The 72,089-nt window shown below is 39.8% G+C and overlaps 1 protein-coding gene across 1 annotated transcript; it reads right to left on the bottom strand.

The window, feature by feature from the left end:
• Positions 1–2,484: 2,484 nt before the first annotated feature.
• LOC134530736 (pinin) lies at positions 2,485–43,207 on the bottom strand. The gene is made up of 10 exons (XM_063365857.1): positions 42,940–43,207; positions 36,412–36,555; positions 34,801–34,890; positions 31,591–31,660; positions 22,975–23,072; positions 16,315–16,390; positions 15,212–15,367; positions 12,538–12,676; positions 9,985–10,128; positions 2,485–4,019 (listed from the first exon to the last, which is right to left on the bottom strand). The coding sequence occupies exons 1-10, from the start codon at positions 43,068–43,070 to the stop codon at positions 3,649–3,651; spliced, it is 1,419 nt and encodes a 472-aa protein (XP_063221927.1). The 5' UTR covers positions 43,071–43,207; the 3' UTR covers positions 2,485–3,648.
• Between the last annotated feature and the right edge of the window lie 28,882 nt (positions 43,208–72,089).

Genomic DNA, 72,089 nt, shown 5'->3' on the forward strand with positions numbered 1-72,089 from the left:
CCTATTAAGAAAAAACCAGAAAAGTAAAACATGCATTTTTTAAAAGATCTCAATGAAAATAATTATCAATGTAAAAAAAAATTTCAGTAAACAAAATGCATAAAAGAACTAAATTCATACTGAATGAGCACTAAACCAAAGAAAACTATAGAGAAAATTTAGAACTGTAAAAAAAATACTACATATAAGAAAAGTACTAGAATGTAATTTAATTTTTAAAATATAAACAAACAAAACTTTACCTATGAGACATGCTTTTAAAGCACTACTATTTAGTTAAAGAATCAAAGAAATTTAATGCAAATTAAAATTGTCTTAGATGTGAATAGAAAAGTAATAGTATATTATCTAAAAGCTGCACACCACAAATTCTGTGATCCTGAGAACTATAAGAGAACACTGTCACCATTGTCATTGTTTCATGTTATTGTTTACATGGTATAGAATTACTTTATGAACTTTACTAAACCTTCTCTACACCCAACTCAGCAACGTGTAGTCCAGATATTGATAGTACGTCATTTTCTTGCAACAACCAGGCTCACAGACATCTGGCATGCAGTATCCATACCTAGTATAAAAATATTGCATACATTATTGTTTGAAAGCAGCTTTATTTTTTATTAAATTAGAGAATTATATTACCTGGCAGATGTTTTCATCTATTAGTTGGTAGATGGTTACAAAGAAAGGTTAAATCCCCGAATTTTCATTCTTGGCAGCTTTTTATCTTCTTTTCCCTTAGCCATGAGTTCATTTAATTTTCTATCTTCATTTACCTCACACAGTCCAATTTTAAATACTGTCTCACAAGGTCGAAATCACCATGATTTGCATAAGCTCCTTACCTACAGTCAACTACATATATATGGTTGCATTAGAGAGACAGTTAAGTGACACTTCTTTCTTCTACAAAGGATTCTCTCCTAACTACAAACTGTCTCCCCTTGTAGTATTAATGTACTCTGAGTATTAATCAATTTCTTATTTTACATGGTGTTCTTCACAATGTCCCCCCCTCCAGTAACTGCTAAGTTCTGATACTTAATATGAACTCATTTTTAAAACCCTATCCATTTCACACATCTTTTGTTTGCATATGCCTGCCTACATCTCTCATCTAGGTCACCACTTGCTATTATTTTAACTCCGCTGGCCATGTTCACAATTAAGGCCAGCATTATTTTCCATAACTGTAACTAAATAATGCAAGATCTATTTAAAAAAAAAAAAAAAAAAAAAAAAGTCTGGTATCCGTTAGGATTTACTGCATTATTCATTATTATGTAACACTTATTGTGTAAGACTTCATTAGAAACTTGACAAATGATAAAAAAAAAGTGCATGTAACTCAGTACACGTGATAGAGGTGAAACTTCTTTGGCAATTAAAATACCTCTCTTTACATCTCTTTGGCATCCAAATTGTTTCAAAACAAAGTTTCATGGATGAAAACATTAAATTTAAATTCGGCCTTGAAATTGTAATTAAAATTTTACATTGCGCCCAAGAAATTTGACTTCAAAAAATATTTAGTTACACAGCTAAAACAATATTCATATAACACTGTTTAACAATACTGATTTACACAAGTAATTAAAGTAACACATGCTTGAAAGAACACCATTTTCTTGTGAATATGGTCCCTGGTTAATCTAAAACCCCTCTGTGCTGCCCTCTGCTCAAAAACTCCATTACTAGACCGTTACAACAGCAAGTTGGGTGGCGTCAGGCGCAGACAGGTCCCTACCACCGTGACCCGCCTATCCCTGCAGCATGGCAGGGTTCAACCTGAGCCGCATGCTACCACGTGGAGCCCGCTCAACGCACTGGGGCCCGATAAGTTCTCTGCACCACCTGCCTATTCTTCGTCCTTTTCAGGCCAGAAACGTTTCACAACAATGTTTCAAAAATTTTATTCCCAGCGTGCCCAAAGACATTTCACTTCAAAAATTTTTATGTAATTTGTTTTATTCTAGTTTCTGGTCAACATAATAGCTCCAAAAACTTAATCTAGGTGATGTGATTTAATAAAACAGCATATAAATCAGCAAAGATTGCTGCTTCAATGAAAAAGATAACACCAGCCACATAAAAATTAAAATGTAACTAATTGATTGTTGAAACCAGGAAGAGTATCAGCATCACACCCAACCACCATCATGGATAGCTGAGCATGCCTTCTGAAGAACCAAACCACTTCTTGCTTCATTCTGCTCTTACATAAACTCTTCCAATATCACAAAGATGAATGATGGAAGTATGTGAGTGCAATGCAACTACCTACTGTTAAAAGGTCAATTTTTAATTGATGTGTCATGGCAAAAGGCCAATTATGATTTAATCTCTAGAACCCCTTCACATTAATTTGGAACACAAAATCAATACAATCAATATATATAATAATATATCAACTGCAATTTTAACAAAACAGCAAAACACACAATGTTACAACATAAGTACTTATCTTACAAATTGAGAATGACTTTACAGCAGTGTGAAAGTAAACTCAAGCAGGACATTGTAATCTGTGGATTAACTACCATACAAAAAAAGTCAGGCAGTTAGAAAAATCAGCAAAATTACATTTTATTTATTTCCAATAACAGAATTTGGTTGACAGAATGTATTGGCTACACATTTGGAATTTAAATTTACAGATGTACGCACAATACAAACACATAATTAAACGCAAATAGCCATGTTAAAAATATATACATAACTGCATTATATATTAACTTACATTAAAACCTTGATGACACTGCATTGTTGAATAATTAACGTAAATGAAAAAAAAAAATTGGAAATAAAATTCATATGAAGAATAAAAATACATAACATTTTATTACAATAAGTTTCTTAATGTGTAAACACTTAAAAGTTCAGGGAAAATGATAAGAGATAATTACAAATTGTGCAATGTTTACATACTTACCTCTCCAGTAATGCTGCTGTGACACTATAATTACCAGTAGCATCATCAATATTTGGATGTACTATGGATATACTGTACTTACCGTACGTATATCATAATTACTTTAAAGGAATTAACACCACTAAGACAGTAATTTATTTTATGTTCATTTTTCATTTAAACTACAACAAAACTGTGATTCCACTGCATCTGTGTTTCAGTACAGAACATATTTTTAAACATCAATGGACTATCATGAAGGTGAGCATCATCTTCTCTTATGAATCTGTAGGCATGATGTAGGCATGTTCATATTCTAATCATCCTTTTGAGAAATGGTGAAGATTCAATTTGCATAGATACAAGACAAAAAATTATTGGCAAAACATTTTAAAATCTATATATAAAATGATGAGAAACTATGAATAAAATTATCTAAAAATTTCAATTTTCTTGGTAAAGTGTAAAAAAAAAAAGTTTTAAAACTTAATAAAAATAAATACATATTGACCTTAATTCTGCAATCCAATAAGTTTGAAAATTTCATTTATTATTATTAATGTGAATATATACAGTGCTACTCATACAATCTGTACAAAAACTTAACTTAGCTATACCGTAATATTAATGTGTCATTTTGTTTGTAGTATTTGATTCAACTATTAGTATTAAACCTATGTAATCAATAATGCAAAATAATGTCTTTTGTATTTTATAATTCTAAATTTAAAGCACTATGTTTCCCCACTCGGTGTATCTACAGTCGTATCATTCCCTTCCACGGGATTACCGACGGCAACCTCTTCCGTAACAACCACCTCTGCCTCCGTGGGTATCTCTGCGCTAGTCTGCTCATTCGTCAACCTCTCCCCATCACCCTTCTCTGTCTTCATAACTATCACTCTTTCAACAAACACTTCCTCTTCATCACTTTCACTCTCACTAGCACTCTCACTTTCATTCTCATCCACATTATTCTCACCTTTGTCCCCCTCTACCTTCTCCTGCTTCACTGCCACCCTTACCTCACCCCTTTCCTTACCCCTTTCCTTACCTGCTCCCGCATCTGGAACCACTTCTGCTACTTTCACCATACTACCTACACCTGCGAACAAAACCACACCCCGCATGAACATTTGTTTTTCTGTGATTATAACTAACATTCAAATCAATATAGCTTTTTATTTAGAACATTTGTAAACATTGTAATCACCATAGGCTTAAATTACAGCTATGCATGAAAATTAAAAAAAAACTAAATTACCTACCTACATATAAGTCATTATTTACTTGATATAAACCTCCAAAAAAAATAAACAGTTAATTACCTATATATTTTCCAAAATGCTACTCTTTTTGCATTTCCATATTTTTAAATTTTCTGCACATATTAATTATCTACAAAAAAAATTTTTGACGAGTTTATTTTAGTATTTTATTTTCTCAATTTCAAATTATTTCGTTCAACATATTCAGAACAGCTAGGCAAAATTTAAAGAATAATATAATACACATTAAAATTCATGCCACACAGAAAACATTTCATTATAAATTAGATACAGTAGACTCCCGATTATCCGAGTGCAGATTATCTGGTTTGCGAGTTAACCATGCCATAGTTCACTTTCATAAACCATAAAAACAAAAATAACTTTTGACTTATTTCTGTGTGCACACAATGGCAATCGCACTTGTGCAGCATTAAATACAGTGCAACGAATTCATAATGCAACAAATTAATAATGTGACAAATCAACAAACAAATTTTTTTTCTTTCCTCAATAGCTATTTGCTTCCTTCATCGCATATTTATTTCCGAAGACAATGCCTTAGTGTTCAGCAAACTATACTCCGCCATCCAGCATGTCAACAGCAGCTTTGGAGAGAATCCAGAAGCTTTCAGGGCTAGTTTACCTTGCGCCACTAGGATGCACTTGAGGCAAATGCACTAGTTGCAAATTATGGCAGAAATGCATTTAGTAAACAACAGTGTCCGGAATTACCATAACAGGTTAAATAATCTTTCTAATAATATAAAACCTAAGTTTATGTTTTAAAAATTCTTATTAGAACTCAAACATATTTTCTATATCAATAATATTATTACTTTGAAACTCAGAAATGTTTGTAGTACCTACTTAGGAAAAAAAATTGTTATGAAAACAATGCCAGAAGTGAATTTTTAAATCTAATTTTAGATTGTTTATTCCTAAATGTTATTCAACATTTATTTTAATGTACTTCAAATGTACTTAGATAGATATAAGGACTGTAAATTAATTTAAACGGGGACAGTGTCTTGATTAAAAGCACACTTACCTGTATGGAAAACCAATTATTTTGATTAAAATACCTATTCTTATGGAAAAAAATTAGGGATGGGATTTTCGAATCTTGGATTCGTCGAATATACCGAATCCTATGGATTCGAGGATTCGTAGGATCCGAGGTGGGATTCGAGGTAGGATTCGAGGTGGGTTTTAAAGAGTTTTAGGTAGTAATTGAAAATTGTAGTGCTGGGCGGAGTTCGAAAATTTAGAACCGAACCGAACCCTTACTTTCAGTTCATCGAAACCTCATAAAATATATTAGAAAAACCGAACGTTCGTTTAAAAAAAAATTACGTTTTTATAATTTTCTAACCCCCATTTGAGACCATTCACAAAACAGCACAACAAAATTCCATTACTTGTAATATTCCGACTTTTATCGCATAACCGTCGCCTCAACAGTTTCAAGCACAGACAAAATAAAAATAAAATTATTAATCGTCGCATAACTCGCATAGCATTTTTTTCATATAGGCGCGCTTTGTTTTTTGTTTACTTTAGAGATTTTTGTATGCATTTCTCGTACTACGTAATATAAACTATCGTACAAATGCCAAAGGTATTGTATATTATACCTTTAACTATAGTGCGTGTACGAGAAGTGTTGTAAAATCACCAAACATTGCGTACCACATACGTTAAACTAAAGCGCATGTACGAGAACTCTCGTATTTCGGCAAAACTAACGTGATCAAGTTAACACAAGACAAATGCGGTAGGAAATGATTACGTAAATTACGTATTTTAAATTACTGGGATGTATTTATTTTCTTTGGCCTTTTTGGTTATAACAGTCAGGTACTGAAAATATTAATTTAATTTTGTGTATTAAAAATACTGGTCCAGTAAATTTTACAGTACGGTACTAAGTTGACTAGCATAGTCGCGGCAGCCATCATTATTTCTCGTGTTTTCTTTTTTCTGACGCAAATTTCTATAACCACACTTCTTACGTTACGTTTACAATATTATTGTTCTTGAGGTGATTTGCGATGAGCAGGCTTACGTCGTTGAAGTTTTCCAAATGGAGAAAAGATAATGACGACCCAGATGACCCAGAACCACCCAAAAAATGTCTAAAGTTTCTTCTGATGAGCAGCATTCTTCCAAGAAAACAGCAACTGCAGTCAGCGGGTTTTGTAATGTAGATAGGTAACTTAATTCACATTCGACTTTTTTTAATGTCCTATTAAAAAGTTTTACTTATTAAAAATGTTAGGTTATGTCTACCACAAAAATATGTTATGTGGCATTGTGCTGAATGTTGGTCATCTTTATAATATTATTATATTTTTTTTAATGAAGGTTAGTGTACACTGAAAAAGGAAGATACTCTTAATGAAATTTAGATGGAACTTCTTCATGAATTAAAAGTATGTATATATAAAGAAATTAAATGCAAAATTATTTTCTCTAAACTGCTTTATTTCCTTCATTATTTATTTATTGCATAAACTTTACTTATAACATGTTTTGCAATTTAATAAAGCTAAGCTATATAATGTTTTAATTTTACATATAGCTGGAGAACTTTTCTTTCTCACCATTCAGTTAAAGACCAAAATTCTGGTGGTCGGTTCATTTTAATTCAAAACATTTATGTATGAGGTTTGGTTCGGCTCGGTTCGAAACCAGAGAACTGAGGTTCGTCCAGCTCTAGAAAATTGTATACCTAAACTGTATTATAAAGGTAACGGAAAAAGCACAAACATAAGATAAACTACGCTGCATTTTGTCAATTAGCATAACTACTCGATCATTTCCAACCTTCAATAATATAACATTACAGAAAAAAACGTAAATTTTTTTAAATGGTGTCTGTTATACAAATGTATTTTATTGAAAACATAGGTAGGATTAATTTAACAGAGAATTAGACAGATGCAAACTTACGTGTGTGGTTTTTGAGGTTATTTGTCTCTATTTTATATCAGGTGTATACACTATGCACTTATTTTATAATTTTATAAATACACATGTGATTTTTTTTTAATACATAGGCCTATGTAATTTTTTAAAATAAATGTGTGATTTTTTTTAATAACATGTGAAGTTTAGTGTGGGACTGGGATTCGAGATTCGATGACAAACACTGAGGATTCGAACAAGGATTCGGATTCGACCAAAATGTGGATTCGTCCCATCCCTAAAAAAAATGTATTTGAATAGTGATGTTTTGATTAGAGCTGTGTTCAACTGGATAAATTAGGGCATTACTTTGAGGGGAGGGTGTTAAAGTGTTTGTCTAGATGGGATAAAAAAAATTTTAATTAGTTTTTTTTACATTGCTTTAACTTTGCTTCTCTCAGGGTGTCTACCAGATCTAGTAAATTAAATTCCCTGATTTTTCCAGGTTTTCCAGGTCTAAAACTTAATTTTTCCAGGTTTTCTTTAACCCAATTACGACATTCCACGAAACTGAAAAAACTGCATAACAATACATTGATGGGTTTCAAAGTATTTCAACTTACTTAAATTAGTAAAAATATTACCTTCTTCTAGACGTGGATAAAGTGACTCAATTGATGGCAAATAAAACATGCTGCTACAAAAACATCAGTAAAAGGAAGCTCCCGTCAATTTCGCAGTGACTCAACTTTTGCATCTATAGCACTTGCTTCAGAACAAGCCGAATCCAACACTCGAGCCTTCTTAAACTGCAATGCCTTGATCTCCTCTTCAACTCTTCTTTTTTCTGCCTTCTTCTTGTCTGTAGCTTCCTTTTCTTTTTGTTTTGTTTGCAGGGCTTCCTTACGCCTACGTACAACTAGCATTTCTTACATACAATAACATGAACTTGATGATATCAACATGCTCTACACCTCCAGAACGTTAAACAAAGTCATACACTTGTCTTTGTGCAATCAGTGTTTCTTCCTGCAAGTTTTCAGTCAGCAGATTAGAATTCACTGAAAATCCTCTTTCCAATGATGCATTTCCATCATCATCCTCACAAACTTTAGAAGGCCTGTTTTGGCAACTACTGTATGTGCCTTAAGAATGAGCATCCACAAGTGATCAAGGCGCCCATCTTCTCGAGAAAAAGACGAGAACAGTGCTTCAGAATCTTGCGAGGAACATACCAACTGATATGATCACTCAATGTTATCAGCTTCTTGTCCTGATAGCCACCTGTTTCGAAGACAACATTCTAAACTGTACTTCACACGCTGTTTCCTCACACCCGAATTTAAAGCCATAGACGGACATAAGCAGGAAATTCCTTTGGTAAGTTTGTACTTCAGGGGACTTTTGTCTTGAAGTTTTTTTACTATAACCTTTGGACAAGTCCTAACATCATTTTTCAGTAACAGGACAGACTTTTCTGGTACTTTTTCTTTTTTGATGGCATGGCGTACTGCATAACCCAACTTGATATTGTTAGCAGTAAATAGATTTTCCTGGTTATCTACATCCAATCGAGATACATTGTGTTTTTCCCTAAAGCTCTTCAGTACCTCTGGTTTCAAAAACTTTCCTGCCAAAGCTAATAAAATGTCTACCAGTAAATCATACAGAAAAGGTGCCATGGGTGCTTCACTTTGGAACATTGCAAGAAACAATTCCAGCTATGATGCCAAAGAGTGGAAGAATGTAAATTTTACTTCTAGAAGATTATCTTCAAGAGCACTTTTCACTACTTTGAAAGACAGATGAAATAGAAACTTCACTAACAAATTTCTTTGGAACATTGTAAGAAACAATTACAGCTCTGATGCCAAAGAGTGGAAAAATGTAAATTTTACTTCTAGAAAATTATCTTCAAGAGCACTTTCCACTACCTACATTGAGAAACTTCACTAACAAATATCTTTAGGTGGGGTAACGTTTTCATGGCACGCTCAGCAACTGCAGTATTTTCTAACCATCTGATTGCACAAAATTTCTTGGGAAAAAGCTCTGATATAGTTATTCTAATGTAGTCTGCCCTCCTTGCAAGAATATGCTTAAACAAAAAGTAACTAACAACATCCCATTGTGTAGCAGAAATTCCAGTTTTGAAAGCACCATGGACCGTATGAAGCCCACAGCTACCAATTTCTAGCAACTATGGCGAATCTTCACCAAAAGTGTCTGTGATATGTATTTTCAAAGCTAACAAAAATGCCCAGTTTATGTTGGAGGCATCCATAATTACTTAAAATGAAATGCACCTGTCGGTATAATCCGAGCGCGGGGAGCACATGTCACAGCACGTCACGTCAGCAGGATAACAGACCAGCTTGAACCAGTTTGTATAACGTGATTTAACGCCACTTCCGAATCCGATGGTAAATAAAAGAAAATGGACATGGGAACTGTTCATTATTTGCCATTCAAAAATAAAAATGGGAGGGGATACACTTGATGCTACGTCAATGCAAGCTGATCAATAAACAAAAAAGTATTGCCAACTACAACCTAATTCCCTGATTTTTGAAAAAATTCCCTGATTTTTCCAGGTTTTCCAGGTTTTCCAGGGTCAGTAGACACCCTGTTCTCTATTATCCGTGGACCCCTTGCTAGTCATTACTTGAATAATCACGAGTATACTGTAGATACATGGTAGTATAGGTAACTTAGGTTTATGATTATGAGGTTTAGATTAGTGTACACTCTGAAAATTAAAAAAAAAAAAAAAAAAAAACCTCTTATTAATGGACATTTAAAATTCAGATTAAATTATGCATGCGTTTCATATTTAATGTTCTCCTACAAACGAATAACAAGTAAACGCAGGAATATTCACAGTGCACTTACTTTGCAACCTATTCTCCTTGTTGACATTGCCTTCACGACCATCCCCCCTCCCCTCGGGCTCCCCCAAGCCCTGACGCCATCGCCCCTTTTTGTCTAGAGCATCAAGCTCTTCCTGCACGTTAGCTCTCTTCTTTTCCATCATCCCTAAAACAGACAGCAAAATTATTCACACAGAAAAAACAAAAATATTAACAGCACCATGAAAGCTCTCAAATCAGCTATGTCTAGCATTTAAGTGTCAACATCTGGCACGATTGAAACCACGGCCATGCCGGATTAGAGACTTTGCCGGATTAGAGACTTTGCTGGATTTTAAAATGACAATACAATATAGTTTTAATGGAAATACCAAAGAACAGCAATCATTATGGAAATGTAACTTGCTATAAAACAGGAAACATAGTACTGAAATGAAAACAGACAGCAGTGATAAAACTCTGAGCAAACTAAACACGCTGACAGTGACGTGACCTGGCAGTAAAGGTCAACAGCCGAAATCTGAAAGAAAATGGTTTGATTGGTGTCAGATTACAGAAGGTGTCAAACCATAGTATACCAGATTCAAGACCTTTCACTGTGGCTAAAAATCTACAAACAAGAACCTGAAAATTTTGGAATCTACCGTATTCACCTGAATATAATGCTATGATTTTAACCAATACTGTGAAAACTAAGAGTGGGGGGAGGGGGTCACATTATAATTACTAACTTGTATTTTACCATTGGGAACAGCTCAGTTTAAAAATTACACGGTCTGCCTCTTAAATGTGTAACTTATGCCACTTTAGACCTCTGATAATTACCACCACCTTAACCTCCACTTAGTTCAAAAACTACACGCTCTGCCTGTATATTGCATCATTTATGCCACTGTAGTCTGAGGCTTCCTGACCCTCTGCACAGGCATAACAGATGAGGGATGCAGGATGAAGGGGAGGGTGCTAGTGGAGTTGTCACTGGGTTCGTTCTGCTTCTCACTGTGGCCCTCCCGGACAACCACAGTACATCACCACATTCTTTGCTTTCTGAACAGCTGCCCTTTTGAACTACTATCATGAAACACCATTTTTTGTCTAACTGCGGCATGATGCTTCAAAAGAGACATGTAAATCACTCTCCTGATGAAAGTGGCACCAGAAAGGCTCAATATGGACTAAATTTCATAATTTAAATAATTTTAAAGTGATATGTTATTCAATTACGATTTCCATCTTTTTCATAAACTCACGATCAAAAAGTTTGGGGTCGCATTATATTCAGATTTGCATTATTTTCGGGTAAATACGTTACTTAAAATATTCTGTAATAATTCTTGCTCTTGTTCAAACTGACAGCATACAAGGAAAAGTAGTTTTGTATTTTAATTCCATTTTAGCAGAAAGAAAACACTTGGCAAGAAACGTATATAGTCAATTTGCAAATAACGCTTAACTGTAAAGTTACTGAAATGTTTGCTAAGCGATGATACACAAAAATACACATTTTGTTAAAAATTCCATTACTATAAAATCCATGAAAAAACTTTTCTTAAAGTATTTTGTAGGTACATGTTTTTCCAACACTACAACTTTCTTTCAATAAACTATGCCCTAAATTATCAAAACAAGCTAATTTTTGAGGTCTCTTACAAGTCTGCTACACAGACACAAATTTATGTTCACTTTGTATTTTACATGCCCTTGACGAGTAAGGAAAGTCTTGTCAAGGAAGCCTCACCTAGTAACGTGAAACCAATCAATCAATGTTCTCAGCCTGTTAAAAAAATAATTTTCTAACATTTTCAACAGTAGTCTGTTTGTAGGTCCAACACTTAATATATTTACTGCAATAAATTATTATATTTAGCCCAATAATAAACACAGAGAAAGTCAATTAAATTGTTATTGTGAGCCATGCAAGTTCCCAATTCAATTACCTATTACCAGATTCTACTCAACACAAAATAAAGGAACTCAACTTGAATCAACACCAATAATATCCCCATAATTCACTTATCATCAAAATATTTTTTTTTTGTAATAGTGCAGAATATCACAATGTTGCAGGGGGGAAAAAAACCACTTCCACACTTAGGGGACATTTTGCTTTTTAACACAAGACATGCACTCTTACTCTCCCTTCCATTCTCTTTTTTCATCTACCTATCTATGATTTGCTATCAAACTATCGTTTGCTATCTCTCTTTATAAAGCTTTAGTTAAACAGAAACCTTTTTGTGTTTTTTCAAGTGGGTGTCTCTTATGGAAAATTAAACTCGCTATTCCTTTTTAAAGACATGTGTTATTTCCTTTTTGGGAAAAATCTGGGAATAACCCCAGCAGTAAACAAACTCAACTGCCTTGGTTGTATGTGAGAGATTAGACCACTCATTATCGTAACCACACATCAAAGGTTATGGATAAAGAACTAGTCTGGTAGCCAACAAACATCCTCGTGGTGGGAGAAGTACAACTCTGAACACCATGGAAGACAGACACTAGCCAGCCACTACTCTTCCAAGCATCACGTAAAACCATTACTAAATTCAACTGTACAAACACAACCCGTACTTACGAGTAACTGCCTTCCGACTCGCTACCAGCCGCTCCTCTGTTTTTGCAGACTGAACTTTTGGCAGGTAGAAAATGTGAGGTTTCGTACGTGTCTGGATAAAGTTCATGAGAAACTTATGCTTTGCTTCCCATTCCTCTTGCTGCAACATAAAAATAGAACATTATTGCAAACATATAAGCATGAGTAATATCCAAACCACAGGGAATAAATGTCTTGTACAATGCTTCTAAACTAAGCACAAGTAATAATATTAAAAAACTAAAGAATAAACTAACAAAAATATTTTAATTCTATATTTTGAAGGCTACAGATATGGGTAGGGACTAGAAAAATTAGCATCTATTTTTTTTCCAAAATTAGCATCTATTTTGTGTAATTAGCATTTTAAATGCAACTTACTTAAAATTTAATATTTTAATTCTAACACACTCCCGCTACAGCAAATGCAAGAAAGTGGAGACTGTTTTGTTTTCATCTTATTAGCATACACCTTTCACCCAAGAGATAAAATCTGTGGCAAAGATGGTGGGAAAATTTTATTTTTGGGTATTAACTGAATTTCTGGAACATATTTGTTTGATTCATGCATAAGTAAAACTGATTGTTCACCTACATCATCAGTACCTCCAATAATTACTTTGATATTTTGAAATGATAACTTTAGTTTTAAAAAGACAGCGAGAAAGACTTTGGCCTTACAGTCTATCCTTCCAATACTTGGGTGTACACTGAGCATTCTGGCTGGTGACTTAGTCCAGGCTGATTATTTGAATTTGTTGTTAAGTCACATATATTTTCAACAGATCTTCACAATAATATTATTTTGGGTGTATAACGATGCGAGTGATAAATCACAAAGTCCTGGTAATGTTATTCCTAAAATCTGTGTGCCTGATAACTATGTAAAAATGCAATTATTTTATGGCAATTTTAGATATTTTCATATCTCATGGTAAATTTTCACCCATAAGTGCGAATGTACAGACACTTGTGCTACTGGCTTTGTGGAATTTGTTTAAATTTTGATGAATATTTAAAATTATTTATCTTAATTTACTGCTCGTAATAAATTTTTCACCAACATAAAAACATATGCAGTCTTATTTTCCACTTGAAATATATCCTCTTACCTAAGCATTCAGTCAATATAAACATTGCAGAACTCACAAAAATGTTCTACTTAAAAACCCTTCAGCTTTGATTTCCTACCCATGAGAATGGCATTGATTAAAATATTAATGCAGGGTACTTAGTTATTCTAGTAATTTTAAGTACCTAACATCTTTAGTCAAACTAGACACACAAAATAAAAAACGTTCCAGTCAGCTAACATTTGCTGAGCTGCTAGCCAGTGTTGGATTTTTTATCTCTTTACAGGTTAAGCACTGACATCAAAATAAATGGTCATGTAACCACAGTAATTCTGTTTTAGAATGATACATGTGTTTGTAAACAATTACTATTCATTTGTCTAAAATTATTCTATGTAGAATTGAACCTAAAGCTAATTAGATTTTTAGGTGAAAAAAGAGGAAAAGGGGGGGGGGGGGGGGGGGGGGGGGGGGTACTAGTAATTTTGTGAAAAGAAGAAAATCAACATAATCTTGTTTTACTTCACATTTTACCATTTTGTCAAGTGCCTATTTGTCAGAAAAAGAGGTAGGTTTTTTTTTTTAATTTTGCTATTACAAGAATCAATTCAAAAATGTTTCGTGACTTTCCCAGGTATTCTGTAACTACAGCAGCGATGACAGAAACTTGGTACTACATATATTTAAATATTTCTGTGCATAATCTTATGGAATTACTAACCACCGACTTCAATAGTGATTATTGACAACATAATGTTGAAACTGTAGAGCCTACGTAAGTACCGAGCCAAATGGCACAGTGGTAAATCAATGAACTCACATTTCAGAAAACAATACTTGAATCCTGCCCAAACATTTTGATTTAGGTTTCCCGTGGTTTTTCTGAATTAAAATAATATGTGCGGCACAAGTTGGCCACCCCTGATTTAATAAAGGTATGACATGACTTGAGGAAAAAAATTTTAAAAAATGTTTCCAAGTATGGCTATTTAAATTATTACAAAGTAAATACTACCATAACATACTCCCAAATATTATGTATTAAAAGTTAAAACCCATTTAATTGTCTAACATATATAAAATACAATTTTAGAAAATTTTCTCATATACAGTAGTACTAAAATACAGAACTCAAAATGCAGATTTTTAAATACGGAGTGATTTTAAATAATGTGTGTCTGTTTTTTTTTTGGTAAGAAATTAAACATTTCTGAACGCCACTAACACTTAAAATTTTACTATTTCTCAGGCAAACTTGATTTTTTATGGCATGTGGTGAAAATATAGTGTTGTGCTCCAAACAGACCAAGTTGCTGCAGGTTAATATATTATAGCACATCAGCTTTATACATAACAAACAATTTGGCACAAACATCACTTGGTAAATTGAATCCTAATAGCTTGACTTATACTGCAGAACTCTCTTAATTTCTCAACACTGATGTGCACACTAGTCAAATTGTTGTAAGACCTTAAAAAAGAAAAAAAAAAAATTGTTAGAAAACATGTAGGACATAGCATTTTAAACCATAAACAAAAGCCATGAACCCCAATAAAAAATTAACTTGCAGTCCTTTACTCACCTCTTTTATTCGCAATATTTTAAACTCAATTTTACGAATTTCTGCTTGCTTACGCTTTCTTTCTTGAAACAACTCCTGTCGTTCTCTCTTCAACTCTTCTTTTTCCCTTTTAGCATTCTCCTCCAACTTCTTTTCTACCTGAGCTCGTTTCTCTTCCTGGTGGGGAGAAAATTAAGTAAATAAAATGGCTCAAGTTTAACATCTTATCGACATTAAGGTTACTATGTTATTCAACATGGACGTGGGGTTAAGCATTGTAAATGGAGCGGTAACAGAATATACCTAACCCAAGCATATTTACAACAGTTTCTAGCTATTGTTTTATTTAAATGAAGTAGATGTTTGTTCCTAAGTATCGGAAGGAAAATCTACCTTTATTTTCAATATTCAGACCATTGTAATGTTAAAAAAACAAGTTCAGCATGCTTCCTCCAGAGTGCAGCACTCTCACTCTGGCATTGAGGGATGGAGCTTCCTGCCCCACTACAGAACTAAGCTAGTTCACTCTCATAGCCCAAACCTTTGACAGCTGTCAGACATCGCTGCCCGTGTCATGATGTGTCTGGCAAGAAGCAGGCAGTCGTGTGATGAAGCAGAATCAGTTCTCTCTGTGATGCAAGCTCACACTGCTGCTCGCAATAATTATCTGAACTAGTTAAAAATAAATGGAATGTCCACAATGAGTATGTAAGCACATGGTGGGGAACTGCAGTACAAATATGTTTGATGGCAAGTACGGATGGCAAAGCACAGATGAAAAAAAGTCTTACTCTTGCATCATGAACCGTGGAGGTTACATATCTTCAAAAATGTACTTTAAGTATACAAGCCACAGCACGACGTAAGAGCTTGCTTGCACAAAATCCTGTTTTGATTACAGTTATAACCCAGGACATTTATAAATGCAATGCTTTAAGTCACACAAAAAAATTACAAAGCATTCATCTCAGTTTTATAACAAAGCAACTACAAAAATCAAACTAAATCAGCAAAAACACAGTAATGATTTCAAAATGGAAATTTAATATCATACTAAGCACTTTACAAAGAATGCAAAATTGTTAAGGGCTAGTAAATTAATGATAAGTAAATATATGTAGTACCTTTTCTTTCATCCTAGTTTCTTCCTGACGAAACTTCTGCAGAGTTCCTAGGAGAGCACCAAACATTCTCCTATTCCTGAATTCACAAAAAAGATAGAAAAAATTACTAAAAACAATAACTTTCCCAAAGCTCTACAAAAGAAGTGGATTACATATCATTTCCCACTATACAAACATTGAGGCTATTATGCTTACCTCATAAACACTAAAGTAACTCTACAGTTCTGTAAATTGTATTTTTGATATGCCTTAGCAACATCATCTGGCTAGTTAGCAGGCATTTTGCTCTCAGCTTTTGCGCAAGTCATCAATCTTGTCTGAAGTGGCATTGTGAACATGCTCTTAATTATTGTAGTCTACATTTTGATTGTGCCATACATTTTACCATAAAAATACCATTCAGAGCTTTGGTTTTCTTGGAATTTGGCTGTAAGACAGTCTTGATATCCGAGTTAGAGATTTTTCACATTTTAGTCATAACACATCTAGAATTAAAATGAACTATAATTTCAATACCAATATTTTAATTTTTATTCATCTATGACATTTTAAAATTGTCTTCACTTCTGTTTACTTGCAATCCCTAAAGTTTGTGAAACTATTTCACATAATATACATCGAGTTGAGTTTATGATTTAACTGTAATGGTATCTATCCGTTAAATAGTTATCAAAAAATTTTATTTCCAGTAGCATAGTCAATCAATTATGAAGTTTAATCATTGAGACTACAGATTGAATGACTTTAAAATTTCGAAAAGAAAAAAAAAAAGAAGAAGGACTTAATGGTGTTTTCTCGCATAATCATCGCACATTTTATACCAAAATCAAGTTTGAAAAGTAGGAGTGCAACGATTATGCGGGAAAATTTTTTTTGTCAGGAAAGTTATTCATAAAAACAAAACCTGTTCATGGAAAGTACGTTTACATATATAAAAAAAAGGTGGAGTATACAAGAATACTGCAAACAATTTATATTAATAATTCATACAACAAATACCTTTCTAAAACTTTAAATAGAAAAACAAAATCTGTGACCCGAACGCAAGCCACTTGAATATGTGACGTGAAATAACGTGTAACTATCGTACACATTTACCACGAATGAGTGCGGGCCATCAAATGTAGTTAATTCGGCACTTGACAGAGAGTACGCGTTGCATCCAATCAGCGAGATATCAATATTCCACTACTTGTGCACGCTCTATACGGCACTTTTTATCTGATCTGAATGGCGGCAAAACGATCTCAGAAATTAAAAAGGAATACACCATAAAGGATGTCATATGGTCACTAGCTCGTGCATGGGAAGGTATGCCTGCGTCAACATTTCACAAGGCATGGTTTAAATTGTGGCCGACTTTGGTTTATCGTGACGAGGTTCATGACAAGGGAAATGAAGCCGACTTCAAAGGTTTTGAACAAAAAAACGTGAACGAACTGCTGGAGTATGCCAAGAATATAACAAATCCAGAACTAGAAGACTTACAATTGCAAGAACAAAACATTGTGGAATGGTTTTGTGTTGATGATAATGTTCCCGTTGTGCATCACTTTTCAGATAAGGAGATATTAGACTCTGTTAAGTGTAACAAAGACGACGGAAACAATGAAAGCAGTAGCGATGAAGATGAACCACAGGAGAAAATCTCGCAAGATGAGTGCCTTCACCACATTGAACGATTAATAGCTGGCCTAGAGCAACGAAGTTATATCAACGACCAGCAAATTATGCATTTGTATATGCTTCAAAAACAGCTGACTGAAGAGAAGCACAAACGTGTGCGGCAACAACGCATTAGTGACATGTTCAAAAAAGCTCCTGTTTCCACACCTGCTTCAACTACGAGTGAGAACATTGACGATCCAACACCTGGCACCAGTGGCACAAACGTAAACAGTTACGTTCAGAGTGACAGTGACAGTGATTAACTTTAACTTCTCCTGTCTTTCACAATGTGTGACGATTTAGGTAATTTGTTGTTTAGCTTTTTAAATTTAAATTAATGCGGCTGTTAAACAATGTTTCTTACACACAGACAAGTGGGGCCGTATACAGTGATTATTTCAATGCAGTTTATCTAAGTTCTAGGACATTATTTTTTATTCGCGGGACATGTGTAGCCTACAGTGAGTCATGGCAAGTGTTTTTTTATTTGTAATGTACCGTACCTAACTGTACCATGTGTTATTATTTTATATTTTATTTATGCAACATGTGGATACACCAAATCACTGTACAAACTGTATGTAAATTACGTAATTGTAACACAATTCATTGAATGTCAAACGTCTCGCCTACGTCTGCTTGCTTCGCGCGGACATCATGGTACAGTCACGTAGCTGTAGCGTGCTTCTAGGTAAGGTCTGATAAGCGTGCCCGTGGCAAGGTCACACCACCGGATGTAGCTGTCATCACCCTACCCCCACCCCCCTAGCCGTCTTCATCTACAGCTACAGGATGTTCACAAACTTTGGGAGCAATTTTTTTTTTCAATTAGGGGGCCTTATAGTGAATTTCTACTTTCCGGAATTTTCTACTATCCGGAATAGTCTAAGTCCCAACCATTCCGGATACAGGGTGCTCTACTGTACAAAAAAAACTTATTTTCATAAGCAAACCTTAGGCGTCCATGTTTTAAAGCTTCGCAACAAACGCCTAGATTTGCATAAGATGCGAAGCTTTGCATCACAACCAAAGCATCATATAAAACGAATAGCAAATATTCTGACGATATCACATTGAATATTAAAAAGGGTTTCAAAGGCTTTGTTTGGTCAAAGCTTTACACAGTGTGACGTTAGCTTCGCTCGTCACATATTTGTTTTCTTTGTGACCGCGCTGGTTATGTGAATGCTTACGCATTCTGGTGAGGTGGTTTTGAACTAGCCTTGCCTCGTAGTTCTCTGATTTGTCGTAGGAGGTCTCTGTATGCGGCGCGCTGATAGCGCCACGATGGAGAAATTTTTGTTTGCCGTAGCCAGCTGTTGGTAGGGCTAGGGAAGTAATTTTTTGTGAGGTTTGTGTCGGTATGGCGAGTTGTAATTGAAAATGTTGCGGTTTTTGGGGCGGTCTGTCGACGATGTAACTTCAACGAGTGGAGTTGAGCCACTGTATACTATGGCAGTATTAAGCAATACGATTTACGAGTGGTGTTTGCGACGAGTGCATGCTAATAGCTATTGCAGAGAATACTATGGCAATATTAAGCATTACAGTTTACGAGTAGTGTTTGCGACGAGTTCGTGCTGCTAGCTATTGCAGTGAAACGGGTTGGTGCCTGGTTGTACTTCATTTACGATTACAGCAAACGTGACGAGTTTAATGTAATTCATCGTGGTGGACGGTTACTGCATTTAACCAGGAAGTTCCACTTGGTCTGGCACTGCTGCGTTTTCGGGCAGGTTGCCCTTTTTGAAGCATGTTTTGGAGACCTGCCTTATGTAAGCGTTTTCGTTTACTGTCGACGAGGATTTGAGCTGTTTTCCTTTGCTCATGATGAGCGATGTTGGGCAGCAAAGTAAGATTTTGGCACTTAGTTTTAGCACCTCCCCGAATTTGGAGTACAATATGTGAGTGAACTTACTAAGACTACCCACCAGTTAAATGAAAAGTGTCACAGTCAGCCATTTATATTTTCAGTAATTTATTATCATTTTCAAGTTTGGCTGTTAGTGAGCTTTGACTATATGGTGTAAGATACAGATATATATTTTAATTTGAGAGCGCTACTAGAGAGAAAGTTAATTTTTTTTTTATTGAGGAAAAGTAAATAATCAGAGAACATATTGTTGATGGGTTTTTCGATGGTGCATATGGTAGGCATTTAGATGTGTTCCTACTTTTTTTTTTTGTAGTGAAAAAGAAGTTATATCATGAGGCAGGTATGCGTGTATTTTAAAGTGCCTTACCTTGTATTATTAACAGTTAACCATTCGTTATAACATGTACCTGAAGCAATTTTTTTTAAAGTTAATTAATATTCTATTATGTATACACGCTAAAGATTTGCTTATCTGAAGGAAGTAATGTTAAAATTAGTTCTGTTAATATACATGCTGGTACATGATCTTATTTGTGGTAATAGTGATTTTTATTTGATGTTTACTAATATTGTGAAGTATTTATTATTGCAAGTATTTTACACAGCCTGTACTGTTTATGTATGCACCTTATTATATTTGTATTCTTGGGGGGGAGTACAAAGTTATGCTGGCATAACCTGTACTTTATTTGGAGTCTGGTTATTAATAACTGTGAGTTGGCATTGACTCAGTCTGAGGCATGTGGTGTGGCCTGCGACTACCATCTCCAACCCCTCCATACTTTCATTTAATATTTTTGTGCGTCATTATTTTTGGTAAAAGTAATGGATTTATTAAAGTTAATAATTGATTACTATTATAAATGTTCCAACTAATATTTAGTGATCAGTGTAAATTTGCTGTGGAAGCGGTCAATGTAATTGTTGATGAGTACAGTATTAATTTTGTGGACCAGTACAGGTAATAAATTCACTTTACTTCGACCTAGGATTCTTTCTTTCCATCAGACTGCCCTACTACCTCCCTTTCCGCTTAACGCTGTGGTTAGTGGAGATAACGGTGGTCTCAACAGGACTAATATCCATTCTGGTTACAACATATCAGCACTGCATATTGTTTTTTATTGCTAATTTTTACTGGTGCACCGATATGACTTTACCGATTACCGATTTGATTACCGATTATGAGAGCAATAATCGGCAGATACCGATTCGGTTACTGATTATAATGAACAAATTTTTTTTAAGTGTAATAATGCACACAAAATTTTTTATTCCCATATGAATTCAGGTAAAATTGAGAATACAGTTATAATAACAGTATAATAATATATAAAATACACTATTAAGTCATTGCAAAGTGTAAATTAAATTAACTTCTATTTATATTTGTTATTGTAAACAACTTGTACTACAGTCTAATAATTTTAATTTACAATGGGTAAGTTTTTGTTGCGGAAAACTAGCATTATTATCGACTATCACATAAGGTTGCATCGAGAAATTACAGTTTAACAATGTAAACATGTTGCTTTATTTTGTTCACTTAAGTTTATAGAAAAATGTTTCCACACTTCACATTTTTCTCCCTACTCGCCATCTCACTATAATTATATAAAAATGACTCAAAAGTCAAATCCCATTTTAGCACATGTGATTTTATTTATGTTGACTGAATATATAAAAAATTTAAATACTTTTCACTTCACATACAAATAACACAACAACAGATAATGTTACCAAAAACGCCCATAACGAGTTTGTAAAACGCAGTGATAAATTCTAGAAGGTATAGGGACCATGATTTTGAACCGCTACTACGACTCGAAAAGATTGATTGTCATAGAATCCATTGCAACTGCTTGTGGTATTTTGATTGCGTTCCATCTATTTTACGTCTCTGACTATAGGTAACGTACAAGGCCACTAAATAAAAGACATAACAAAAGACGAAACGTAAATAAACGTGTAGGAAAAGTGTATTTTTTATTGTTCGAGGCAATGAGATTTATTAAACTTAACGAAATATCTGTAATATATACAAATATTACCGTATTTCGTCCTAAAATGTGTAACAAAATATTACACGGTAAAACCCTACTTAATTATGCCGGGACGTAGATAATCGGCAAAGTAATCGTTAAGATAATCGCCGATTACGATTAATCGGTAAGTACCCATAATCACCGATTACGATTAATCGGTAAGTACCCATAATCGCCGATTACGATTCATCGGTATCCGCATCGGTGCACCACTACTAATTTTGTCACCTCATTATTTACTCTTTTTTAAGTTACAAAATATTTAACACTTTTTGTTCAAACAATTGTATTATGGTCACTTGTATATTAAATTCTGTGTTACACAAACAGCCAGTGCAGCATTTAATGTGGCAAATTTAGGACCACGGCCATGCTGGATTAGCAAGTTCGCCAAATTACTGAATGTCATTAGTTTTAATGGCAATATTATAGAAAAATTAACAGACTGTACAATGGTACATAAAACAAGCTGTAATAAGACACCATATAAAAAGGAAAAACATAGATGAAACTGATCAAAAAATCTTTATGGAAATGCACTGTAAAATATGAAATGAAACCCACTAGAAAACTGAAAACACTGTACTGAAATGAAAACAAACATTGATGATAAACTCTGAGCAAACTAAAATGCTAAAAATTGCAGAAATGCAACCTGACGGCTAAGGTCAACAACCGGAATCCAACCGAAAAATCTGAACAAAGTTGGCTATGCACAGCTTGTGGTCCTATTGAATTTGATTAATCTTTTCGATAATTCAACCCAAAATTACATTCATCAGCATTAAAGTCAAATCACCTTACAGGATATCTAATTAGGTGATGTTAGTATTTCTTTTTTGCTTAACTGAATATTTAAAAATGAAATAAAAAATGTTCACTAAATTCTTGCAAATCAAGGTTTATTCATTTTGAAATTTTATTAAGAAAATGTAATTTCAGATTAATTAAATTATTTAAAGTTTGAGATTTCCCTAAATTGGTGTTGGATTCCAAAATGTGGTGGACCTTACACTGTGAACCAAAGAGCTTTCGCTGTAATTGGTAATGTGGTTATTGTTCTAAACTTACCTGGCTTTACTTTTCTCGTCTGTTCCCTGGGCGGCCAGCACCTCTTGCCGAGATGGCAGTTCCTTCGGTGTGAAAATAACACGTGATGAGATGGCGGGCTGCAGAAACACAACACGCCAATTAAACTATTACACAGAGACAATGATAAAACTTCAATCTTGCTGGAATACATTACATATTTAAGCAGAAACATTAATTATATAAACAGCATTAATTAGAACACAAATCTAGAAAAATCTTTGTTTTCAAGAATAACTGAAAGAAACAATAGTCCAAGCAAAACTTATTGAAATGAACTAATGATTATATTTACTATTTTCAGACTTGAATAAACAAAATATTTAATGCCTGAAAAAAAAAATTATAATTATTTTTTAAACAATTTAACACTTTGATGAGGAAAAAATTAAAAGAGATTAGAAAAATTTAATTACATATGTAGTAAATCTGCATGCATTGATGGGCAGTAACCGCAGTACATATCACTGTATATATCTTTGGTAATGCATTTGGAATTAAACTTGCAATTAAAAAATATGAGTAAAAGTAAACAATAGTAATGTTCAAAAAGCTGTATCTTTGAGCAATTAAAATGGAAAAGAATGGGTCATTTAAATTATCAATAACCAAAATATAAAACATTTACATTCATTGTTTTTAATCATGTAACTGTATTAGCAACTTGTGAAATAATAGTATTGTAATTTTATACTGTGTCATTACTGGATGCTATTTTTAATGACTTAAAAAAAAAAAAAAGAGTTGAATATATGATTTTTTAATGTATGTTCGGACATAACTTCTTTTTTTATAAACAGATTTTAATGATTCTTTTTGTGTTGGGTTTAATAAAGCTCCAAGGTGGTCCCATTATAATTTCATTATGGGACTTTGTACTTCGACGATACAAAAGAGCAAAGTATCGCATTTAAGGTGTTAAATATATTTATTGGTGCTGTAGTAGGGAAAAAAATACTAAGTCCAAGATATCGAAATAGTGTGTTATTGAAATGTTTTTTTCCTTGTATTCTAAATCAATGAATTTCGTAGTTCACAATTTTTCCGGGTCCCTAAATATAGTTTGTTCTCCAAAAACAAACCAGTAGACCAGTACTTCAAATCAACCTTGCTAATCCTAACTTGTATAACGTACAAAAGTATTTTATAACCAATATGTAATAAGTTGCTCTACAAAAAGAAAAAAATACAGACAAGCATTGGTCTTCATCAAAAAATCATTATGGAAATTTACCCGTGAAACTTGACTCTAAGAAAATGGAAACTGCACTTAAGTGAAAACTAAAGTACCTGTAAACTCTGAGCAAACTAAATACCGTGTTTTCTCGCATAATCGTCGCAGATTTTATTCTAAAATCAAGTTTGAAAAGTAGGGGTGCGACCATTGTGAGGAAAAAATTTTTTTTGTTAGGTAAAGTTATTCATAAAAACAAAACCCGTTCATGGAAAGTACGTTTATTTAAAAAAACGGCGGAGTATACAAGAGCACGCCAAACAATCTATATTAATAATTCCTTAAACAAAAACCTTTCTTCAACTTTAAATAGAAAAACCAAAACTAACGCGAACGCAAGCCGCGTGAATCTGACGTGAACTAACATGTCGTAGTACACACTTGCCACGAAAGAATGCGGGCTATCAAATGTAGTTAACTCGGCACTTGACAGAGAGCGCGCGTTGCATCCAATCGGTGAGATATCGATATTCAACTACGTGTGCGCACTCTATACGGGAAGCAACATAACCAAACATGAATGATGCGCTGGCTACATTTTTATAAGCGGTACGCTGTAACGCAATCAGATAAAGGAAATAAAGTTTAAAAACGTCTTTAAAAGAAAATTTACACGTCAGACAACTTTGTATTTCCTTTAATTAAATAAATAAGTGGTAATGACCGAAATTAAATTTTAGATTTAGATTATACCTACACCACGGCGACGCAGACGATCAGATAAAGGAAAAAACTTTTAAAAACGTCTTTATAAGAAAATTTACACGCCAAACAACGTCGTATTTTTCCGTTAATTTATTAAGTAAGTGGTAATGACCGAATAAATATTAGATTTCCACTTCAAATACATTGTTTTATACGGAAAAGATTGTAATGTTGCAGAACCCTGCCCTCCTAATTAAATAATTTTTCTTTTAAACTACATATTTTCATGAATGTAAATATTTCTTAAAAAGTCTTTCTAATGATATTTTACCGTTTGTTATATATTTTTGGGTTGATATTTTTTACTTGCTATGTTTTTAAGAAGATATTTTGTATTTTATTAGACATTTTTAATCACTACTATTTTTTATGTAATTATTCACAAATGAGCCGCTGTACTAGATTTTTGCATGTTTAGGCCTACTTTTTCAGGTTATTTCTAAATGATTTTAATTTTGTAAAGTAATTTGTATTATGATTGCTGTTCTTAATTTTAATTAACGTGTTGCAGTATAATTATAGATCACGGGACTGTGTCTGGGCTGGTGTGATGGTTAGAAAGAGAGGCATGAGAGGCCTGTAAGTGGGAGTGAGAAAGAAACAGTGTTTCCCCGCCAACCAAGATAAAGACGGTAATTACCCCACTGCGTGGGAACTGAGTGATAACTGCTGTCTCACGGTGTGGGAGAGAGACCGAGAATGGGAGTCCCCGATTTCGAGGTGAAATTGAAAAGAGATAGATCAGGGGAAGCCCAGAGTTCTGTATGTAAAATGTTTTTTTCATGTATTGTAACTTGTTCTGCTATTGGCTTGTATCTATAAGCGTGAATGAAGCGTGCATGTGATTGGTCGGCGAGGTCATGTGACGTCTACTCCCTGCGTGGAGAAGAGTGTGGCAGGACTTCACCAGTCGTCTGTCGATCGCTGCCCCAGTAGGTCGCGTTCGGTGGCTTCTCGCTAAATTATAATGTAATTTACTAATGGATAATTTCACGTTGGTGGTCGGAGCCAGGCCGAATATTAAGTCAACCTAATTTGTTTTATTTTCTTTCGGACAATAATTGGAAATTGCGGCCACCTTCGTCGGCATTTGGCTCGGGGCGAAATTCGTTGTGGCTGAGTGCGGCCATGTTTGAGGCCGCACTGACTTCATGTGTTTGCAGCAAAACATTACTGAAGGACTTAATCTACGCTATTATTTTTCGTTAATTTTCCTCGCGCGAGCTACCAGCAGTTTTTCGACGGGCAGATGTATGAATGGAACGAGTGAAGGAACCATTGGAAGTGTTTGGATTCGTCGGGGCATTCTGTTTGAAAAAATAAAAACAAAATTACAATCAGCGTTGAACATCTGTTTATTTTGTATATAACGAACCGTTATATTTGGCGCCCGGCCGCGAGGCTTGAATTTGGACACGACCCTGAGATTGAGACGGACATTTTCGGCAATAAACAAAAAATATAAACATTCTTAAAACAATTCGTGACTACGATTACCTCAAAGGACAAAACATTTACGATTAATATTGAACAGTTCAGAAGAAAACGGCGACGTGTTTCCAGAACTATCGGCACAGCTGTGCGGCGAAGGCAGCTTTTCTCCGCGACGAGAGTCTACGGTTTCAACGAGTGAAGTGTTCCAGAGAAACGGCAAAAAGCGGTACATCGCGGGACAGAGCGACCCAAGGCACCATGGGACTTCAGGCCTGTCTCATCGCAGGACTACTGGATCTCGACCAGACATCGAGATAGTCACTTCGCGGGACATCGCGGGATGAATCGCCGAAAAATAGCAAGTAAAAAAAAATGGAACTAAATTGATTGTTTACATTGTTTTTCTTTTATTTTGAACATTCAAATAAGATTTGTGTTAAAATTTGTGTAATTTGTATATTTCATTATGACTGTTAATAGCCCAGTTGAGGTTATGGGGGGGTCAGATATGCTACAGAAATTAATGGAAATGATGCAAGGAATGACACAAAAAATTGAACTGGGACAACAGGATATTACTCTAAAATTAGAACAGGGTCTAGCACAAAACAAGCAAGAAATTAGGCAGGAAATTTCACAGATGAAGGATGAAATTCTGCAGGAGTTAGTTCATACAGAGGGTAAACTTGATGTACAAACGGAGGTAAACGAGGAGATTCACACTTGTAAACAAAGGGTTGACAGCTGTAAATCACAAGTGGAAAGGGAACCAACTAATGTAGGAAAATGTGAAAGGGAAATAATAGTGTCAAAAGAAAATGTTGAAGGTATTGGGCATGATGTAAATGAAAAAATAAACATTGAAAACACATTTGAAAAATTTCATGATGAAGTAAACAGGGAATGTTCGGATAATGTAGAGAAAACATTTTGTAAAATAAGAGTTAATGGACATGTGAACAGGATTTTGTGTAAACAAATGAGAGAAGTAGAAATTGAAATGAAAATGTTTTCAGATACACTTACAGATGAGTTTACTGAGGAAGTAATCAGTGAATTGAATTTTTCAGATTGCGGAGAAATGTTAAAAGGGAGATTTTTTCCAAGTGTAAGCAGTAATGTACCAAGATGTGGGTTGTGTGTACCGAATAGGTTACAAACTACAATTTTCGCACTGATCCATGTGAGAAAAACTGTGCAACTTGTTCAGAGGTTTTTTCTGTGGAAACATGCGTACAGAATTGTAGCCGAGATAGTAAACAGTTTTTTGTTTTGTTCAAAGGCAGAAGAAAGACATGATAAATGTAAAGGAGTGATGCAAAATCTGGAAACAGTGTGTGTAGACTTGTATAGCCCACTGCCAAGATGGAGGGGTAGAGTCAAAACTAGTTTTGTTGTGTTTGATGTTTTTTAAATTTTTTGCAATTTTTGCCATTTTTTTTGTATGTTTTTCAGATTTTTTTTTATTCTTTGAATTGTGTACTTTTTAATAATGTTTTGTATTTTAAGGGTTTTTGTATTTTTTGAAGAATAATGATAGGATAATATAGGAATGCACAAATAAGATTTATGACAGCAAATTATTACCAGATTCTTAAAGAGAAGGAAGATAAATAGGTAACTATGTTAATGTGAATATTTTCTGTTTTGAAACAATAATGTTAATAATGGTATAAATTCCTTTTAAGTAGACAGTTACTAAATATTATGAAAAGAAATGCTTCACATTGTGAGAATTTCATTGCGCTTGGCTAATGTTTGGTTTATTTAATGTTGTGTCATGGGAAGATGTTAACTGAAATTTATTATGAGTTGTGTTTTCGGAGAAATGATATAAATTTGTGATGATAAATGTTTGTTTTGGATTGAATGACAGGGTGACAACATCCTATATTAAAGGTATGAAATGTAATACTAAACGTTAATGAATAACAGTCGTCGAGTTTTGAAGCTGCAGAAGCAGTTGTGTGTTCATGATGGCCAGAGGTTAGGTGAATTTTGTGTATTGTCCTAAATAAGCAGCAGATTTTTTTTTTGTGTAATGTGGTTTGTGAGGCAGCTGGGGGGCCAGGAGGTTAATTTTAAATATGTTTCCGGCATGGAGTCCGATGTTTTTTTTTGCAAGGGTGCATCCCTTCTCTTTGGTCGCTCCCACCCCTCATCTATGTTAATTTTGTGCTGCTGTTGCTGAAAGGGGAGGTATGATTTGAAACCTGAGGAAGGGCATTGGTTCATGTAATTTGTTTTTGAAGAATAGAAACATACGTCTGTATCTTAATGAAGTATTTGTCATGCCATGACTATAGAATTGTCAACTTGTTTTGTGGAAATTTAAGTAAGGTATGTAAAGCATAAAATTTGATGTGTAATGACAAGTGCAGTGTATATTTGTGTATAGCTTTGTATAATTTTTTGTTTTAAATTTCGTCAATAGGTTAGCCGAGCTAACTAGCAGCTAAAAGGGTTTTAGTTGGGCGCCCCTTACCTTTCGGCTAGCTCAGGAGTTAGGAATGGAGAAGAGGAAGTTGGTAGAACTTTGTGTATTTTTTTTTGTGTATTTTGATAAATGATGAGGTCATGTAACATTTTAATAAGAAAGTTTGAATATGATGAGTGATAAGGTAGTGTGTTATAAAAAAGTTTTGAAGTTTCAAATAACTAATTTAATGTTTTCTGGAGTTGTATTTGTTCTGGAAAATTTACTATGTGAGTTTCAGTGTCTTAAGTTGATACATTTATTAGAAGTTAATAGTTCATGGGTTATCAAGGTTGAGCAGTCTAGTTCTAATTTTGAAATAAGTGTTATCCAGAGGTTGAAGTTAATGATAGTGGTATTGTGAAGAGACTTAAAATTTTAGAAGTAGTTTTTTTGGATGGAATTTGGGAAAATTTTGTGTCAACAGTTTTGAAGTAATAGTGTTGTCAAGTTTTTGTTAGTGCAGATATGAAGAGTGGAGATATTGGTTGATTTGTGGGTTAAAGTGGTTGTTCCAGGGGATTTGAGGAGTTTGTCATAAGCAGCAGAGAATTAGAGTAACAGCGGTTTTTAAGGGATTTTAAAGGAAATAATGTGTTTTGAGGTTATTTATTGTTGTCGTCGAGGTTTCTGCCGAGGTGTAAGTTTTTGAAGAAGTTGAAGTTTTTGTGTTTATCGTTGTCAAGGTGGTCGTGGAGACGTAATTCCTGGAGTTGAAGATTTTGTCGTCGTCATTGAGGTAGTTATGGAGTTTGTTGCAGCTGGTGTTGAGGTTTCCACGGCTGTAAAAGTAAGTTTTTAGAGTTTTTTGTTGTTATTGAAGATTCTTCGTTGACCAGGGGGTGTCTGCTTGAAGCTTGTAGAGAAACCAGTTTCAAAGTGATTTGTATTTTGCACTGATGAGAGAGAGATAACCATTTGTGGAGAGTTGTTGACACTTTGTAGTAAGAGGTATGTTTTCAAATTTTGGCTTTTTAACAAAGGAATTGAGGTTATGACAATTTTTAAGTAATGACATTTTGTGATTTCTATATAAACAAGGGTAGTAACTACTGGATACATTTATTTCTCAGGTTGTTTTGGTATATAATTCGTACAGGTTAGTTTTTCACTTTTGTAACTTTTCAATTAAATGTAGTGTTAATTTAATTGAAAAGTTGGGGGGGTAATGTAATGTAGCAGAACCCTGCCCTCCTAATTAAATAATTTTTCTTTTAAACTACATATTTTCATGAATGTAAATATTTCTTAAGTCTTTCTAATGATATTTTACCGTTTGTTATATATTTTTGGGTTGATATTTTTTACTTGCTATGTTTTTAAGAAGATATTTTGTATTTTATTAGACATTTTTAATCACTACTATTTTTTATGTAATTATTCACAAATGAGCCGCTGTACTAGATTTTTGCATGTTTAGGCCTACTTTTTCAGGTTATTTCTAAATGATTTTAATTTTGTAAAGTAATTTGTATTATAATTGCTGTTCTTAATTTTAATTAACGTGTTGGAGTATAATTATCGATCACGGGACTGTGTCTGGGCTGGTGTGATGGTTAGAAAGAGAGGCATGAGAGGCCTATAAGTGGGAGTGAGAAAGAAACAGTGTTTCCCCGCCAACCAAGATAAAGACGGTAATTACCCCACTGCGTGGGAACTGAGTGATAACTGCTGTCTCACGGTGTGGGAGAGAGACTGAGAATGGGAGTCCCCGATTTTGAGGTGAAATTGAAAAGAGATAGATCAGGGGAAGCCCAGAGTTCTGTATGTAAAATATTTTTTTCATGTATTGTAACTTGTTCTGCTATTGGCTTGTATCTATAAGCGTGAATGAAGCGTGCATGTGATTGGTCGATGAGGTCATGTGACGTCTACTCCCTGCGTGGAGAAGAGTGTGGCAGGACTTCACCAGTTGTCTGTCGATAGCTGCCCCAGTAGGTCGCGTTCTGTGGCTTCTCGCTAAATTATAATGTAATTTACTAATGGATAATTTCACGTTGGTGGTCGGAGCCAGGCCGAATATTAAGTCAACCTAATTTGTTTTATTTTCTTTCGGACAATAATTGGAAATTGCGGCCACCTTCGTCGGCATTTGGCTCGGGGCGAAATTCGGTTTGGCTGGGTGCGGCCATGTTTGAGGCCGCACTGACTTCATGTGTTTGCAGCAAAACATTACTGAAGGACTTAATCTATGCTATTATTTTTCGTTAATTTTCCTCGCGCGAGCTATCAGCAGTTTTTCGACGGGCAGATGTATGAATGGAACGAGTGAAGGAACCATTGGAAGTGTTTGGATTCGTCGGGGCATTCTGTTTGAAAAAATAAAAACAAAATTACAATCAGCATTGAACATCTGTTTATTTTGTATATAACGAACCGTTATAAGATACCTACACAAAGCGTTCGGCATCTACTAGCGGGACCAAAAACATAATGCGACGTTTACGCGGGAAGTTTTTTTATCCCAATTTTGACAGCCTAAAATATGGTTACGACGATTACGCGCGTGCGATGATTCTGCGATAAAACACGGTATGCCGGCAGCACAGTAATGCTACCTGGCGGCCAACGTCCACCTGAGTAATCTGAACATGAGCAGCTTGATTGGTGCCAGACTAGAGAATGTGTCAAACTACAGAATGCTGGATTTAAGACCGTACATACACATTTTATAACCTGGCATGTTGATACACTGGTCATTTATCACGGCTGACACAGGCTTCAGACGGAGCAGGAGCCATTCACCCACCTTGTTGGGGAGCTCCTCCTCCTCGTCCCCACTGTCGCCATCCTTCCTGGGCTTCGGAGGACCTGAGAGCCTGCACAAGCCCAAAACTACAGTCAGAGAGGAAGGGCTACGCATCCATCATTTCACAATATAATGTTCTCATGAATCAACAAATCTATCAAGACCTACTCGCCTGCTCATACACTCCCTCGGTTCCTTATTCCGTTAGAGCTTACCCGAAAAGGAGGTGGATGGATCATTTACATATTGAAATACGGAAAACCGGATATTGGGCATGGGAACCGGGAAACAGATACGACATTTCCAATCGCGGCATGGTTCTGCCAACTGAACAGCTATGTGAGGGGTTGAGGAGAGCCATCCCAACTTCTGCGCCATCGCACCAGCTGCCATCCCGCTGTATACACCAGGTTACCGACGGTGCTTGCCCCCACCGGGGTCCCCTGTAGCACCGTCACAGGCCCACACTTATCACATCCCTTGGGACCCCTCAGTCACTCTGTTGCTCGTGATCCTGCCGAGGGCATCTACCTCTACTAGCTGTGAACTTAAAGTGTGGGCCGAACGTCTTGCTAACCGGGTTTCATATCTTGATGTAAAATTGTTGCTCAGATAGACCAGCCGAACCAAATGGTGCAGACTCTACACGGTTTGGTTAAACATCAACAATTCTAAAAAAAAACATAAATAATCATACTGATGCTTCAGCATGTCTCTATGTATGCGTGGTAACGCAATGTAATAATGGAAACTATCTGTCTATAACTTTCTTATCGCAAGTTATCACATTACTGATAACTAGGGACATGCAAATTTTGTATTTGCGATAAAACGAATTTTTACACGAAACTCATAAGTTTAACACAAATAACCTCACTTTTACATAATTTCCGATACCGCAAATTTTTTGCGAAATACGTCTGTTTACCACGAATAACCAAATTTTCCCGCCGTTTGGTAACTTAAAAAAAAGTAAATACACAGCCGTTGTCACCATTGATAACACCATCAACTTAAAGACTACACTTGCCAATGTTTACGTTTTATTATTTATTTGATATGACGTGTTCGTTTTATTATTTATTTGATATGACGTGTTCTTGGTGAACTGCACTCGTGCACTAATACACTCACGTACTCTCGAAGGAACGTTAATAGAGTCAAAGAGTAATGTACGGCCATTATGTTGGATATTTTGTGCATTACAGCGCTTGTGTCGCAAAGCAAACTATAAATTATGCACAACTGTTCATCTTGCATCTACTATGGACTGTGCAAACCGTTTTAATTTGTTCTTGTACTGTAAACTAACTTACCAATTATTTTTTCTGTTTAATAATGTTGTATACAGTGCAGTTTGCAATGCCTGTAGTCACAAGGTGGAATTTCTGGTTTGAAGTGTTTTCTACCTTGCTGACTATACTTTCATTTGGTTTTGGAGTTTTGCAAGTCAGATGAGATGAAGGCTACCCAAAATGCTGCTGTGCAGTTCTTGTCCTCTTTAAGTGACAGTGAAATAAGTGTGACTCAGTGCCTGGTGGATGTTGTGAAAGATTATGGAAAGTGTCTTGTTGATTTAATAACGAGGCTAGAAGGCTGGAGATACCCAAACGCTCATATTTTGCATGGTGAGCTTACCAAGGGCAGCGAAACTTTGAAAACATGATGCAGTGCATTTTTTTTGACGAAACAAAACAAGTTTTGGACCACATGAACACTACGAAAGCAGCTGCTGTGAAAAAAAAAGTGTAGTGCAAGTGGCTACAAAATCTGTGGTGAAGCTTACCAGCTTGATGGCTACAGATCCAAACAGACTTGACTTGAAACATTGACTGTCTGATTCTAAAAATATTTTGATTATAGACATGAGCCCTATATTGCTTGCTAAGTTGTGTAAAGTGTCTACTCTGAAAGAAATGGACCACCAGGAGCTGATCACCGGTTTTGGAGAGTTAAAACAGATAGTTGAGAAACAAATGAAGGAAAGCAGTGTGGATGTAGTGAAGGCACTTCAAGTTGTAAAACTTTCACAACCTGAATTTTCTGACAAGTGCCTGGAAGCAGTGTGAATGTTGTGTGCTAACGTTGATTCGGAACGCTTCTTGTCACAATACAATATTGTTCTCACTGACAAGAGAACTAATTTGAAACAATAAAATTTAGCTACAATCACTATTTTTTTCATTTGAAAGTTAAATATTGTGTCAAAGTATGTACTTTGGTTCTGAAATTATTTGGTTGACTTAAATTAGAATCTGAGTTCCTAAACTTGTCTCTTTTTAACCTATATTTGTGTAATTTTAATTTATAATGGTTCAATTGATGGTGCAATTATATTACAATGTTCTCTTCATATTTCTTACACTTGAAATTGTAAAAATTAATTAAAAATAATAAACCCACTTTTAGGGTAAAAATAACACAGATTTTAAGAGAAAATAACACCACTTTTCATCACAAAATAAACACGCCTTTTGCATCTCTCTACTGATAACACTACTCTTTCTACTGCGAATACACACTCAGAATGGGTGTAGCACTCAAAGAACAAAGAAAAATTGCTCTGTACTATATTGCAGCCTTGTTGACAAGAGGCAACTAATACATTTTCCCTTATCATATTTTCCCTTCCATCCCACTTGCCTCTCACACCCCCCCCCCCCCCCCTTATGATTTAAAAAGTTTAAAAAAGGCCAGCACTACATCAAAATATACACACATTACATAAGTAAAATGAAATATATCTCAAATTTTCCCATTTCCATGAATCCCTAAGCAGATAGGCTAGCTTTTATGATTGAAACCAAAATAATGATGGTGTTATCATGAAAAATATTTCTACAGCCATCTGTAACAATTTTGACAAACCTTACAAAGGTACTTTTAAAGTAAAGCCATAAATGCAATAAAATGTCAGGCTTTTTTTTTACAAGACCATCCAGAGTAGATTTTGCAAAAGTGATAAGTTTTTATTTTATTTCACATTTTCTATTTTTGCTGTGATTCCTTGACAATTTAAAAAGTCATCTTCCAGTCTTGTAGGTGCCACAGATAAGTCGCAAAACGGATAATCTGCCCATGGATAATCACGAATTAATTTAAAAAAAAAAGTATATAATGCATCTATCTTAAAAACTTATTGAATGCCCTTTTCTAAAGTAGATTTCAGTTATACTATATGTGCAACTAGCTGGCACTAAGTAACGGTACCTGCTGAAAACCGTCCGTGGATCGCCCGGTTTTCTCTTCGCAGCTGGTGCCGCGTCCTCTTCTGGCCGCACGCCGGGTTCCCGCCGACCCCTACGCCATTATAACAACTTACTGCACCACTCCATACAGCACAACCAAGAGCTCAAGACAGCCTTAACTGACCAAAAAGGGTTTCATTGGTCTTCCATTAAAATACACACCTGCATAGCAAGTTCTTAATTGTTTTAATCCAAACCACTTACAGATATGCATTAGAATTTACCTAAACATGACAAAATTTTACTTAATAAAATAAACTTCTAATTTTTTTTAAGCAGGCAATATCCAGTCCTCCACTTTTGGTAAAAATAAATTATGACTTATTTTGGTTCATGTTTTGCTATTTTTAAAGATGTTTTATGTACCTACTTTATTATTTCTTAAACAGATTTGTAATTAAAAAAAACATTTTGCAAGAATAATAGGTCAATGGATGTGATTTGTAGAGTGAATTTCCTGTTTGTAATATCTTAAAGAAGCAAATATATTGTTTCTGCATAGCTTCAAAATAAGGTTTATTGGTTTGAAAGAAATGGTCAAGCATCCATTTGTTCTACACTTTCTGTGGTATTTCTTGTCAAAAGGTTTCCAAAGGATAACACAGCACTTTGATAATGCCCAATGCTAACACAAATTCTTATTCCTTCTACAACAAAATATTATTCATCTACATTACCAGTGTGACTAGGTTCACCAACACAATAAAACTGTCACCTTATGTTCATTTTTGGAAAAAAAAGGCAGAAACATGTTGAACCCTTAACTGTCTTTCAACACACACTGTAGAACAGCACTGCTCTGCTAACTTGCACTATACACAACACAATGTTCTAAAACCTATGATGATATAGCATACCGAATTCTTACAATAAACCTAGTAAACATTTTTATTTCTTATTTGTGAAACACTCCTGCGCTTAACTGATTTCTTTATAAAAAAAAACTGTTTAGTAGTTACAATTTCACATGAGTCTTAAAAATATACAGTCAAGTCACGCTAATCCGGAATAAATGGGAATGGACTATGTCCGAATCACTGAAAATCCGGATTAAAGAGAATTTTCCTTAAAATACACATCAAGTTTTTTATGGGTAACACTATAGGTACACATCAATGTATTTTTCCTTCCTACAGCTAATTTTAGTTTTAATATTACCGAGACAGTCGAAAATGAGTAAATCCTGCATTTTTTTTAATTTCAGCAGAACTACCCGGATGTCTGAACGAGCGGAGTTGGGATAAGCGGGACTATACTATAAATATTTTTAACCAGTGACTTCGCAATTTTGATAAATTTATGATGCACCTTACAACAATAAATATTTTTGCAAGGTTCATAAAATTTTTTAATACAACCGTTTAAAGTTTTACAACTGTTGGTACAAATATAACAAATAAATATGTAACAAATGTTCAGCTGTTAAAGACTAAAAAATTGGATTTTTAAACTCATTTTCTCGCTTATAATTATTGATCTTAGTTCACAAAATAAGTTAATTTTAGTTGTGTGGTAGGCATTTGAAAATGACTATTAAACAAAGAGCTCAATGATATTAAAAATGTCAACAAACCGTGAAAGGGGGAATCCTCTGCCCCGTCCTCTAAATTCTTCTTGGCCTCTCGCACGAAAATCCTCTAGTCCACGTCCTCTAAAATCATCTAGTCCTCTTGTTCGAAAGTCCTCTGCAGGTGCATTTGGCCTCTTCTGGCCAGGACTGCAAAATTTTAACAATCAAACCACATTCACTAAAAACGATATCATCCAAATAAGTGGGCTTAATATGGGTTACAGTGCACGAGAAAAAATTAATCCACACCAGAGGTACAATGCAACATTGCAACTACTATATGCATACTAAACACCAACACAATAAACTTAAATAAGAGAGAGAATTCTTAAGTTCAAGAGATTTCTGGCCAATTATACAAAATTATTTTACAACATACCTATATTTACATTTGATAATGAAAATTGTACATATATGTACATACTTTGTTAAGTAAAATGACAATAAGTGGTGTAATAAATCTTTCCAGATTTTCACTTATCTCAAAATACAAATGTGCCACTTCCTCTTTTGATATCTGTCTAATAGAAATAACAATTTGATAATTCCCCCCCCCCCCCTCAAAATAATTTTTTTAACTAATATACTTCACAATCTGTTCAATTACATACCAGAACACAAACATGAACAAAAAAATATATATAGGTCTACGTAAAATTGTAAGAGACAAGCAAAAGATTATAATGCTGTGTATGTAACTTAAACATTCTATTTAGAACTTTTTTCCAATAACAATTATTTGCTATGTGAGAGAGCATGCCATTTTCATACTTACTCAATTTCTGAGAATTTATTAGGCACTTATTTGCATGAAAACCTTTTTTTACATAATGTTAGCTACACAACATTAAAAACACTCTGAGAAAAATAATTTATTTTGTCTTCAGTACTAAGGCCAACAAATAAATAATAACAATAACAAGAAACCACCTTTATCTCCTGTAACTATTAGCACAAATAAATCCATTTTAAACTTCAAGATTTTCTGAACTGCTGCTTACAAACACAGCATTTTCAAGAATAACAACTGAGCACACATACAGTTCAAAGAACTGAAGGATGACAGATGGTGGGGAAACAAGAAAGGTTGACAGAATCAAAAGCACTGCCCGGAGACAGTGACTGGGAGAAGCAGTACTTGGAATAAGCTCCCTACATGATTGTTGTCCACAGTTGGGTTCTGCATAGCCTGCAATTGCAGCCATCTTATATTCTTGTTACGTTTTTTGATTATCTGTGAGAGAAAATCATGTGGCTTCTAGACACCAGAGTTCGATTATTAAGGAAACCAAAATATTTTACATCCCACTTGCACCTGTATTGTCTGATATTCAGGGCTTTCGACAGTGCAACACTTTTATATCCTGATGGTATTAAAGGGTATTTAAGGGTTGCTTAGTGGATTTACAGAGAGGATATCAACTGTTTGTATGTTCATAAATCATACCTTGTATTATATTTTTCTATTATAAAAAATAAATTCATCTATTTTCACTTGAAATGGAAAACAAATTATGGTGGAAAACAGTCTTAGTCCCAGTCATAACATAAAGACTTTTAAATTCCATCTTTAAAAAAATCTTTACTATGTTATACTCCCAAGGCTCTCTGGAGTTGCAGGAGAGTAATCAGTTGGGCAGCTACAAAAAACAGCCAATCTCTAGTGGAAAACAAGCGACCGCATCACCGCACAGGCTTACCTAATGTAACCTATAAAAGGTAATTTTTAAGAAACCAGCACTAATTTTGAAACACAGTTTTCAGGGTAAATATAGATAGGTCTGTAGTGTTCAAAAAACACAAAAAATACAAATTTTATGTTTTGTTTTTTACGGTAAAGTTGTGACCTGTACAACTTACTAAAATTTATTAGGTAATTTAAAAAGTCTTGTTTTTATTTTTATTTTTAATAATTATGCAGAGGCACATTCAGATTTTTTCAAGAACTTCATGTATCATTTACGTTCACCTGTGCAGTGACTTGGCCACATCCATGCTCAAGTCCAGGTAAATGTTTAATGGGTTTTTGGGTTAAGGTATGGTGTAACATTATTGTAAATACCACCTGTATTGTTAATATAGTGACATAAATTAAACCAGCTTTTTTTTTATTATGTTAGTTATTTTGGTTCTCAGTATGTTCAAATAAAACCCATACAATATCCTGCTTTCTGTTACTCAAATTGAACCAAAAAAAGTTACTTAGTACCAGAAAACCAGTACCAGAAAAGAACTGTAGTCCAGAAAATCTGCATATCTGACTGGAACTTAAACACAGAAAGCGTATTTCCCAACAGGAAGAGTATTCTGCATAGAATGGGTGTTTCCCACAGAATAGGGAGTTACAGTACACCTATCCCTCACTTAGCACGACTAATTCATTCCTAAAAATGCTCGTGTTATTCAAAATTTCGTATTCTGAAGCATTGGTTTCCATAAATAGCAAGGCTAATTTATTTTATGTGTTCCAATTTGTGCAGGAATATACTTTACGTAATAAAAACGCGTTGAATAACACTCAACTAAAATATGTCACACAATTTATCATTACATGCCTCTCATCGCACTTTGTAAGACAAATACAACACTGCACAATGGGAGATACGTGGTTATGTACTGTATCGTCAGTCGGCTGGCTGACTTGCCCGCTTGGGCATGACCTTCAACTCACGTCGCGTACTTTTCCAAACCATCCTGTACTGACAGTGATATTACTGTCGGGATAATTATAATTTAATTTTTCAAAAATTAAAGTGCTTATTCGCGTATCAACACCTGGTTCACACCAATCCTGTCAAGCCAATTTTTTTTTTCATTGCAACATTCATTTAACAACCTTTTCCACGTGAATCATCTGTTAATTTCTGTTCCGGTATCTAATGTCAAAAATATTCCCGCTAGTACAAACAGCAGCATCAGACTTATATAAACTTTTGGTAAGAGTACTTATTTCGTACGATTGTGCGCACAATTGACTTGCTTAAAACTAAGGAGTGACCAACAAAGGCGTGGCCTTCATGACAATCTGGGTGCCGTAATACTTCTAGTTTTGTCTCAAATACTTGAACACAATGATTTATGAGTGATCGAGCACGTACAGTTACCGGCAGCTGAATGGGCAGACGTTGCTTTAGTTTGGGTGAATTCCCTGCCACAGGCTAGACTGAGTTCACGGCCCGGTCTATGGCCGACAATGGTACGGCACGGCGGCATACGTGCAAACGTAAAAAACATTTGGACCTTTACACTCCATAGCCGCAATTTAACATGCCAAAGCTGATATTTGTACAACATCCGATAGCGTAGACAGACCTGCGCGCGATTCTCTTCCCCCCTTGTTTGGCTAACTGTATCCCATGGCACATCTGTTGTTTACAGATGTTGAAACAAACTTCGTGGAGTTGTGCTCGAATTTTTTTTTTGCCTGCCAAGATTTCGTGCTAACTGAAGTTTACAGACGTGCTATTTGAGACTGGGGCAGTAAAATTAAAATTGTCCTAAATAAATTTGCACAATCTGAAGCCGTGCTAAGTAAGGTATAGGTGTAGTCAGAAATTTCCCACAGAATAGGAATTTTTTAATAATACTTTTATTTAATGCCTCTTTTTTTTTTACACTCTGTCTATAATTCACTAATTAATTTAATTTTACAGGAGTACTTAGCTGGGTATAATTTACAACTTATTCTGATAACTCAAATTATACAATATTGATTGGTATATAATTTTTTGTTCCCAAAAATCACAAGAAACATTAATGAGCTAAATTTTATTGCTATTAGAGTGGAATCAGACAATTATTTTAAAAAAAATTGGTTGTCTGTAAAGTTGGTTTACGGACGATAGTTTAACGTGACGTCATAACAAAACATTGATGAAATGATTGCATACTTTTATGAATAAAATTGAATCATTTTTATTGAATTATCACTATTTTGTATGGATACAAAGAAGGAGTGAAATGAAATCTACAATTTAATTGATAAATTTTCTTTTATTTACACTCATTAATTCAAATATGTTTATTACTTAACGAAGAGATTATTATTTTAACTATAACTTTTTAAACATGTTTGCTATTTAACTTCTTTCAATCTGTGTTATTCTGTTTAAGATAGGACGATGATAGGAAAAGTAGGAAACGAATGGGAGTGTTTCAAGTTTAATGTGCCTCGAAAAAGTCAAATTGATGGCAGTTCCAATCGAGTGGAAGAGAGATAGATGTGGCGCAAGCGTACTATGAGTGTAATGGGACACAGTGTAACGAGACAATGTGCGTTTCGGGACACTTTTTGTGCATGTAGCCGGCGTTCATCGATTTATTAGACGTCACGTCAAAAAATTCAGACATTCTAATTATTTAAAAATACATTATTAAAAAAAAAAATTTAATTTTTTATAAAAACCACTTGGTTTAAACCAGCCAACCCTGATTCTGTTGTCGCCTCCCTGTTTACTTGATGATAGCTGAAACTTGATCCTGTGGTTCTCCAGCAGAGATCCCTAGGAATATAACATAGCAGAGGCTGTTTTCAAAAAGACAGGGATATTTAATATCATTATACATCCATGTCTTTATGAAAAAGGCCTCTGCTATGCTATATTCTTAAGGATCCCTGGAGAACCACAGGATCAAGTTGCAGCTAGTATTAAGTAAACAGTGGGGGCGGCTAAAATAGAATCAGGAATATCTCTTGTTGAGAAAAGTATCGACTATGCTATTAAAGCACAAAAGACATTTACGTCACTATATTTACATTACACGTAATATTTGCAATAACCTGTAAGTACCATTTCGCACATGTGGCTGGAAAAGTAGTATTCGCCAGGACTCAAAACATGCAGCACCAATGCTAATACGTGTGAAGTTCTTTTAATATCTGAAAGTGCCTCACAGAACCAGTGGAAATAAAACAAAGAACCAAATAAATCCATTTTTGGGCATTTCATTTTTTGTGTAAGTGCTGCTTTAACTACTATACTACGTACTGGGTGGGGCTTTATTATACAATATTATACAATACCCAAAAAGTATTTAGTGCAAAACAAGAATATGATATTCCCTCACCCGAAACCCTCATATTCCCACATGGTAATTATTTTTTATTGCATACCCAGTTTATATCAAAGTTCAATTATTCATACTTTCAAAATAAAATAAAAATATTTTGTGGTAAATATGTAGTTGAGCGGTATTTGCGAAAAAAAATGTTAAAAATCCGAAAATACCTTTATTAGATGCTCTTCAACTTCCTCTTTTCATTAAAAGCGGCGGAGATAAGAAATTCCAAATACTTTAGGAGATATTGCCATTCTTATTTTGCTATACAAGACCTGTGTAATCAATCGACCGTGGCCATTTTTTTATTACCATGTGTTTGTGAATGCCTAATTAATGAAAATGGTCGATTAGGTCAGGTCAGTTACATTATAAATACTCTGAAACTAAGCGTACATTAAAAATAATATGAATTAATTTCAATGGTTCTTTAGTTTTAAAGTATTTATAATGTAACTGACCTGACCTAACAAACCGGGACAAAGGATGAACAGTAACAACTCACGTAAATTTTTTTTGTTACTTATTACTTGCACAACAATAACAAATAAAACTTTAAAATTAGAAACGTTAAAAACTCACTTAAGCTGGAAGCGGTGATTAAACACAGTTTTAAAAAATAAATGAACTAAATAATCACGTATTGGTTCATTTGAATTCTGGCCTATCACGATCAATCACGTGACATCATTATCCAATAAAAAAATAGATACTCGTAAACAAGAAACAATGTGGAATGCCACATGAATGCACTGTATAATTGTGATGAAATTTAAAAATTCAGTATCTCCTTAAGTATTTGGAATTTCTTATCTCCGCCGCTTTTAATGAAAAGAGGAAGTTGAAGAGCATCTATTAAAGGTATTTTCGGATTTTTTACATTTTTTTTCTCGCAAATTCCGCTCAACTACATATGATGAAATTTAAAAATTTGATATCTCCTAAAGTATTTGGAATTTCTTACCTCCGCCGCTTTTAATGAAAAGAGGAAGTTAAAGAGCATAGAATAAATGTATTTTCGGATTTTTAACATTTTTTTTTCGCAAATACCGCCCAACTACATATTTACCTATTTTGCTTAAAGTACAGTTTCACATCATAAATACATTCAACTGCTTACTTTATTTTAATATTATAGTTAAAATACAATGAAATACGTTATACGGAAAAATTGCTCATGGGGACAGTGTTTCTTATTGATATCCAGTTTATATCAAAGCTTTATAATACATATATTCAATACCAAAAAAAAAAAAATATTTTGGTAATTGTGCGATTTTAAATCACAAGCACATTTAAATCACTTTATTTAAATTTTTTGGTAAATGTGAACCCGGCATCGATACCGACAATGTACATCGATTATAAAATACTCAACAAAATCAAAGAGGCTAGATATTCCTACAAAATTTGGTTACACGCTTTGAGATGTGGCTATTTATATTTTAGTTAAAATATTACAGAACACCTTACCGTGCCTGGCCATCAAAAGGATCCCTTCCCATTATCTTCTTAATGTGTTCATCAACACCTTTTAAATTATTTTTTGCTTGCTCCAATTCAGCTTGAAGAGCTGCAAATGATGTAATTACTTCGGAAGCCATGTTCGGCTAATAGAACAATTAATATAAGACTACAGAAAATACTTTTCTAAATTACACCGTCTTTTCCTAAACATTCGTCGCCTTTCGTAAACAGATTAATACGACGCCATGTTACATCACAGAGTTTATCATAGAGTAAATAAAGTAAATGAAACAAACGTTGCCAAAAAACTTATAGAAATAATTTTTTTTTATTCAGCGGACAACCTCACAAAACAAAAGGTATTTTAAGACTAAGAAGTATTTATATTAAGTTTTCAATTGTCTACCGAATAGAAAACATCAACTATTGATTATAAAAGTCTATTAAAAACAGGGGAAAAGATTTTTAGGTGCACTGGATAACTAATTATCAAGTAAACTTCTCTTGGAAATCAAATTTTTATTAGTATCTGTCATGCCTATAAAGATGACACAGTTACCTTATTTACATTTTGTAGCTCGTATAATTTAGGGCCAATTGCACCACAAAAAGGTAAAACTTCAGTAAACTAAGCTTATTTTTAATATACATTAAAGCCGACAACCGATGCACCCTCTTGTTTAACACCCTGCTTTGTTCCGCCAATGCTTCGCGCCGAACACTAACAAGAAGAAGGGCAGTATAACTTAGCAAGTGCATCAGTTTCGAACACCGGGTTGGCTATCGTTCGCACGATGGTCACGGCCTGAACTGTGTTCTGTGTTCTGCCATCATCCGCAGACTTGAGTTCGAAACCTGTGATATGCCTAGAATGGGTTCTGGCAGAATAAGTTTTGACTTTGCTCTGGGAGGGTGCCAGGCTAGCTCTTATGTCTAGCCGATGATGTATTATGGGTCGTCGGCGCAAGCGTTGCCCTCTAGGCTCGGAGGCTGAGGTTTAATTATAAGTCCAATACCCACCAGACACTCACATGTCATAGTCGCAGATATCACCCCCCCCCCCCCCCGCCCCCAATTCCCCCAAGGGATTCTGGTCTGTACTCTGTACTAGGGTTCGAGTTCAGGCCTTGTGGTGGGGGGAAAACACTATTATCCGCAATACAAATAAAAGTTTGCCAGTTTGGATACAGCTTGTTTAATTAATCCTGCACACAGTCTCTTTACTTGGGCTACCTGAGGCACAACACCCGTCCCTCCGCGGAGTGAAGCTCGGTTGCACGTGTTTCGGTGGGCAGGCGCCTAGTGCGGGCTGCCCCCCGTGGTCTCGTGATACGTTCGTGCGAAAGACTAGCTATGGCCAACTCTCGATGATAGCAGTGAAGAAATTAGGTTAGTATGTCGGCGACTGAGGCATGAAGTCCGTCCCACTACTGTAGTGACACGCCCGCTGGTATGTACAATGTCTAGACACAAAAACCCTTAAGTATATACAATTAAAATTATTTAAAATTATGTTTCGCTGTGTATCACACGTAGTCCTTAACTCTCCACTTCACATGCTTGGTCTCACCAGTCATTGCTCTCAGACCCAGGCCTCCGCGCACGTCCGCCTCATCCCGTCGCCAGATGCCTACTGCCCCTCTGCGCGTGCGTCGCCTCTCTTCCGACCGTCCTTCCCCCACTCCGCGACACGCGCAGCGCTCAGAGAGATTCCAGGTGTTGGCTTCGGTTTCGTCGCCCGGTGAAAAAAGTTGTGTAAATATTTTACATATTTCTTAAAAAACATATATTATTATCACTACAAAATATTACATAAAAAACATTAAACATATTGCATATAGGTATGTTCTTGTTCCGTCGTAATGTTTTTAATACACAATTAACACAACAGCACTTAAAACACTGCATGGGGCAGGGGTGAATCAGGGGTTGGCGCAGCATAACGAACTTTATGAGCAGGGGAGACACTTGGGTCGACGTCAAATGCCCCCCCCCCCCCTCAACGAGACCCCTATGTGTGCCAATGCCCTTCTACAATGAAAATATTTACAATAAGTCCCACTCGGGTACGGGCTGCATGCCAGCTGGCCGTCCTAGGGGTGTCCTGTCAGTGTCACTCGTCTGTGTGAACCAGGGCATCAGGTTCATTACACTGATCTGTGGTGTCTCCCTACAGGTGGTTGTCTGAGTCTGTAAGGGGTGGTACTCGTAGTCTTTTAAGTAGGCCAGCGCACTCCACACCCGGGAAGGCCTCTCGGTCTCGTCCCCCTGTACTGCGAGTCCCAGCCCCTTCCTTGATGTTGTGGGTCCCTGGACATCTTCGTCAACCGCATCACACGATGTGTCTGTCAAATTTCCCACCGGGACCTCTGTGTGGTCTTGACCCCCTCTATCCGGACTCGCTGGACAACAAGTCTGTATGGCTGCCTGCTGTCGACGTGGCGGGTTCCTTCTCCCCTGGACCGACCTACTCTCGTCCGACTCCTTTCCCTCCGAGTCCGGCTCAGTAACCGAAACTGTAAAACTCGAGGTAGTCATGCTGATGTCCACTGGCCAGACGGAACTATACCAGTCCCCTAAAGACTCTGTGTCTTTGTAGTCCGCTTCTGGCTCCAGTACTATTCACTCTCGCTCTTCCCCCGCCAGGTCGTGGCTTGACGGCCATGCTATCACATCCCTTTCTCCCGATTCCGGTTCCTCCGTCTCCCTATCTCCATAACTCGTCACTTCCAGTAACCGCTCTAGGTCGTGTTCCTCTTCAGGCCTTTGCTTTTCCCCCTCCTGATCCTTCGGACACACACCTGCTCTGCTTTCCCATGATGCGATGAAGCCTGCCTTTGTCCCCGCCCCCTTACACATGACACCCCTTCCCCACTAGCCTGCGGGCTCCTTTCTTGTTCCTTTCCGGGGCTCATGTCCCCTGTCTGTGCGGCGAAAGCTCGCACCTGGCTCCTATGTGACTCGGCGTCCACGGCTCTCTGCACCCAACGTCGGCCCCTGCCATTGCTCTCCCGCTCACCCCTATGTGGCGTTTCCTCCCCATGATCCCCGGACTGCACCTGCCCCCTACTCTCCTGTGACCCACCCCGCGGCCCTGTCGTCCCGGACTCATGCAGTATAGCAGGTTTGGTATATGCGCGTCCCACTTCGTGGGATCGTTTCCCAACCGGAGACGGAGTTGAGCCTTGAACTCCTGGTTCCATCTCTCGGTTGGGTGGGTGCGGGGGTGGTACGTGGGGGTTGTGTGGTGCTCGACCCCCCACGTCCTGCATGCAGCCCGCCAAAGGGCACCTCTGAACTATCCCCCGTTATCACTCAATAGCAGAGCAGGATAGCCAAACCAGGGGAACACCTCCCCCTCCAACAGCGCCACCATCTCACATTGGAAACTGGGTACACTTCCTCCCAGGGCATGAACAGATTGGTCACGACCACCGGGAACCGGATCCTCTTAGCTGTCCGGGAATACAGTCCCATGATGTCAAGTGCTACCATCTGGAACTGCTTCTGAGGTCGGCAGGATCGCTGATGCTCCTCCCCGTCTGACCACCGTACTTTGCATTGTTGACACGTCTGACACTGGCGGACGTATTCACGGATGTCGCGCTTCACATCCGGCCAGTGGAACATCCTGCGCACCCCCTCTATCGTCTGGTCAGCCCCGGGGTGTACCACTAAGCTGTGATCGTGGAAAAATTTAAGCACGGCTGCTTGCGTCTCCTTTGGCACGTTTGTACACCAGGTCCCCATGGCCCCTGGACTCCGGGTCTGCACGGCCCCGTCCACGCAGTGCTGGAACAGCGAGAACTCTCTACTACATGAATCCATTATTTTCAGGGTGTCCACATCCCCCACCTGGGTCTGTTTTACGGCCTGTACCAGGTTGTGTAGGGTATCCACCGGCCCTGGGTTTGCCTCCAGCACAAGCTGTGCAGTAGCGTAAAGTACTGCGGACGCATTGACGTCCGCGGTGGCGTGTTCCCCACCCCCTGGTGGTACAAGGTCGTCCCAACTGCCCTCGTCCTCGTATTCTACTGACGTGTCTGGGTGTCGGGAGAGCTCATCCGCCAACTGATTAGCTTTTCCGGGGACATGTTCCATCTGGAAGTCGTAATTCGGCAGTGTTATGGCCCAATGCGCAAACTTGGACTTGCACCCCTGCATAGTATTGAGCAACTTCAGGCACTGGTTGTCGGTGCGCAGAGTGAATTTACATCCTTCCAGATGGTGCCGGTAGCGGCTAACCACCCACACCACGGCCAAACATTCCTGCTCGTTGACATCGTACCTCTGCGCAGCCGGGCTGAACTTCGTGCTGGCGTACTCAATCACATGCCACTCATTTTCGGGCCCGACTTGGTCCAGCACTGCTCCCATACCCACTTGACTGGCATCAGTCTGCAGGTACAGGGGCTCGTACAGGGCCAGCCTCGCCAAGGTACGACAGTCGCGGAAGAAACCCTTGACAGCAGTCAGTGCGCGGGCCGCCGCCTCCGTCCACTGGTACTTTTTCTTAGGTGATAGTAGGTCAGTCATTGGTGCTGTCACTATGGCGAAGTCTGGGGTGAATGACCTAAGCCAATTCAGCAGCCCCATGAGTTTCTGCAATTTTTTACGTGTCTTGGGTACTGGCTTGGTCGCAATCAAGTCCAGCTGCTCGGGTAGCAGCCAGCACCTGTCCGCACTGACAAGGTGCCCCAGAAACTGCAGCTCTGCCGCTCCGACATGGCACTTACATGAATTGCAGGTTAATCCATGTCTTGCCAGCCACTCCAAGACCAGGGACAAATGTTGAGCGTGCTCCTTCAACATGTCAGACCAGATAATCACATCGTCCAGGTAGGCTGTGACGAAGTCGCCAACAAACCCGTCCAGGACATGGACCATCATGCCCTGAAACGTCGCAGGAGCGTCCATTAGCCCGAACCGCATGGAGCAGAACTGGAACCTGCGGCATTCGGGAGCGATGAACGCCGTCTTGGGACGATCCTCCGGGCAGACTTGCACCTGCCAGTACCTGGACTTTAAGTCAAGTGACGTGTGCCATCACCCGGGGTCTTGAACTCGATACCCGGGGTGAGCCTAGTAGTTGCTGGTGTTTCTGTTGAGTTGTTTGTTCTCCGGGAGGGCGCCAGGATAGTCTTAAAGCATCTAGCCGTAGTTGTGGTGGGTCGTTGGCCCCAGCGTACACTTCTAAGCTCCTAGGCTATATGGTGGCTGAACACGATGAACACACGCACGAAATTACCTGACAGTTTTTGAACAGGTGGGAAACGCGGAGAACGGCATGTCTGTCCTACTTGATGACCCGTTGTCGACTGCCGTTGACCGCGGCTGGCCTAAGAGGGGGGCAGCATCAGCCTGCATAGGCTAGGCTAGGGGTGCGGTCTCGCAGCGGGGTAAGGTACTGGCGGGGTGGAGACCGGGCTTCACTGTCACAGGCGGTACGACGTCAAACGCCCCCTCCCCCCCCCCCTGGAGAAGCCCAGTCTTTTCCTGCGATCGGTATCCCGCAGCATGGTTGCACCCCTAGCATTGGCAGAAGGTCCAAGCTGGAGGCGCTTGGAGTAGCAGCAGCTGGTAGGGCCCACGCTCTGCTCACAGGTCATCCCGCTGTGTGCACCCAGGGGCTGCATCAGCAGACCGGACACCCCGGATTGTTCCCAGGTGGTAGTCTGCAAGGTATCACCGTGGTCGTCTGACCCATTGGGGCCGTCCGGTCAGGTTGTCATGTTGGCGGAGGTCAGTTTGGGTGGCAGACGTGGTCTCTTATCTTTCTGGAATCCCGGGTGATGCCAGACCACTCGAGTTCTGGTTGGTTTGGTCCTCCTCTGGTTCCATTGCGGGTGGTGTCAGGGCTTTGTCACTGCTCCTATCAGGTGCGGTGTCTGCGCCTGTGAACAGCCTTGTTCGCATTTGTCGCTGAATTTGTCGCTGTGGGGTTATTAGCTCATCGAGGCCATTATCATCCAGGTGACACGGGTGCTGGGTTTGCTCGCAGGGCTGTTCGTTAGCCTCGTCGTTCGGCTCGATCACATGGACAGTGAAGTGGGCATCCTCCAGGGATGCCAGGTGGCCCCAGGCTCCTCGGGTCAGTGACACAGGTGCATCGGGGTCAGTCTCGTACGGTTCGGTCACGACCGGTGGTGTACTTGGTGCTTCGTCTGCATCGAATGTCATTTCATTCGCCGAGACATCAGTGATAATTACTCGTGGTAATCGTTTGCGTCTGAACCGTCGGCATGAGGCTTGCCCACCGTTCTGGTCCTCGTCCCCCTCACCCTCAGGGGTGGTCGGATCGTCCAGTTCTCTCCTGGGTGCTGGGTGTTCTGGTGGAGTCAGCATATCCTCCCAGTCTTCATGGTCGGCTAGCTCGTTGTTCTCGTCTGGCTCGCGAGACAGAAGGTCGGGCAGCTGGTTGTCTGTTCCGGGGACGTGTTCGACTTCAAGTCAAAAGATTGCAGGAACAATGCCCACCGGATCAGCTTGCCCTTCCTCCCCTGCATGGTGTGCAGCCAGGTCAGGCACCTGTTGTCGGTGCGGAGCGTGAATGGTTTTCCTTCCAGGTGTGGGCGGTACTTCTTCACGGTCCACACGACAGCCAGGCACTCCTGCTCGTTACTGTGGTAATGACACTCTGCCGAGCCGAACTTCGCACTCGCATAGTCGATGACTTGTCGGTTTCCATTCTGGTCCAGATGGAACAGCACAGCTCCCACCCCTAGTGCACTGGCATCGGTTTGCAGGTACAGGCGGCGCTCTGGGTCCACCCATGCCAATGTGTGGCAGCTCGTGAATGCGGCCTTGATGTGGTCAAAGGCATTTTGTGCGATCGCATCTCACCTGTAGCGCAAACGTGGTGACAAAAGGTCTGTGAGTGGAACAATGATATTTGAAGAGTTCAGTATATAGCTCCTTAACCAGTGAACGAGTCCCACAAAACGTTGTAGCTGTTTGCAGGTCCTCAGCACCTCAGCCTCCGCGATTTTCCGCAGGTAGACTGGTGGTGGGCTGTTGCCTGTCGCATCCACCAAGTGCCCTAAGAACTCGACTTCGAGCGCCCCGAAATGACACTTGGCTGGGGCTGCTGTTAGGTGATGTGTCGCGAGCCGCTCTAGGACGAGGGCAAGGTGGCGGATGTGGTCCTCCCATGTCTTGGAAAACACGATGACATCATCGAGGTAGGCTATGGCAATCTGTTCCACATACCCCTCTAGCACCCGTGTCATCATCTCCTGGAAGGTGGCTGGCACGCACTTTAAGCCGAATGGCATGGCCCTGAATTGGAAGCGCCACCCATCTGGTGTTGTAAAAGCAGTTTTACCTCGGTCCCCAGGCCGTATGGGCACCTGCCAATAGCCAGCCTTGAGGTCAAGCGTGCTGAACACTTTGGCTCGTCCTAAGCCTGCGATGGCGGACTCGACACTGATCTGGGGCGGAGGTGAGCTGATGGTGATGGTGTTCAGGGGCCGGAAGTCCACACAAAAACGCAGCGAGCCGTCCTTTTTCGGGGCCAACACCACACATGAATAATAATGGCTATTGGAGGGCTCGATGACGCCATTCCGTAACATTTCTGATACCTGCTCTCTGATGGCACTCTGCTCTCGGAAGCCATATCCCCTGGGTGGTTCATGAATAGGTTGATCATGCATGGTTGGGATCCGATTCTCCGCCACTGTGGTGCGTTGCAGGGGGTTGGCGAGTGCAAACACTTTCCTGCCTCTTTTGCAGCACCTTTTCCACAGCTGCCTGATGCTGCGGGGGTACATCGTGATGCAGTTGCGCCAGTGTAAGCGGTTCGCGAGGTGGATCGGGTGCGAACCCCGTGGCATACACTGTGTATCGCACCCGGGTTCCCACGTGGACTGGTGCAGCCATCAGCTCCACCACAGCATCATGCTCTGCTAGCCAGGGATGTCCTAATACGAGGTCCTCATGCAGGTCCTCCACAACAAGGGCAAGAACTGTGGTTGACATTTCCCGAAGGCTTTCCTGGAGTTCGGCTTGGCCCACTGACATCCCTGGCCGTTTAGTGGTCGCAAGGCGCAGCTCGGCGCGGTGGGGTTGGATTGCTCCCGGGGGTACCAGGCTTGGGGCGACAAACACATGGCTCACACCTGTGTCGACCAGTGCCGCCGTGCTGGCCATTCACCTCCACCGTGATTCGCAGCAGGTGGTCGTGTGGCTGGAACAGTTGGCCCAGCGTCGGTGTGGTACCTGGCATCATCTTGATAGGTGGTGGTGCAGTGGGCTTTGAGGGCATTGGTCCTGTGGCCGGTGAAGCCGTTGGTAAGGATGGTGCCAGAAGCACTGCTGGTGGTGTGACTGGTGGTGCCAAGAGTGAGGTTGCAGCAGGTGGTGCCCTGGCTGAGGTCATGACAGGTGGTGCCTTAAAGGAAGTTGCGGCAGGTGGTGCCGAGAAGGGAGTTGCGGCAGATGGTGCCGAGAAGGGAGTTGCGGCAGGTGTTGCCGAGAAGGGAGTTAGGGAAGGTGGTGCCGAGAAGGGAGTTGCGGCAGGTGGTGCCGAGAAGGGAGTTAGGGCAGGTGGTGCCGAGAAGGGAGTTGCGGCAGGTGGTGCCGAGAAGGGAGTTGTGGCAAGTGGTGCCGAGAAGGGAGTTAGGGCAGGTGGTGCCGAGAAGGGAGTTGCGGCAGGTTGTGCCGAGAAGGAAGTTGCGGCAGGTGGTGCCGAGAAGGGAGTTTTAGCAGGTGGTGCCGAGAAGGGAGTTGTGGCAGGTGGTGCCGAGAAGGGATTTGCGGCAGGTGGTGCCAAGAAGGGATTTGCGGCAGGTGGTGCCGAGAAGGAAGTTGTGGCAGGTGGTGCCGAGAAGGGAGTTGTAGTAGGTGGTGCCGAGAAGGGATTTGCGGCAGGTGGTGCCGAGAAAGGAGTTGCGGTAGGTGGTGCCGAGAAGGGAGTTGCGGCAGGTGGTGCCGAGAAGGGAGTTGCGGCAGGTGGTGCCGAGAAGGGAGTTGCGGCAGGTGGTGCCGAGAAGAGGGTTGGGGCAAGTGGTGTCGATAAGGGAGTTGCGGCAGGTGGTGCCAAGAAGGGAGTTGCGGCAGGTGGTGCCGAGAAGGTTGTGGCAGCTGGCGCCATTCTTGCGGGGGTGGGCCCCTAAGTCCCGCACCCCCGGTGGTCCATTTCCCGACTGTGGCACTGTCTGCTGCTGGCGTGGTGGTGGGGGAAGTGGGCATTCACTATGCCAGTGATATGCTCCAGTGGCGCAACCCCGTTGGCACTGAGGTGGCCGCTCATGGTTGCGTTGCGACTGGTTGTCCTGGCGGCCTGGCTGCATTGTGCTCTGGTGTGACGCCAGTGCATCCTCGATGGCCCGCGGCCGCCTGGGTGATGGTTTAGGCTCACTCGCCCTGACTTGGTGGTTGGTCACTGGTGCGCCCGGTAACGCTATGCTGTGGTACCCCCGGTCTGTCATTAATGGGTTTCGGTGCCACACCATCTGGAGGTTTTTTTCAGTGGCCACTGCCTGTTGCACATAGTCTTCTACCGAGGTGTGTCGGTAGCAGCGGAGGAAGGGCTGAAGCTCATCACGCAGCAGGGTGGTGACAGTTGGCAGCGTTGCCTTTGGTTCTGTGTTCGGCATGATCCACCGAAACAGCTGCAGTTTGTGGGCGACAAACTGCTCCACTGGTTCCCCGTCTCGCCGCTGTCTCCCGTAGAATTGTGAGGTACACTGTACCACCGCCTCTCCTGTGTCAAAACGCTGCATGGACTTGGTGGTGAACTCCGGCCATAGCATTCCGAACTGGCCCCAGAGGCTCCACCAGTGACGTGCCACGCCCCGCAGCTGCTCACTCGCATGTTCTGCCCATTCATCAGGTGGTATTCCCGCCCTCGCTAGGCGCACCTCGCATTGCCGTAGAAACTCGCCCGGGTTCTCCTGCGGCAGACCACTGAACTCCGGTAGTGTTGCTCTACCCGTGTGTGTCACCATTCACGGTGCCCCCCATGTGGTGCTCAGGTTGGTCAGCGATGTGTGTTCCCATGCCTGCCTTGGCTTCTGATCATGCTGTGCGCAGTTTGCACACTCTGTTGTTTCTATTTTATCTGATGGGTTTCCCGTGGCGGTGTGCGTGATTGGTGCTGTGGTCACTAGGTCAGGCGGTGCAGTTGGTGGTAGCCCCGCTTCGTCCTTCCCTGGCCACACAGTATTCGATTGCATTTCCCATGTGGACTTTACTGTTTCCCGCTTGATCGGGAATTTTAAGGTGTTGGGTGCGCATCGGCATGTGTTATGCCACGGTAGTGTCCCTGTTAATAGGTCCATGCCCTTAGGTAGGTAGCAGTTTGCACAGACTGTGGTTGAAATGTGTGGTAACATTTTACCGGTGAGCAATTGTGTTGTTGATGTCACTGGTAGGTGTCAGTTGATTTGGTGTAGCTAATATAATTTAGAAGGATTAGATCGCGTAACAATTTTTACCAATATAAAAGAAATTCACACATAATGTCTGGTGATGTTTGGTGTAGTCGGGATGAGGACTCGTGCGCGCGTACAGGAGGGAGGGGTGGCGCGGTAGGCTGCTGCCCGGACGACCGCACAAAGAGTAGAGTGATAACTTCGGCTGGTGAGAGAAGCAGGGTGGGCTGAAAAGGAGAGCTCGGGGTGTGAAGCTGGGGGAGGGGTTTGGGCAGCTGCCTGGACGGTCGCACAAAGAGAAGAGCGTTAGCTCCGGCTGGTGGAAGGGGGAGGTCAGTCTCGCTCCTTTGGAATGTCCAGAAGTGAAAGGGAGGGGCCCTTTGTCCACTGTCCTGGTCGCGCCTGCCTGTCTAACCCCAATTCCTTCACAAGCACGAGATGGCCGTTTCACGCGCACTGGTTTCCTTGGTGTTGGCGGATCGTGGAAAAACACTGAAATTATTCATTTTTGTCGCACGCATGGGCGCCAAATGCCATCACCCGGGGTCTTGAACTCGATACCCGGGGTGAGCCTAGTAGTTGCTGGTGTTTCTGTTGAGGTGTTTTTTCTCCGGGAGGGCGCCAGGATAGTCTTAAAGCGTCTAGCCGTTGTTGTGGTGGGTCGTCGGCCCCAGCGTGCACTACTAAGCTCCTAGGCTATATGGTGGCTGAACACGATGAACACACGCACGTAATTACCTGACGGTTTTTGAACAGGTGGGATACGTGGGGAACGGCACGTCCGTCCTAGTTGATGACCCGTTGTCGACTGCCGTTGACCGCGGCTGGCCTAAGAGGGAGGGGGGGCAGCGTCAGCCTGCATAGGCTAGGCGAGGGGTGCGGTCCCGCAGCGGGGTAAGGTACTGGCGGGGTGGAGACCGGGCTTCACTGTCACAGGCGGTACGACGTCACGTGAAAATCTTTGGCTTCCCCAGGCCAGCCAGGGCATCAGCTATGTTGATCAGTGGCGGCGGGGCAGGAACAGTCACAGAATTAATGGGTTTAAAGTTCATGCAAAATTTAATGAGCCATCTTTTTTCTTTGCCATAAATATGGTGCTATTGTACGGTGACTGGCTAGGTTCTATAACTCCATCACGTAACATGTCTTTTATTTGTTCCTGTATGACCCTCCGCTTACCTGGGCCGAACTCAAATGGTTTCACAAAACTAGGGGCATGTGGACGAGTCGGGATCTTGTGTTCGGCATACCTCGTTCACAGCATGAGGTCCGCCTCTGCAAAAACCTGCAGCTGCTGCTCCAACACCTCCTCAAACAGGGGCGCGTACTCGGGCGGCACCTCGTTGCGAATCCCTGCCAGATATATGAATGGGGGCATCGGGGGAGGTCGCGGTGGTCCGACGCCGGACAGAGTACTTCACCCTTGCCGGCCCACGTGCAGCTTACCATCGCCGATTTCGATTGCTGCATCCTCCTGAATCAAAAAAGGTAGCCCCAGGATCAGGTCATCGCGCAATCCTGGGATCGCCAATGTAGTGGTCTGACTGAGCTTGTCTCGTACGGCGATGGTTACCTGTACGCGCCCAGACGTGAGCGCGTTTACTCCCTCCGTGGCCAGCTGGATGAAGTCCTCTCCGGGCAGCTGCCAGGCCTCCAACACCAGGCGGGTGGCGACGAATGTGTGGCTCGATGCCGTGTCCACCAGAGCGTGGATAGGCCACCCATCCAGGCAGACAGGGACACGCAGCAGCTGCGCCGTGCCGTCCCCCAGCTGTCCCAGCAGGACAGGTGCGGTGTCCAGTTCCGTGTCGGCGTCCGAACCTCCCGCAACATCTTGTCGTGTGACGGCCGGGGCAGCAGCCTCGACATGGATGTGGGTTGAAGCTGGGGGTCCTCTCAGAGTCTAAGTTGCCGCCGGACACCTCGTGCCCCGAGTGGGTGGCGGCGCCAGTGTCCGCGTCCGACGTCGGTCATGGCTCCGAGTCGGACATTGCAGTTGTCCGCTCACTCTAGCTACCCAGGTGTTCTGCATAATGTCCCTCAGTTTATCCCGGCACGTCTGGATAAAGGCTTGTGGATTTTCGTGGATTTCACCCGTGAACTCAGGCGGCGGGGTTGACCATTCCACTACTTGCAGCACCACTTGAAACTGGTTGTGTCCGGCCAACGTTACTGCTACCCCTACTCCACTGTCCATGACTTCCCCCTCATCGCCCTTCACACCCACACTGGTCATAGTTTGTGCATTCATTTCCCTGTTACCCTCGCTTTGTTCGTACGTTAGTTGACGGTTACTGTCCCTGTCACACTTCTCTGTACTCGGGTTCACCTCCTGTGTCCACAAACACACACACAATCTCTGTGTGTCCCCGCTCGCGGCGTTATCGTCCAGACGCGGTAAGTAACACCACTCGCACTTACCTGACATTATCAGTTCCGTCGACATTCACTATCTTCCCATCGCTATCTTTCCGGCGTAGCCGCCCGGATTCTGTTACGCACCAGCACTGTGGGACACGTCGTAATCCGATCCACCGCTATCTTGTCGCGCCGGCTTCTGCTCACAGCTGAGTTCCCATGCTCAGCCCTGCCGTGCCGCATCTTTGCCCGGCTTGCTCAGAATTTATTAAATGTTTCATAAAAAATGTTCAGCATGAATTTATTATGAACTGGCCACACAAGTTGGGCGCCACTTGTCGTAGTCGCGGATATCACCCCCCTGTGATGCTGGTCTGCGCTCTGTACTAGGGTCGCAGTTCAGGCCTTATGGCGGGGGGTAAACACTATTATCCGAACTACAAATAAATTTTGCTAGTTTGGATACAGCTTGTTTAATTAATCCCGCACACAGTCTCTTTACATGGGGCTACCTAAAGCACAACACCCGTCCCTCCGCAGAGTGAAGCTCGGCTGCACGTGTTTCGGTGGGCAGGCGCCTAGTGCGGGCTGCCCCCCGTGGTCTCGTGATACATTCGTGCGAAAGACTAGCTATGGCCAACTCTCGATGATAGCAGTGAAGAAATTAGGTTAGTATGTCGGCGACTGAGGAATGCAGTCCGTCCCGATACTGTAGTGACACGCCCGCTGGTATGTACAATGTCTAGACACAAAAACCCTTAAGTATATACAATTAAAATTATTTAAAATTATGTTTCGCGGTGTATCACACGTAGTTCTGAACTCCCCACTTCACACGTTTGGTCTCACCAGTTGTTGCTCTCAGACCCGGCCCTCCGCGCACGTCCGCCTCATCCCGTCGCCAGATGCCTACTGCCCCTCTGCGCGCGCGTCGCCCCTCTTCCGCCCGTCCTTCCCCCACTCCCCGACACACGCAGCGCTCAGAGAGATTCTGGGTGTTGGCCTCGGCTTCGTCGCCCGGTGAACAAAGTTGTGTAAAAATTTTACATATTTCTTGAAAAACATATTATTATTATCACTACAAAATATTACGTAAATAACATTAAACATATTACATATAGGTATGTTCTTGTTCCGCCATAACGTTTTTTAATACACAATTAACACAACAGCACTTAACACACTGCATGGGGCAGGGGTGGATCAGGGGTTGGCGCAGCATAACGGTCTTTATGAACAGGGGAGACACTTGGGTCGACGTCACACATAGCATGTTAAGCTGAAAAGGGTCTCTTAATGATAGAAGCTTTTGAAAAATACACGTTTTTTACACATGTAACTAGGTTTACAGATTTACAGTTTGCGCGGGCAAACTATAATACACTTGAAGGTCCGAAACACAAAACACAACTTATAAATAGTGCCGCATAATGCTTTGTTCTCACATCAGTCTTTTCTAAGAAACGAGGGCTTTCAACAAGTCTGCCCACATGAAAAGTAAGGAGGGGGGACAAAGGGGCAGATTACCTCGGGCTACACAAATCAATTGTAAAGGGAGTCACATCTGAATCGAAATAAAAAAGGGAAGACAAACTGTTAATTAACTGAAACTAACACTATTTTGTAATGCTATAATTTAATTTTAAGAGGTATCTAACGAAAATTTGAATATAATTGCTTAGTCTTAAAATAATTTTTTCTATACTAATATTAGTGATATTGATTTTTTTTTTTAAATTGTCATGTTATTTAGTTATCCTGAAACAGTAACCAATATCAATCTAACATATTTTTCTAAACAAACAGCATACAGGTCTGGTGGTAAAGTCCTATCGAGAAAGGTAGAAAGCAGGCCCTAGGTTTCTCTTCTCTAGTTTCAGGTGAATAGTGTATAAATGTCAAATTTGGGCCAATGGAGTATAACAACTTTTTTTAGGGGAGGGACAAACAAACCCAAACTCTGCCCCGGGCCACAAAATGTCTTTGGGCGGCTCTGGCGGTTAAACCACCTAGCTCGGGTTCTGTGGTGGGCGCCGAAAATCTACATTAAATTGACTGAAACAGTATTACTTGAAAAGCCAGCAGATGTATGCACAGCAGATTGAAGCAAAGCTCTGTTCTGGAGTCGATCAGTGCAGTAAGTTCAAAACCATGCTGCGGAAGGGTCACATGGTAGGTGAAGCTAATGACTGCAATGTAAATGGTCCGGGGATGCACAGAGGGAAATAAGCAAAAAGGGACAGGTTGGACAGTTATAATTACCAGACATACTGTGATCAATAAAACAATGGTGATGGCTCTCAGGGGACGATGCAGTCGACCCGGACTAAAGGCTCTCGGGTGGTAGCATTGGCTTGAGTAGAGAAAGTTGGGGGGGGGGGGGGGGGGGGTTGGGGGTAGAATGGCCTCCCACCAAAACATGTAGAAGAACTAAAATTAATTTTATGTGATATTTAATAACTAAACACTTCCCAAATCCCTTGAATAAAAAATCTAATAACAAATTAGGTGGCTAAATGCCTACAAATGTTGAAGTTAAATTTTAAGGAAAATAAATAGTTTTAAAAAAAATGAGTCAAAATGGAGAATACCTGGTGTTTGCTGTGACCACTCAATTTACTATTTTAACCTTAGGAAACAATTAACAGTAACTGAAGAATTTAAAAGAAAAATTTGGGGCAAACACAAACATTGTACTTAAAAGTTATTTGTGTATTAACATTATATCTTCTCTGACTCATTCAGTCTGGTTGGAGGGAATAGTACTGGCGGGGTAGGGACCGGGCTTTACTGCCGTTGGAGGTATATCATTTCCATACTTATTACGTCTTTATTTACAGAAAAAATTAAAAGTTTGTAACAAGCCACTCGCCACTGTAATCAATTGACTATTCGCTGTAAAGGGTTTATTTGCTTATGTAAATGTGGCCTGGACCCAGCCTCAGATTTATGCATGTCTCCAGAGAAAATTACTTCAGGCAGTGATCACTCCGACCTGGGGAAAACAGTTTTTAGTTGAAATTAGGTGTGAATGTGTCTCGCACACCGCAGGCCTTCAAATTTCTGCAAGCAAATTCCAGGACCATCCATAGCAGATTTTCATTTAATCATCATTTTCAGCTCCGTGGCCTTGCATACACTATAGCCATTTCATGTATGGGTCGCTTAACTAAGTAAAACATGCACTATTACACATTATATCACCGACTACATAATCTTCCCAGAACATGAGGTTGTTCCAGGCTTTATTGTAACAATCCCGGTAATTTGGCCTTTCTCAGCTTCGCCTGTATGGGGCTGCAAAGTTCTGCAAAATATGTGCTTGCATATTTAGTTAATTAAGGGTCGATGACTAATGATACCCGAATTTCAATTTCCCACATGACATTGTTCAAGTTTCCCACCAAGATGGTCCACCTAATAAGACAGCTTCAAGTCGAATGCCTTAATGTACATCATTATATTCTCTCCAGCAAACCTAAGGGTGCTCAGCACAGTATCTTGAATGAAGTAATGTGTTAGGGTAATTGTTCAGCATATCTCAATGCATATTGTATATTTTGCATCATTATACTCTCTCCAGCACCCCTAATGGTGCTTAGCATAATGTGTTCTATATAAAAAAAATGTGTTTGAGTGGTTTCTCAGCATATCTCAATGCATTTTGTGCCACATGCATCTTTGTTCTCTCTCCAGTAGACCTAATGGTCTCTAGTGTAATGTGTCTCTAGTGTATTGTGTTAGGGTAATTGTTCATGCAATAGGTCTAGTGTGTTGAGCATCACTGTAATCTCTCCCGCTCCCCTCAGAGTGCCTAGGAATTTATTCCGCACGATTAATTGGTCAGTGCTGCGACCAGCCATAATGCACACAGCACAGGAGATTCGGCAAGGGTTAGTGGGTTGCCTTCCATCCTTTGTCTCATGACATGCAACAACAAGTCTCCGACTTCGTGCATGAAACAGGTCAAGGAAGTATATATATAGTACTGATATCATCCGTCAGTGCTCCCTCTGTTCGCACAGACCATTCTACCATCTCGCTGTCTCACAGGACGTGCGCGACCAAGCGAGTGTCATGAACAAGTGTAGTGCTGCGTAAGTGTAGGGTAATGCAACACCTCGAACAGCCGGCACCACAAAGAGGTCGAGTACTACCCGAGTGGCATTCAACCATTATTGTAACAGTACTTTGTAATAGTGTTTATAATGTGGTTGAATAATGTAAACAATTATTTTCAGCACATAAATTTTGTATTAAAAAACTACTTTGTGTATTAGTGCAATCGCACCTGAGACCTGGCCTGATGTATCCCTGATGTGTTCAGCATGATTTCGCGGGAAGCGAGCCCCGGGTGGCGTGTGGAGACCACAGCTTCCAGCAGTTCGACATCCGCTTTCAACAGGGCTAGATGTGTCCGTGCACCGCAGGGAATTTCAACCATTGTGCATATCTAACCTCTTCTCTGCAATAGTGTAAGTTGTTTAATCTTTTCACATTAGCTACGTGGCTAATCCTCCACAGCCAGCTTGAGTTCACCCGCTGTGTAACCTAATAATGTGTACCATCGCAAAGGGATGTTTTCGAATTTTACATATTACATTCTTGGGTTTGTTAAGGGGGCAAAAAGTTTCACAAAGTTTTTAATAAAATGGTTAAATAGGTACCCGGACATGCATATGAAATGCACTACCCCTTTAAGATTCTTAGGTTCTAAAAATTTATGATGGACGAAATGCACTCTTCATCCATGAACACTTGTCCCTCCGATATAATAATCCCCAGAAAATTGATTTAATTGTGAACCCAGCAAACTTTCTCTGCATCACAGTCAATCCTACTTCCCTCAGTTTCTGCAAAATGAGCTTAATGTGCTTCATGCGATCTTAAAACTACAGAGTAGATGCAAATTCATAATAAACGTAAGTGGGTAGTCTCTCAAAATGTTGCCGAACACTCTCGACAAACACTGGACCCTAAAGATTAGATCGAAAGACACACGATGCCATTTTGTAATGCTCCCAAGGCATTACGAAACCTGTGTACTTTTGGCTTTCGGGGTGTAACACACATTGGTGGAAGGCTGCAATCAAGTCAAGTACCATGAAATACTTGGCTTTTCCCAAATACTGAAATACCATTTCGATTTTGGGGTAAGGATCAAGCTTTAACTTGTTATTTTAAAATGTTATTATAATACCAACCTAAACTTCCCCGCCATTTTCTTACTTACTAAAATGGTGTGAGAGGTGTACAGATACTTGAAATAATTGATTAATTCCTCCTGGTACAGATTGTGAATTATTTTCCATAAAACCTTCATTTTCGATGGGGAGCATTGTTATTTCCCACATATAATAGGAACTTCACCAGTAACTTTTATTTTGTAGGACATTACAATTCACTTCTTACTACATGTAGTAATCACATTGCTAACTTCTTCGACCACCTGTTGGACTTCACTCCTTGGTTTAGTATCAAGGTGTTCCTATAATCTTATATTCCTCCACAAACCATCATTCAAAAATATAGTAAACGAATAATATGTAAACAGCCAATTTTGTGGCACCAGGTGCCACACTTGTCACAAATGATTTAGTTCTGCTGATACAGACCTGTCCTGTAATCTCCTTATAATGCATTCTTCATACCGCTAGAAATACAAGATTTCCTCAATAATAAGCCTTTGTTTTTTGTAACTTACAATTGTAATAATATATTATGAAGCAAGTAATTATTTTGTGCTCTCTGCTTGGCCGGCTGGAGTCAGTTCCAACAGTTAATAGTACACAGACTGATGTCCAACTACTCTTCCCCACCCATTATTCACATCCCCTACAACCCATCCTACATCAACAGTAGATAGATTACGGATCTTTTAGCAAAAGGCTTCATAACTATAACAGTCGCCTTATGACAGGGAGTGATAAAATCGATTACGTTTCTTTTCGTCATAAGAGACGCGCCTTACACAGAGCGTCTAAATTATGGCGCTAAATTCTCGGACTATTTGTAGCAGTTGGTGTAAAGGCCCTGTTACACTGTCAAAATTTCGCTTCCATCTTCCAATATGTTTTGTCAAATAAATTTGGAGGGTTAGTACCACACTGAAAACCTTACAAGCGCTGAAAAATTTGTTTGACAAGTTGGATGACTTGAGTTTCCATAAAATATGTTGCATACATGTAGATGTTGGATGCAATCAGCCAATAAAACGAAATGACATTCGTTTCCGTCATAACGAATCTTTAAAATGGCGGAGAACACATGGGCGATTAAAGTTGGTGTAAATGTGATATAATTAAAATAATGTTAATTCGAATTTTATTTGTGAAATAAATGTACACGTAAAAAGGCAATTATGTGTCTTTAACTTTTAAAAATCACTGTACATAAATTTTATTATGTATCGAATATTATTGTAAATTAAATCTTTAGATATTTCAAAAGTTGAAAAATGCACTTAAAGAATAAAAAGTACAAAAATTCCTTCCAGCACTGTTATGCATTATTTATTTTCAAAATGACATTACGATCGAAGTTTGTTCCAAATGACAGGTAAATCCTTTGGTAACCATACCACCGGAAAGATGTGGTTAGCATAGGCTTGATTTTCTAACGATTTGACCTTCCTTCCAGCCTAACTATCTAGAACGAATTGCAGTTAGACAAAATTGTCTATGCTAAATTGCTGCACAATAAAGTTTTTCCCAGTCATCACAACTGGATGTGATGTAAATATATTTCGAGCTACGGAATGGTGTGAATTAGATAAGCATTTTCTTAGAGAGTGTGTTACTTCATTGAATATTGACAAACATATTTGGTGCTGCCTGAAGAGGCTTCGGTGTCAAGTTTATTTATTTGACAAATAATAAATTGCTGATTCATCAGCTGTTCTACAATAAACATGTGAGTAAATGTGGTGACACTGAAGTGTTTATGTCATATGGTAAACTCAAATGTTTTAATGTTTAATTAATAAAAATTGTTTGATTTTAGGCGCGATACTTAATTGAAACTTTTTTAATTTAAATATTGGTGATTAAGTGGATCCCCACCCCAGAAGTTCCAAGTTAGTTAACCCAACAACATATTTTGTGCAGTAAGTTTTGGTACTTTTTAAAGTTTTTCTTTTAAAAACCTAAAAATCAAACTTAAAAATAACTAATAAACGAGGAATACTACTGGACCAAAAATAATATAAACGGAGGGATAGCTATACCTCAAGTTTGAATACATCTACAAGGCCGAAATAAACTTGTGTTTTACACAACAAACCTAAATCTTAATGGATAGGGGCCTACAGGTGGGTCTGGACATCTATATACATAATGGACTCATTTCCACAATTATTACTGATAAATCGATTCAATACTTTATCAGCACATTCATTCACAACCAACTTCAGCTGTGCAGAGCACTGGCCCACGAATCTGTGAATGAAGACCACAAACAGTAAAAATTAATAGATAGCATTTGGGCGTGAACACAATCTGACTTAACCTTAAACTGCGAATGTAAACTATCCTGCTCAGTTTTTTAATTCACTAACGTATTCTCGTTGAAAGATCAACAACTCTAAGATTTCAACTGGTAAAAAAACTCTTTAACAGTAAAATCTTACTTTAAAATCATTAGGACTTAAGCCCGAAATGCCCAAGTTGGCACTCGTTGACACCGAGGTGAGTTCATTCTGAACCATTAGAACGTTTTGCGACTCGCCACCGAGTGTCGTGGCTGACTGAAGGAGCTGGTGCTCGCCTTCTTCGTCTTCGCCGCGTGGCCACGTCCTCCCGGAGCGCTGGGGCATCTCCCGACCAGGCTGTGTCGCCCCGGCGCGGCGGCACCTCCACTACAACGCCGTATCAGTCAAACCCAAATAGGAGAGATGTGCACTAATGCAGAGAGAAGACCGCGGGCCAAGCTCGACAGCCCAACCAGTCTCCCCCCTCCACTGCCGGAGAGCGGGATCATCATATACCCATGGCTCCCACAACGCCCCAGTCTCCAGTGCGGTCCCAGCTCCTCGGGGGATGGGGTCCCCTCCTCCCCAGGGGGCGTCGAGTGCGCCCTGGCGGCTGCAATAATATTAAAAAAAAATAATTAAAAAATAATAGTAAAAAATAATCATTTCACCTCGCTCATTACCCTTCAAACACCACACCTAAATGACACCTTAGGTACTCAACTCACTTGCTTTCACTACCCTCAACACAGACAATATACAAACACACAACTAGAGGTAGGGGGCAGCTTTCCGCGGCCTGGAACTCTTTGCGAGTCTCCTCGCTTGACGCAACATGGGGCAGTCAGGCGGAGGGGCTCGCTATAGCGATGATGATCTCCCTGTAAGATGGCCATAACCCGGACGCCTGGGGTTGCGTCATTACGCAATGTATCTGAGCCTCTGCCGCCCTCCGGTGGGTCGTCTCGACCGGCGCCCGTCAGCGGCATCCCCGGCGTCTGCTGGTGGTCCTTGGAGCTCCGCCACGCTGTCGAGCACTCGCTTCCGACACCTTCCAGCATGCTGGTTGGAGGGTTACGACGTCACCGTTAAACATCACGAATGCAGCCATGTTTTGTTCGACTACTTGGATGTGACTTGAGTTTCCATCGAATATTTTTGCAGATAGGACAGGTTATAAAATATATTGGATGTCGGATGTGATCAGCCAATTGAAAAAGTGCCTGTCGAAGACGGAAATGTCATCCGAATGTCACCCATCGGAATGAATCTTTAAACTGGTGAAGAACACATGGGTGATTAAAAAGGTTATAAAAGTTAAATAATTAAATTAATGATAATGTGAATGTCGTATGCGAAATAATTTAATGTGTAAAAAGCAAATTTTGTTTCTATAACTTCGAAAACTCACTGAAAATGATTTTTTTAATTGTATAACGAATATTATTGGGAGTTAAATCTATAGATTTAAAAAATATATGTAAATGCACCAATATCATAATTTCAAAAATGTGAAGCATTATTTTATATTTAATTGAGATTAAAATTGAAAAGTTTGAGACTGCTCTGACCAAAAATAAACTTTGATAGTGTGACATGATTTAAAACATAATTGAGTTTATCTGTCCAGATTTATTTGATGGAGAAAATTAGAAGCAATTTCCCGTCAATAATACCCCTCCGAAACTATTTTTAAATATGGTTGGACACAAATATTTGACAGAGTAACAGGGCCTTAACTGCGGATCTGAACTGCAGAGTAACTCGCCCAGCGAGTCAACATGGTAGTCGTCCTCTCCTTGGCGCGGCGTCCGGCTGCAGCGGACACTAGCGGGCTGCGAGTCCTCCTTCCACTCTCTCGCCGGCAGAACGAGTCCTCCTGCCACTCTCTTGCCGGCAGAACGAGTCCTCCTGCCACTCTCTTGCCGGCAGAACGAGTCCTCCTGCCACTCTCTTGCCGGCAGAACGAGTCCTCCTTCCACTCTCTTGCCGGCAGAACGAGTCCTCCTGCCACTCTCTTGCCGGCAGAACGAGTCCTCCTTCCACTCTCTTGCCGGCAGAACGAGTCCTCCTTCCACTCTCTTGCCGGCAGAACGAGTCCTCCTGCCACTCTCTCGCCGGCAGAACGAGTCCTCCTGCCACTCTCTCGCCGGCAGAACGAGTCCTCCTGCCACTCTCTTGCCGGCAGAACGAGTCCTCCTGCCACTCTCTTGCCGGCAGAACGAGTCCTCCTTCCACTCTCTTTCCGGCAGAACGAGTCCTCCTGCCACTCTCTCGCCGGCAGAACGAGTCCTCCTGCCACTCTCTTGCCGGCAGAACGAGTCCTCCTGCCACTCTCTTGCCTGCAGAACGAGTCCTACTGCCACTCTCTCGCCGGCAGAACGAGTCCTCCTGCCACTCTCTCGCCGGCAGAACGAGTCCTCCTGCCACTCTCTCGCCGGCAGAACGAGTCCTCCTGCCACTCTCTTGCCGGCAGAACGAGTCCTCCTGCCACTCTCTTGCCGGCAGAACGAGTCCTCCTTCCACTCTCTTGCCGGCAGAACGAGTCCTCCTGCCACTCTCTCGCCGGCAGAACGAGTCCTCCTGCCACTCTCTTTCCGGCAGAACGAGTCCTCCTGCCACTCTCTCGCCGGCAGAACGAGTTCTCCTGCCACTCTCTCGCCAGCACAGCGAATTCTCCTGCCACTCTTTCGTCGGCACAGCGAGTTCGGACAGCCAGGACGAATTTCTTCTAAGTTTCGCTTCTCGGGTTTCCTCGCCTGGTACGTCTGTTGTACTGGCGGATGGACGGTTCATCGTTTAATCGCTGATGTCTGCCCCAAAGGTCAGGTGGACAGCGAGTGTCCAGCACATGACCTCGCTATTGTCTGTACCAGTGAGTGTAGTACTCGTTGTCTTGATGGTTCTGATGTCTCTTGCAACTGCTGCTTCTTGCTTGACTTCTCGGTATTGTCTACTCACTCGGGTTTGGTGCACACAATGTTCTTATTTGGAAGCCTACTGCGGCTTATACTCCTCAGCTGGCTGACGTCATTTTATTCTGGAATCATTTTCCCTGTTCTTGTTCACAAACAGTCTAAGAGAAGAGTCACTGACTGAGTCTTTTCTTCCCTGTTCTCGAACGTAGTCTTCCCCAACGCTCGCGTGGTGCGCGATAAGTTCACTAAGCTGTGGTCACAGCCCATGGAAAGAAGCTTACACCCCGTTACATTGTTACTCAACGCCACTTGACATCGTATCTTCCCTTCCACCTATTGTTTTTTGTTACCTCCTTTGACATGTGACAAACAAAATATTACCTATGCACACGAGTTAATGTTTGTTCCACACAAGCTAGGCAGTAGCAATGTCTTGGAAAATGTCGGTTCGTAAAAAAAAAATTCTAACGAATGATATATTGAGTACATTTTTTCTCGAACTATTTATTCCTTGGAAGGTGATTATTGTGTAATATACGGGTTTTTAAAAGCATAACATCTGGCTCACAGAGTACTTCGAAAACTTCAGGTGGGGCCCGCATGTACGTATGCGGCAGCTCTTCAAAATGTTAAACGCCTTTTTTGAATGTGCATTTTTTTTGCAGAAAACTACTTAGCGTATTTGCAATCCGTTTCCGTCAGAAAAGAAAATAATACAACTTTCGAACTACGTGGGATGTCTATCGTATTTTGAAAACATTTAACACTTGGTAAATATTTATTTAACATGCTTCAGCATAGCGAAAAATGGTATATTCACACTGCTGTATCTCAAAATCTTGTAACTGAATATTTAAGAAACCATGTCAGGCGTTCGCACTGAACTTTGTTACACCATTTACACTGACAGAATTCTAGAGTCGCAGCTTGAAGACTTTGACTAAAGGCCCCCACATACAACCAGTCCTAATTGTCAGTTCGGACTCATATCAGTCGGAACTGAATAGTAGGAACTGTCGTGTGTGAGTAATGATGGTGGTCTGATCAGTCGGAACTGATGGACTGACGATGGCTTTCCATCAAATCGGACTGTGGGCTCGAGAGCTCTCAGTTTGAACTGCCGTGTGTAGGAACAGCGTCTCACCAAACCAAACTATCAGAACAAACAGTCAATCAGTCCAACAGATGAGTGTCGAGGCATACATATTTGTTTATATTGTTTAGTTGCTTTGATATTCTTTTCTAACTAAAAGTGTCACTGCAATTGCATCATCCAAAGTTTCTTACATATTTTACGATGAAACTATATATCCAACAGCAACAGCAGCCACAAGACTGATCGTGTGTGCCGAGGGCCTCAATTCAATACAAACTGTCAGTTCGGGCTGAGCATTCCGAATTGGGAGCTGGACTGATCGTGTGGTGGCGGCCTCAAGACTGCACGTCCGCTCACTGCCTCACGCTTAAGGCGACAGAGAACTGGATTCGTGTATTGGAGTCGCCCTTAGCGCGTCCTAGTTTCTAGCCAAAAAAATTTTTTAGTAAAATGTGTGGTACCTGGATCCTTCAAGACTGTCAGTGACGAAATGGCGTAGAAAACTACAACCTTTTACCTTTCAGCTAAAAGGTTTGTCGGCCAACTTCTCTTGTCTGCAATAACTTTAAATGTAGAGGAACTCACATGCCAACAACTTTATAGTATCGTTTTGAAATGTACAAATAGTAATTAATTATAATATTTTATTTATCTTACAATCTTTAACATCATTTTACAATATGAAGTTTAGTACAACAAAATGGGTTTTAATTTGCTAATTTTTTCTGGTTTATTAATTGGTTTATTTTAGGGTTTCCGCTGAAACTGGACAGTTGTGGGAGGCCAACAGAAAGAGGGTAAGAAACTAAGAATCGCCTGAGTTTGTGTGGTTTCTCCTCTGATGGATGGCTGCGATAGCTCGTTCTCGCAGTCCGCTGTGTATAATTAATGACCCGGCCGCGGCTCTGTGTAAAGATCCGGCGGCTGCGCTGTTTGCTGCCCTTCGCCCACCAACAACAAAGCTCGTTACGAGGTAACAAGTTCATGAGGGAGCGAGGGAGTAAACACCGCGCGCGCTTCTGACAAGTCCCACGTTACGGCTGTATGTAGTTAACCGAGGCCATCCGCGTCAAAATGAGCTGCAGCTTGGACCTACCAAAAACCACGGAGTTAATCGAATCGGCGTGGCGGAATTTTAAAGTACTGTATAGAAACCATGCCCGTGAATATTTCTTTACATTAACGGTGTACATAGTTAATTAAAAACTAACGATAAACATACAAACTTCCTTAGCACCATTTCATCATAGTTCCAACTTAACTGAAAACATGCTTCGCTCGTATGCATAAAGTTTTTTTTTAGACAATTTACAAAAAAAGTGGTAAGAGTAAACGTATTTTTTCCCTAAAGACTTTGCGATCCTTTAAATAAATGTTCGTGACAACGAGGAGTACACTTCCTGGCCAATCGCTGATCATAACTCAACAGCACCTTAAGTATCAGCAGGTGAGTATGGAATGATGACTAATTCCGCAGTGAAGGTAACATTATGTACCAGAGATACCAGAGTCACTCTTCGCCATGTGAGATGGTGAAAGGCAATTCATTATAATCACATAGTTGTTTTAAATCGTGATGTGTTTCCTCCCACGCTTAATACAAATATAAAGGCTGTAAAAGAAAGGGGAGATTTTTTTTCAAACCCATAAACTAAAAATGTTTTTAAATAGTATACAAAACAGTCACTGAAATCCACTTCATAAGTTTCTTTTGAAAGAATAAGTGGAATTCTATTGAAAACTATTCCTGATCAAACGAAATCATTTGATTATCAGTGCAGATTACTTTCAAATAAATGAAATTCAGTCACTAAAACAATCTGTATTATTTTAGTAACTTAAGAGAAGCAGTTTACCTTGATTTATTTTAAAAATATCAAATTAGAGCAAACTGTAAAGTTAAAACACAGGAGTATTCTATACTACCTATGTATATGGATGTCGGAAGTCGATTCATTGATTCTCACAATTCCATAAATATGTTGACTGTATCGAGAATCGAGGGACCTCAATTAAATTAATTTAATATAGATATTTATTTCACATTTTAGATATGCCTATCCACATGGAAATTCAAATAATTATTTTAATGATTAGCAGAAACCAATTGTTATTGATATTAATTATGTTTTTACAATTCATGAATGTTTCAGTGGGTGATTAAATATGATTTAAAAATAATATCCGTGACTTACATAATATAACATATTCGAATCCAAAAAGAAAAAAATAATAATAAAAGTATTTACAGAAGCCTATTGTTCGCCACTATGTGCGTGTAAGGCCCATTCTAAAATGACATGGAAACGGAGACGGATCACGTAACCAGAGACGGATCTCATGGAAGAAAGTTTCTACAAAAGTACGCAGATGGGAAACGGACCCATACTGTTAAGTTCGGCAATGCTCAGCTCTTCCTTTTTACTTTGCTCTGTACGGCCAATAGAAGCTGCGGTGGTAGCCATGTTTGTTTATGTTCTAAATATACGTTAAAACTGGTTTCAAGTACAATAATGTATAGTGTTCTATTATTACTTTATATATTATTTTTTATTATTTACACAAATTCTGCCCATGCTATGTTCTCGAAGCATACAATTTTTTAAAATTAAATAAATATTTCGTAACCTTGAAAGGCAATGTCATTGGTTGTCACTTGTTACGTTTCCGTGCACTGTAGAAGCAGGAGAAACGATAGTGAAATGTTCCGGAAGATCCGTCTCCGTTTACGTGATCTTCGTTTCCATGACATCGTAGAACGGGTCTAAGACATTAACTCCTTCGTGACTCCACGACGTGACGCAGGCCCGTAGCTAAGATTGTTTGAAAAGGGGTTGGGGGCTTCCAGTATAATCATTATATCATTTTTATTACCAAGTTTAATTTGATTTTAAAAGAAAATGGATCGTCGCACTAAAATAACAAGGGGGTGGAGAGAAATAGGCTTTTTAGATCTCCAAACTTTTATTATGAATATTTAAGCAATGATTTTGCTTGAGAAAAGAAAACAGACCATTTAATATTTTGGCATTGATTTAATTGTTTCTAATACTTTGATCATAAGTCAATTGTTCTCATTATTTCGTAAAAACAAGTCCTAAATAAATGTGTATTATTGTTTTTGAATACATATATTACACATGTCGAGTTAGTATGGAAGACATACTTACAGTAACTCGTGTGCAAACCGGCATTTATTATAGATTACCTGGAAGAACAATTCTTGCCACTACTGTTTAGGGCTAAAAATGAATATCTGTAGTCCTCTAATAATTAAAGTAATCCTTCTAAAAATAATATCTCTGTAACTTTGTGTAGTTAGGTTGCTATAAATATTTTGTGTTTTCGCTTGTGTATGTGTGTTTTGTTTATGTGTAACATTTTAACACTCGGTACACGGCCTTTGGTAGGAGTTATTTCGTGAATAGAACGGAAGTCGCATGGAACAGAAATGTGTAATTACGGTGCTGCCATCTGTGGCGGATGGTGCGAACCAAAATTCGCAAAGTCAAAGGGAAACTTTATAATATTAACTATTTTATGAATTTCAACAAGACGAACAGTAATTTAATAAAATTAATTGTTGAAAAACAGGTGCAAATACCGGTGTTTAGTATTTTTTTTCGAGTCTTTTTCGCTGTTATAGAAGACATTTCATTATATAGTTTAATCTGGGTTTGGAACAAAATAATGATCCGATAGTAGTCGACACTAGCTGCTCCAGCGGGTGCCGAAAATACGTGTGATTCGCGTCCAGAAATGTATTTGAAAACACTAATTGCGTATGTATATTTATCACACGCTCGGCACTGTTTTAAAGAATTCCACTTTAAAAATTTCGAGTTCATTGGATTCGTATTGTAAGTGCATTCGCAACACGAGAAGGCGTGAATTGGCCCGTCACCGCGCAGACGCGGGCCGGAGCGCGGAGGCATGCTGGGAGGCGGGCGCGCCGTGTTCGCCCTCGCGCTCCTGCAGGGCTGCGCCGCCGCCGCCGACCACTCCGCCGCCGAGATCACCGCCGCCGTGGGGCGGCACCTGTCGTCCCATTGCACGCTCATCATCAGCGAGCCCGAGCAGGCGACGGGCGGTGAGTGGTCGTTCTCAGCCGAGGAGCCAGCGGCCCCGCAGCTTTGCTGATTGCTGCAGTGCCAGTGGGACTCCCCAGAGGGTTGACAAAACAGTGTCGCGAGAAACACGAAATATTTATTGAAATTTTTGTTTACAAAGTCAGATAAACGACCACTCGTGTATTCTCGAAGATAAGTACAGTTGCGTGCTATTACTGAACCCAAACCTATATGTCTAAACAAAGAAACGTCAAAGCTAGCAGAGAGTCTAACTTTTTTCATTTATACAAATAAATTATCGAACCAATTCTAAAATCTAAATTGATAGTGGCTCCTCGTCGTAAAAGTGAGACAATTGTTATAACAACAGTGAAGTGAAAAATTTCAATTAATACAATAGTAAAAAAAAAAATACAAGTAACCTCCAAAACGTCTTAATGGAGCCTTAAAGCCGTCCTGTAGTCGTGGTGCCTACCGTGTAGCGCCCTCCTCACCAACGACGCTCAACTCGCACTTCGCTGCTCGGACCAAGTTCGGAACACCAAGTTCCGAAGATGCCTTCTACAGTTGGACGAAAACGCAGCCACACCTCGCTCTTCACGACTAGCCTGCACTCGCGTCCTGTCACATTCGTAATGGAGAATTACCATAATGCAAACACCTCCACAATGTTCCCGTTCCGAAGCTGACAGTGACATAACTCGTCACAATTCACCATTTTCAACTTCGTTCTAAAACCCAAGTTCACAGTAGTGATTAAAAGTTAAAGTCGGGTTATTAATGCAGTGCTTTTTTATGTCAGCCACTGCTTCAGTCACACACCAATACCTGTTTATAGCCTCCGGAGATATGTGCCCTTCTACATATAAC

The sequence above is a fragment of the Bacillus rossius genome, chromosome 3 (assembly GCF_032445375.1).
Source record: "Bacillus rossius redtenbacheri isolate Brsri chromosome 3, Brsri_v3, whole genome shotgun sequence".
Lineage (NCBI taxonomy): Eukaryota > Metazoa > Arthropoda > Insecta > Phasmatodea > Bacillidae > Bacillus > Bacillus rossius.

Bases quoted from the DNA above. Each gene is read 5' to 3' on its own strand.
- LOC134530736 (XM_063365857.1), bottom strand. From the start codon at position 43,070: ATGGCTTCCGAAGTAATTACATCATTTGCAGCTCTTCAAGCTGAATTG. The intron at 36,556-42,939 runs GTAAGGTGTTCT...AAAATTTTGCAG, and splicing joins CCTTTTGATGGCCAGGCACG to TCCTGGCCAGAAGAGGCCAA. The intron at 10,129-12,537 runs GTAAGTACGGGT...TGTCTGTTTTAG, and splicing joins GAGTCGGAAGGCAGTTACTC to GGATGATGGAAAAGAAGAGA.